This window comes from Dermacentor andersoni, chromosome 10 (assembly GCF_023375885.2).
Source record: "Dermacentor andersoni chromosome 10, qqDerAnde1_hic_scaffold, whole genome shotgun sequence".
NCBI classification, from domain to species: domain Eukaryota; kingdom Metazoa; phylum Arthropoda; class Arachnida; order Ixodida; family Ixodidae; genus Dermacentor; species Dermacentor andersoni.
Genome location: NC_092823.1, coordinates 100,189,683 through 100,261,771, shown reverse-complemented (window position 1 = coordinate 100,261,771; position 72,089 = coordinate 100,189,683). Strand labels below are relative to the sequence as shown.

General features: G+C 46.6%; 4 long non-coding RNA genes across 5 annotated transcripts; 2 read left to right on the top strand and 2 right to left on the bottom strand.

Annotated features, from left to right (window-relative positions):
- The first annotated feature begins 4,572 nt into the window (after positions 1–4,572).
- LOC140213568 (uncharacterized) lies at positions 4,573–7,824 on the top strand. The gene is made up of 2 exons (XR_011890440.1): positions 4,573–5,438; positions 6,963–7,824. It is a non-coding gene; the product is annotated as an uncharacterized lncRNA (long non-coding RNA).
- A 21,526-nt stretch (positions 7,825–29,350) lies between these two features.
- Positions 29,351–32,585, top strand: LOC129380289 (uncharacterized). 2 transcript variants are annotated; one of them, XR_008608299.2, is made up of 2 exons: positions 29,351–30,266; positions 31,687–32,585. It is a non-coding gene; the product is annotated as an uncharacterized lncRNA (long non-coding RNA). The 2 variants fall into 2 exon arrangements; XR_008608300.2 differs by having other exon boundaries at positions 31,684–32,585.
- Positions 32,586–40,391: 7,806 nt separating this feature from the next.
- On the bottom strand, positions 40,392–43,575 carry LOC140213567 (uncharacterized). Its single transcript, XR_011890439.1, has 2 exons — positions 42,660–43,575; positions 40,392–41,297 (listed from the first exon to the last, which is right to left on the bottom strand). It is a non-coding gene; the product is annotated as an uncharacterized lncRNA (long non-coding RNA).
- A 9,032-nt stretch (positions 43,576–52,607) lies between these two features.
- LOC129380288 (uncharacterized) lies at positions 52,608–54,124 on the bottom strand. The gene is made up of 2 exons (XR_008608298.1): positions 53,837–54,124; positions 52,608–53,756 (listed from the first exon to the last, which is right to left on the bottom strand). It is a non-coding gene; the product is annotated as an uncharacterized lncRNA (long non-coding RNA).
- Between the last annotated feature and the right edge of the window lie 17,965 nt (positions 54,125–72,089).

Below are 72,089 nucleotides of genomic sequence, written 5' to 3'. Positions count from 1 at the left end.
CGGGAATTCAGACATATCAGCGGAAATCAGAAGGGAACAGCAGAACTAGAGAATTGTAGTTCTTCACGATGACGGTATCTTAGGCCGTGTGCATTTTTCATGCATTAAACTCCTAATTAGTATTTCGTCAAAAAAAAAAAAGACATCTGCCTTATGTTGTTATGTTGTAGAAGCCACAGGCAGAGTTGTGGAAATTTGATAAGCGCAATCCGGTACTCGCTTGAACTGCGCCTGCGCCTTATCATAGTGCAAAACAGCCGGAAACATTTTGTAGAGCCTCGGTGGTTATGAGAACGTACGACTAGGGATACAAAATTTCCGAAAATTTTGAGCGCGAAGAAAAAGACGCCGCTTTATTCTTTCTTAAGTACAGTTTGGAAATTGTGAGACGACTTGTAAATCCATTAAATGTAGCTGATATTTCTTTTTCCAGCAATGAAAAAATGATATGCACAGTACATGCGAACGAAGACAGTAGAATGACAGCATTTTTTTTGACAAAGTATTGCTAATGTGATAACGAAGAAGGTCACACTCGCGTTCGAGTCACGTTCGCTGGAAATGCTCGCGACTGCTTTAACATTCAGATGGTGTTGTACATCTAAGAGTACTCGAACACGTTCACGTGTGTGTCTGCGGCGAAACCTCTATCAGCATTTCCAAACACACTCCAATGTCGTTCTCCACTGGCACATTGCGAATGTGTCTGTAGCAGCCTACAGTCCATAGGTGCCGGCGGTGCAAAACCCTTGCAACCACGTTGCCCGCTCCGCGGATTCCCGAACGCCAGTGCTGGAGGTTCCCAGAGGATGTCCTGTATACGCTGCTTTTTCAAAGCAATACTGAAGGCACTTATGAAGACACACGAAATCTATGCTACCGTTTTTTTCTAGTCATGGTCGCTTCTACAGTGGTTTGCTGCAAGCAGAATATGGCAAGCTTTGTTTGTATATTTGAAAATTTTAATCTTCATTTTTTTACTTTCTGTACGTCCCAAAGCAAGTTCTTTTATTTTTTTCCGGTTTTACTTATATGACGTGCTCAAAAGGTTCCTAAAAAAGCGCGTGAAGTCAGAGGCATTGTCGATGTCGACACCAACTCAGATTACCGACGCAGTATTTTCGCTAGTGTTTCGCGACGTATGCTGGTATCTGACAAGGGTATATCACAAGGGTATTCAGTTAAAGTGCAGAAGCATCAGGAGGGCGCTGTGATTTTAGCGCTGTGGCTAACAAGTTGAGCTGCTGAGCTGGAGGTCTCAGATTCTATGCCGGCCACCAAGACCACACTTCAATATAGGCGAACAACGCTCTTGTACAGTGCGTTGGGTGCACGTAACAGAAAACTCAAGGCATCAAAATTGTTCCGATGTGCCCCACCATAATCATATCGTATATAGTTTTGTAGTGCAAAGCCCCATAATATCATTTAATTTAAACGTGCTCTCTTATGGCCAAAAAGTGCTGAGGCTTACGCGGGATCACTGAGAACTCAGCGCTTTCTGCACCAGCTGCGGGAATGATATCAGGAGAAGACAAAGACATGCACCATCCAGTACAACTTCATTGTTACGGCAAGGACCGTGAAATAGAGCTGCGGCAGGAGCAGGAGGCTCAGTTTGAACGCGTTGGTGTCTCTGTTCAACACTGCGTGTTCATGCTAATGGGATCACGTCGGGTTCTGCCAGCCCAATATATGAGTCGACCCGCTAGCGTTAGGTGCATGTAAACGAAACCAGTAAGTGCTTACTGACACTGTGATGAATATTTTTTCTTCAAGCTCATTCATATTCACGTGCACTAAAACACGCACATACGTTCATCTCTATTTGTCCAGGCAGTAACCTATGCTATTATTAAAGCGAGTATGTGCACTGATTATTTGCGTAGGGATGAACGCGGCATATCAGTAAGCGACTGAAGAACTTGTGCACAAGATGGTTTGAATGCCTGTGTAAATTTTTCAACCTAGAAACTCGCGAAACTGTCGAAAAGATGATGGAGAGGGGAAGTCCTCGATTGCCCACAGCCGCGTTTCCGGTGGCTTGATGCCTGGGGGTGAAATGAGATGGCCGACAAAATTCAGGGGTTCAAATGCGAAAGTGAATTTCTGGGGCTTTAGGCCCAGGCCGTGTTCATTCAGTCGCTCAAATACAAGGCGATGGCGCTCTTTGTGCCCTTCGTCGTTGCGACTTGCAACGAGATTGTCCTCAAGGCAGAATAAAGTGCACAGTAGTCCACGCATAACCTCATGCAGGAACCCTTGAAAATTTTGCGCCGCATTCTTCAACTATAAGGTCTACGGACGAGCTCAAATAGGCCAAGTGGAGTAGTTCCTGTCTTCGCAGCTTTGCTATTTTCGACAAGATTTTGGTGATACGCGGTCATCCAATCGATCTTGCTGCATAGTTTTGTTCCTGTGAGACGGGCACCGAAGTCATGTATGTGGGGAAGGGGATATTGATTCGGAGTATTGACGGCATTCAATACTTATTAATCAACACAAGGCCATCATTTGCCTGCCTAGTTTTGGAGCCAGATGGAAAGGCGAAGGCCAGTTGCTCGACGAAGGGCGAATAACGGAGACCTAAATTTCGAACTCACTGCGGGCGACTTCCAACCTCTGTCCATCGAGCCTCCATGGCAGGGCGGCGACAGGTGGCCCGGTGGTGGTGGTATGACGCGTCACCCCGTGTTTCACGGGCAGCGCATCGTTGCGCGGCTTCGTGAGTTGCAGGTACGGAGCAAGTAACTTGTGCGTTGAGGCCAGCCGGTACGTACCTATGCCAGATGAGGTGAAGTTGCACTGCAGGCCAAGTACATCAAAGGATGTGACGTTATCCTTTAGGCGCTGATCGCGAACACTCACATCTAGGTTGAAATGGCTGAAAAAATCCGCTTCCAGAAAGGCAAAGTTGACGTCGGTGATCACAAGCACCTAAATGTTCCAGCGCCGGTCTGCGATGTCTAACCTTGTTGACTGGAGGCCATACGATGTCACTGGAGTATTGTTCACTGCGTGAAGCGTGGGTGTAGGCTTGCCGCATTTGCAATCGGCGGCCGCGGCGGGAACGAAAGGCAGCTCGGCTCCCGTGTTGATGAGAAAGCAGATGTCGGAGATTCGGTAGACTACGAAAAATAGGCGGCTTGCGCGAGGGCCGGTGCCGTGCGGATGCCACCTTTAGTGCCTAGCCGATGCGTTTCCCACCGACGAACAGGGCTGAATGCAGCGACTTGCTTGTTCGCGAAAACGACCGTGGTACCAGCAAAACTGCCGCGGCGAGTCTCTAGGTGCGCTGTCAGACTATGAAGGTGAATGGCTGCGCCGAAGTTGGTCGGCAGTGTTGCCCCCCTGCCCCCCCCCCCTGTCGTCAGCCTCTCCAATGCACTAGTAAGGCGGTTCACTCTTTCCTCCAGGTACGAGAGTCGGTCTCCTGGCTCTGAGACTCTCGCAGCGGCAATAGTTAGCTGTGCCGCAGACGAGCAGTCGCTTATGCGATCCGTGAATGCAGCTAGCCGATCGAGACTCGTCTCGTCGGAACCCGCCAGTACCGTGCGTGTGGAATGTAGGAGGGTTTGCAAGAGCAGCTCGCGCAAAATTGGAAGCTGGCTGCCGTTTGCGCAGTGCTCACCCAGTAACTGACGCAACCGGTGCAGGAGTTGTGACGGTCGTTGGTCGTCGAGTTCCTCGGAAAGGAGCTGTTGGAGCCGATCTTGTTGCACCGGCTCGGGGTGCTGCAGGACCATGCGTCTCAGGTCGTCGTATGCTGTGGCCGAAGACTTACCCCCTTGCAAGTCGTCTATAGCATCGACGATCTCGGAGGCTAGTGCAGTGATGGCGTGCAGGTACTTTACTGTCACTATAGTGACGCGCCGTAGTTGAAAATGGCTCTCTACTTGCTTAAAGCAAACTCGGGATTCTTGGGCCAAAAGCTGGGATGCTTAAGCTCTGCGGTGATGACAGGAGCCGTAATTGTGGCATCGCCTCTTTCAGCAGCAGTAGAACAGTGTCGTCCATGGCTAGTTTTCGAAAAATAACGTATGTGTCCTGGGTCACGCCTTATTCGGAGCTCGGTTTGGCGGAGGCAAGGAATGCGTACACGTTTGACAACTTGAGAACGGATAGTCGACTGGCTTTATTCAAAAGTAAAAGCAGGTTACCCGAGTGGCTGTGGTGGTGGCGTAGTCAGACAGCCACTTCGGTTCCAAAAATGAGGAAGGGGCAATGACCCCTACGGCGAGGCACGGCGAAGTGGCGAAGGGTTGCTACAAGCTCATGTTTCTAAAGGCTCTAGATTGAAAAGGCTGGTATTGACCTAAAATACCCATCGAGTTAAATTTCAAAGTTGCAATGTCTAGTCGAGTTGCCGGACGTTTAGAAATATCGCACTTATCGCAACCTTACACAAAAAAAGAAGAAAATATCGCGCGAATAACAAGTACATCACTCAATTTTCTCATTGGATGTGGCGTCACTTCCACTTTGTTTTTTTCGCTGTCGGAAGTGTCCCTTTGTCATATAGGTGGCGCTAAGACCCATCAACCGCTGATAAACCGCCACTATCTGAACGCATAAGCCTTGCACCCATTTTTTGTGCAACGGTGGACCACAAGCAACGCATCCCGTTACCAGCGTAAAAACGATGGATAAGCCTTAAGGTACTCTCGGAGTGGTCTCCTGGACGCTATATTTAGGGACGCTTGCCAGGGAAATTTCCGGTGAAGTCATGTCAGGGAGAGACTTGCGGATGCTGAGCGGGTACCTGGAACGCCTGTCAGCGGAGGAGCTCGAGTACGCCCACCTGTTTCCGTTTCTGCAACGCAATGGCTCTGCGCACGTGGCGTCCGCTCTCGCAGAGATCCTTAATAACCTGAAAGCTATGAAACCGCATAGAAAACGCCTTTCTTATGCGGCTCGGCTTTACTGTTTGTTAATGCCATGCAGCTGTTTCGGTCCGTGGCGGTTGTATCGCCTCAACGTTTTCGCAGTGCAATTCAAGTTCTTCACCCTACACAGGCGCTTTGCGGCCGCGATGCATTATCCAGGTTCTGAATTGACGTTCGTGCCTAAGGTCTATCCGGACGGCCGCTCGGCGTGCATCGTAACCACAGAACCGATGAGCGGGCTTCAAGAACATAGCGTCCTCTGTTTGTCCGTGTTCAACGGGCTGCCCTACGTCGCCGTATGGGCAGGAAGAGCGGTAAATCTGGAACGGCTCAATTCTGCGCTCGCGTCGGTGCTGCAAAACAATCCCCAACAATGCCTGGTTTCTACTTGCCCTACACTCAACGCTTCGCTTGCTGCGGCACGTCGTCTGTTCGATATGGATAGCAAGTACCCGCCGATAAAGGACGTAAGCGCTGCTCTGGATCTTCTCGCCTACGTCTGACCTCAAGTAGTAGCCAAGTTCTTGCAATACTTGTCTCCAAGCTCGGAAGGCAAGTATCATGTAACTTCTAATGGGATATCTTTAAAGTTTCTTTAGTTGTCGCTGCTGGGACGTGTTGTTTGAGGTTGGTTCTCGAATGCGTTCATTGCTTAACCCCTCAGCACGGCTTTTAATCAACGCCCTTCGTCACACATTCTGTGGATGACTTTACACTTGCCAATGGGTTTGAAAAAGTGCGCTTGAGCGCGAGTCTTAGTCGTGAGGATGTGCTTGCGTTTTCGATGTTCTCAGTTGGGCTGTAAGGAAAAGAAACGCCACAAGCTGGTTGAGTAACGGTTTTCGGGCGAATTTGTCTTAATATCGGTCAAAGCGACAGGCATTCACTGTTCTGAAAGAAACTTTCATTTGTTATCCCTTGCGGGAATCTTCCAATGGCCGCTTTTGGGGCACATGCGGAAGCTATCAATTCGCGAGTTCGAAATACTTGTATTGCTATTTTTTTTTTGCTTTCGAGATGCGAGGAGTGCGCTTGTCATGTGTGCGCAATAGCAGCAAAGCGACTTTCGCACGTGCTCTTCATAAACTGTGTTACGAACACCACCAAGCTTCGTTCTCAGGAAGCACACATTTACTCCAGGCATCGGTTGCAGCTTTCGGAGCAACTATGGCACGTGCATAAAACGATACAAGTACTCCCCAGTGGAACAGAGCCATTACTATTCTCAGATTTATTTGCAAATATGCGATGCCCCACATTTTATCTCACTGGCCGTGCTTGGATACCCGTGTACAGTGAATTGTATGACGTAGACAGCTCCTGCCGTAAAATGCCACGTAATCACTTTTGTTTGATAACACCGCAGAATTTATTGTTAGCAATAGCGAAACCACGTGATGCATAGACCAGGATGTTTCACTCTCGCACATCCGTGGAAGGCCAGCGCACTAAATGGCAACCAATGGGGCCGGCTGCAAGCCCAACCAGCGCGGGGCTGATGATTCGATGTCGAGTTAGACGACAATGCGACGGCGACTGACTGCTGCTGGCAAACATGTAATAACAAGACGCTCAGCATTATCGTGGTTATATTGTTCGAGTTTCTACAGTCCCTGGCAAGAGGTGGCTCATCCTTCAGCGCTGCCAATAGTGCTCCATTAAAAGAAAAAAAAGAAAGGAGCACAAGCTTCAACCGCTCTGTTAACTTTAAGAAAAGTACCACGTGGTGTGGGTAAATTTTTGTTGTTGTTTTAGTATGAGAGTGAAAAATTGTATATGGAATATGAGATAATTTACTTTATTTCAGTACGAACTCTGAGGTTTGCGGATAAGGTAGTATGTTCTATCAGTGTCATGAGCATATTCTTTGTCGCACTCTTATGAACCATGCGTATTTGTGCCTGCTTTCCAAAAGACACTTGTGAATGCTGTTCTCGTTGTTGTGCTCTTGAAGATATCGTTTACAAGATTGTCGTTTACGTCATGCCCTAAATTCTTTTATTTTCTCGCGAACATTTTTTTCTACTCTGTGGACGAGCAATGTTATTCTGAGTATTTGTTTTTCTCCCATTCCAGAAGACCCGAAGTACACCAGGAGACTCGGTAGGCGGGAAAGGCCCTTTTATTACGCAAGGAGTGCAATGTGTTTTTAACGCTAAAACATTGGCTCCACCTCGTGAATAGTAGCAACGGAGAGGCCTGTATTTGTACAGGACATAAACAGCTGAGCATCGCCGGTCGAAACATTGTAACAATTAAAATGGGGAGCCGTACACGTGCCAGCGATGCCACGATGGCGTCACCGAACAATACGGACCTACTGAGCATCCGTGAGATTTTTGGCTATTCTTCGTACGGTCGGCACTGCTTTTAGAGAGTAAATCACAAATAACCCCTGTGTCATAAATCGGCGGCTGAAATTTGGTGCTCTTGGAGTATATCATCAGGCACAGGCCACCGATTCCTTACCGCTCGAGCATCGACTGGCCGGCCTGTCAGCGCCTTCTAAAAGCGCGAAGCGACGAGATCAGCGAGAGTAGCGCATGCGCACCAAGTGCACCGGAAGTGCAAGTTTCGGCCCACCAGCACTGCACCGCCCCAGCCACGATAACCTCAGTGCAAGCTCGCCGGCTTATCGGAGTCGACGGCTTCCAGTGAAGGTGGTGCGCATGCGCGACTCTTGCTGATCTCGTTGCTTCGTGAAGGCACTGACCGGCCGGCCAGTCGCCGCTCGCGTGGTACTGTAAATGAATCGGTAGATTGCACATATTCGTGGGTTCTGTTGCCTTCCTCAAGTTTTTGTTGCAATGTTTTATGAAAGACTTGCGGTGCAATGCGAAGAAATTTTCCTGTTATCAAATGTGGCGTTTTGAAAATGTACGGTGCTGAACCGTTAGGAATGAACGAAATAAACTACACTGTTATTCGCTAGAAAAGAGCTAGGTGTGCTCTTTTGTTTTCATTCGGCTAGTAGGCCTTCCGTAGCAGCGTTGTATGGCATTCATATTGTCCAGACAGCTCTGGCTCAATATTCGAACCTGGGTCAGAATAATCATAACTGTTATAAATAGGAGTCTTACTTCTACAGCTTGTCATTTACGAAGGTTTGAATCCTTGGCGCACGGCCATTTCGTCGGGCTACGAACAATGTAATATTGCAGCGCAGATGCGAAACCTAAAGCCTGTTTTTTACGTATCTGCCTGGTGATATCCACGCTTGCGTTCGGTATGTTACTGGCTACAGTTGATGTAGCGTTATAATGCAGATACATATACAGTCATGAGCGAAATAGTACGGACCATGGGAGCGCCAAATTCCATCGTGGTGCTATCTAGCGTTGCGGAGCCTTTGAATGTGACGCGACAGGGACGGGTGCATGCGACTCCCATAAGTTATGCCGGGGTGTGATGCTTTCGTTGGCGAGGTTACAGGGATCGTTGACTAAGCGTTACCGAGGAGCTGCTTGCTCTGCTTCATAACATTTGCACTGCTGTTTCACTGAGTAGCCTCTACTACTGTAGAGGCTACTCGGTGCTACTACTGTAGAGGCTACTCAGTGCTGCTACTGTAGCGGCTACTCAGTGGTGCTACCACTACTTAGCGATGCACATTTTGAAAACCTAATAATAAATTGCGCGCTTCTCGCGGAGCGTGTAAATGCGTCAATGATCAGAAGGACCTACCTTAGCGATGCAGTACGCTTGTGCTATATCGTCAGAGTCGTTTCAAGGTCTCTTTAAGAGGAACCTTTAGCTCGGATGCTCATATCTCAATACATGTACAAGGAGCATTCGTTTTTCTCGGCAACCACCACACCAAGTTGAGTGATATTTGTTGCATTTAAAATAAAAACCTAATAATATAGTCAGTTTGTTTCGAACTACTTATTTATCTCGTCATTTTTTACTAAAGCTTGGCAAAAACCGAAATTTTTCAGAAAACAATACTATCAATTTCAAAACTGTAACTCAGGAATGAAAAATGATATCAAGATTTTGTGAATAGCGTCTACTGGTACATCTAAAGCGGGAAAAGTTGATATGTTGCACACGAATTTCGAAAAATCTTAGTAATATGAAAATACAGCTTTCGCAAAGCCTTTGTACACAATGTAACAAACTTACAAAAGCTAAAAGATGACATATCGAAATTGTATGCTTTCAATGATTTAATGGGTGCCGTTTACAAACCGCAATAGGTGTTCATGATGGAGAGCTAATAATTTATTAGCTTATTCCTTCCTTTTCTTTCAAACTTTGGAATTTTACAAAATCTTAAGATTTTTTCAAATCCTAAATCGAAATTCCGCTTTGAACAGTCATTACAATTCAACATTTTTGCTCAAATACAACAAACTTCATTAACATCGGTCCAGGGGTTATCTCAGAAAAACGTTTTTGGGTTTTACTTGTATTTGAATAGATCGCGTCGGGGTCGGGCGCTAGCTAAAGCTTCCCCTAATGGTATCGAATTGCGACTGCTGCGCCTGTCGTTATTATTATTGTGCGAGCTTGTAACTCGCCTCCACTGACGCGCCAGTGTGTGTTTGAAATATAAAAAAAAATGTATATGTAACCTGGACCCTCAAGTGAATAGAAATAAGCTAATAATTATGGCAATTCTTTCTGTACGTTGCTTGAAGACGCGAGGAATGAACAGCAATGCCAGAGACGCTTCAGAAGCCAATTCACGTTTATTAGCATAGCCTTGTCGCAGTGATGTGTCATCGTCTTTCCAAGATTTCTTTAGGCGACATTTTCTTGTCTTGGAGGTGTCGTTCTGGTTGCGTCATGTCGTTGCTGCTGCGTTGACGGCTGAGGTTCTTCGGCCTTTTGATGAACAGCAACCGCATCTCCATCGTTCGCTGTTTCTAGTGTTCTGCGGATAGCGGCTAATGATCCGTCCCGGAGTTGCACGAATGTATTGGTGATATATAGCGAACGGGTGGCGGCGAACGGGAATGTCAGTTGGGTGTCCACTTTATTTCAACTTCCTAGTCCGCAGTCTCCAGAGGTCATTCACGTTTCTGAGGGCGCGGCGTGTTGATGTTGAAACTTCGCAGTCTCATATGACGGTACTGGCACCGGCGGCAGACGTTGCACGATTCTCCGCAGTGGTATCACAGTGCTCAGTGATAGCACGGCGGGCGGTGGTTGGGGCAAGCCTAAATTTCATCGTCCTCATTGCGTCGCGCGGGCCCACTGACGGGCGGGCTGGTGGCGGCCGTTTTCTGGCGACGATAGTATGGCATAACAGGACCCTATCGTGGGTGCAATGGTGGAACTTCATGGCGGACGTCGACGGCGTTAATCGACCCATCCGGCAGTGGCAGTTTGGGCTTTACACCGCGAACGCCCGGTGACCACCGAAGCTCTTTTTTCCACGATGCTAGAGATCGAGCTGACCTGAGGCTGCAACTCGGGAAACACTTTGCTCAGTTCATCGCGGGCAATGGTCCTGATGATTTCCCGGTGATGGTCTGAACCTAGTGATTGGACTTCGCAATTCGGCGTAAACACTTGATGGCTACATTGAATAGTGCGCATTTGCAAAGTCTCCTCGACGGCCGCTGCTTCCATAAAAAAATTCTATGACCTTCTTCTATAGGTCGTGAATCAATCCACCAAAGAGTTCTTGCTCTATGACCCTCAACCGAAAACAAACCTTGTTTTCTTCTGGGATGTTCGGGTCAGCGTGGCGGAATGGGCGTGACATCTCCGTGAAGTTAGCAATTTTCTCATTCGGTAATTGCACACAAGCTTCCAGCAAAGCTTCTGCTCGTTCTTTGCGCACGACGCTCACGTGTGTCTGGTAGAAGCTGGTCTAAAACAGGATGGGGTGTCGATTCTTGAATGGAGTCCTGGCAGTGCCTCCCTATGAAAATTCGACATACCGCAGCTTGTTTTTGCAGTTCCACTTGGCAAGTGCAGCGGTCCTTTGGAGAGCCTCCAGCCAGTTTTCGGATCGGGAAACAATGATCCGCTGATGGTCGGGGGCTCCCTGGGTTTTCGCACGACGATTGCTTGAATGTATATTCGGATTGTCATTGTAGCTGTCGTCTGGGTCGTAATCTTGTTCTTATTCTCAGCTAGAAATCCATGGCCTTGCGGCGATCATTGGAACCTACCAATAGCTGGCTGGTCCGTAGCGACTTGGACGTTGTCTTCACGACTTGGGTTTGTAGGTGGTTTTCGTTACACATCGAAGCGCCTCCTCCAGATGTGACGTAGTGAAGTTGAAGAATACGTAATGTCCGCGGCACAAAGGCTAGTCACGAGTCTAGCTCTTTAGTGGGCAAGTTAATGCACACAAAATGACACGCAAACACAAAGATAGCGGCGAGAAAAAGGGGCCATCGTCCATACCTGATCAGCGGGTCAAGCGCGTCGACTCTTATGCTTGACTAGTGGAAGGATCCAACGTAATGACTGGTTCCGGCGTGGCTTCTATAAAGTAATACACAGCTCGTACCGCGCATAAATTCGGAATACACAAGTGTCGGTGATAAAAGACAATGAATAGAACCAACGATAACATTCGAGGAACTTCAGATAGAGAGAGGAGTGCCTTGGGCTGAGTAATAAAATGTAACCTTTATTAGCCGTTGGAACAGCAGTCAGCGGAAAAGGGCAGACAAATGCGCATGTCAGTATTCATTCTGCTGCAAGTTTTTTTTTCAAATATTCGTTATCAGGCGTACGAGAACAACCGCACCGTCACTTACCAGTATTAGGTAATAAAGAAGGGGTGCGTCGTTTGCGGTGGCATTTCGCCCACCCAAACGGAACTGTGAATGTCAGTCGCTCCAGCGATACTGTTCATTATTTCATCACATCGCCAGGGACCACGTGTCGCTTTTTCAGATAATGGTGCAGCTGTGTATTCGCTTAGTTTTAGATTCTGACACTGGGCAGGACAACGTGCTTTCCTCGCCAGTGCGTAGCTGTGGCCGACAGTCGTGGTACCGCTGTAGCCACCGCTGGCATCCTTCCATTTTTCGCGGATGCCAAGGGGCCGCTATTATACGCCCAGCTATGACGGAGACAGACTTGGACACGCTGTGCTTACACCTTCACGAGCTGTCACTGAACGATCTGCAACGCCTTGAAGACGCCAGTTTGCTTCCGTCTGTGCAGCTGGGAGACACTACGGAAGTGGAAGAGGCTATCTGTGAGATCCGCAGCGCTCTGGAAGCCGTCGACTCGCAGGAAGGGCGGCTCAGATATTTGGCCTCGCTGTACTGCTGGCTGATGCCACAGAACAAGCTGCGTTCGTGGGCGCTGTTTTATCTCGGTGAGGACCCGTCGCCCATTGCCGACTTCTCGGTACATAGGCTGATAGCAACCGCAATGGCTGTTCCTGGTAGGGACTTGACGTACGTGCCCAAATCCGGCTCAAACGACCGCTATGCCTGCATAATTACCGCAGAGCCAGAATCTTATCCGCAAGAGCACACTGTTCTATGTTTGTACGCATGGAACGGACTGCCGTACTTAGCCTTATCCACACTTGGAGATATAAATGCGGAGCGACTCACTTCTGTCCTCGAGTCCGTTCTGGGACCCCAGCCCGAAGACCTTCTGCTTGGTGCTTACGCAGGCCTTGACAATGCGTTCTCTTCAGCCTGCCGTCACTTCGTCCGAGATCGTGGTTAGCTCCAGCTACTGGCGCCAGGCTACTAATAGTTCCTTTCGACGACTGCTAACCTGCCCGACTAGAAAATCGTTGAAGCTGGCCATGAAGCGGTAAGTTAAATTTTTATTTAACTGTACACATCCAGGGCAGCAAACAATATATATATATATATATATATATATATATATATATATATATATATATATATATATATATATATATATATTACACGAGTGTAGAACGGAAACCTTAGATGAGATGTTGCCAAGACCACGTCATGAAAATTTACCCGAAATGGGCCACTAATGAGTGCCTCGTAATCAATGATGGTTGGCACTTAAAACTAGATATCTTCGCCATGTCTAGAAAAGCTGTAGGTATCGTTTAAAACACTCGACTTGTGCCTTTTGGGGCATTGACGAACCATACGCACGCGTCTGAACGAACTAATTGGATACCGCATGTAAAAAAATGGCTTGACTTGCACAACTATAAATGGTGCGGCATGTATGACCTAGGCGGATTAAGGCAATTGACGGGCTTCAAATGGGATTAGCTGAAGGCTAGCAGTTACTCATAGAATGCAGTTAAGATAATACAATCTATGAAAAACATATATTAGAATCATAGCTAGAAAAACATACCCATTTTACAATTAATTCTTTGTAGCACAGGTTACTGGAATACAGTCGACCTGTTTCGGGACGAGTCAAAGCATGCAGATGTTACCATACGAGAAATTTCCTTTGAACGACCCTCTTGAAAATTTAGCCGTCGATTTATTGTTGATCCTCCTTAGCCCCAACCAAGAAAAATCATACTCTCGCGAGTGTTGCTTCATATGTGTTTGACGTCGGTCGTCTTATAACATTCGAGTAGTATAAGGAACCCTGTAGAAGCGTCTTCCGTGAATAGCCGGAGTGCGTATGGCAACCTATGAGACTCAGTCAGATAGCAAAAGAATCAAAGAAAAGGCTTTTCAAATAGCTTTGATTTATTCGGGAGGAATTGCTTTTTCCGTACAGTTATCAAATAATGAAAAGCCTTTGCAACAGGTATCATTAAACTGCTTTAACAACCTTGTACATGTCCAACGTTAGCAAGTTCATTTTATTATATTGCACAACATGAAGCGTTGTTTATATAAACAAATGCGCAAATGGAGCAATAGTAACAAATTAGAAAAATAAATTTGCAGAATCACTGAACTGTGGGAATCGATCTTATGCGAAGCATTGGGCAGTAGTAGTAGTAATAGAAAATTTCGTTTGTTATTTGGTTATGGGGTGGAGCTCTAAGTCCAGAGCCCCATTTGATGCTGCTATCCGGCTGGCCTGATCAATCAGCTATCGCTGGTCTCCAAGGCTGTGCTGGAAACAGCGGCTTCGCGTTGGGATCGGGAGGCGTTAGGTATTGTAGGAAGGCCTAGTGATTTGGAGCATTTCCGCGTAGAATGGTAGAGGGGACAGAAGGTAGACGGGACAGAAAGGACAGTTGTCGGGATACTGGGTAGGATGAAAAGTGCAGCGGAGAGTAAGGCTGGGGAACGTATTAGTTTGGAGCTGGCCCGAAGCGGGGTATCTGGCTATACAGCTTCGCTTGGAAGTTTCGCAATGTGATACCAGTGAACGAACGTGTCTGTATATAGTGAGTAATGGGTCGGCCGGGAGCGTAGGTGTGTGTGACGACAGCCGCACGATGACTACCGTGTTGAAGACGCTTGTTTGGCGGCAACGGCACAATTTCTATGCCCACCGTTCGACGCGAGCTTACCACATTGCGATTGCGGGTTCCTATACATCGGTAGTAGGTCGCAAGCCATAGAAATGCGGACTGCGACGTCACCACCGAGTGAGTACGGGCCTGTGGGTACGTTCGTATGTACGTGAGTGCGTAGGTGCCAGTACGTGCCTGTGGCAATGTCATGCAGTGTATACTGAAACGACGACGACAGCAGCACTTCGAGCGAAGAAACGTTAAAATATAATTAAGTCCGCCGTTCATGAAGGCGGCACAGCGTCGCAGAGTTTCTACCTAGCGTTAACTGCTATAAGGAAAGTAGTAGGCGAGGTTGCTTGGTCCCGTAGATCGTACAGTCTAACACGGCGCCTCAAAGCACGAGCTGTCCCACTAAAGAAGACGAAAAAGTGGCACCGTACTTTCGCACGTTTTGCGTCAAAGAGCTATGCCCGGATACAACTTTCTGCGACAGCGAAGCCAAAGCTACGAAGCCGAAGCACACGATCTTTTACTGCGCATCTGCATGTAGTCGACGAATGAAAGCAACTGAAAGGTACATAGCACAAAACAAATCGCACCGATTATAATTTAAAATTTTTACCTCACGATTGATTTCCTAATAAATCAAAATGTTGCTTACGAAAAGTGTTTCTACTACTTAATGTTCCTAGTTATGGCTTTCGGGTGTCTGCCTGGTTTTCCTGGTATAGTAAACCGGCAACAAAACCTTGGCAATACTTGGTGTTTTCACAGAAAAGCAGAAGCATCACACGTGCGAGCGCGGGTGCCTTGCTTAGGCTGGGCCATCACAGAAAGTTATCGGCGGGTATAGCTGGCTCTGGAACGCGCAAATAATTAGTGCAATAGTGGTCTGGTGAAGAAATACCTTGAAAACAAGATGGTGGCCTAATATTAAAAGCGCAGAGATCGTGCGCTCGACGTCAGAGGTCTGATAACTGCGTTGTGAAATGGTTATGCTGCGAAAGAGCGTTATTTTTTTGGATTTCGCTAAGTAGGAATTTGTAAGGCTTTTTGCTGCTGCTGCAGGCTGCCGGGTTGATAATCTCGCGCGTGGTATATTCTGTCGAGCAGTTACTGCGTGAGACAGGAACTATTTCTACTACGACCGAGGGGCTCGACCGTGCTGACTGTGACGTGACGTTCAGCTGTAAAGGGGCGCACTTTTAGTGGGCGTATAACGTAACCGCATGGCGCGTCGGTGGGCGTGCGGGTTTGCGTTGCACTAATCAGGGGCCTTTGTGTGAAGCAAATGGGAAATATCGACAGTCATGTGCTATGGTTCCCGTTTACTCTCGCGTCACAGCTTGGCGGTTCCTAATCAGTTTTGACATGATTTTTTCCTACAGCTACATCGAGATGCGATGGGAAACGCGTTTTTGTTTCGGAGCTGTTCCCACTCGCGCTACCTGATGTTGCCGAATTCCGTTCTCACGTAAGCTTCAGTTTCCTTCGTGGCACCATTTCTACCCGCCAGACTTGATATGAATCCCAAGATGGCATAGACTTAACCGCTTCCTTAACGGGCCTTTCACGAGATTAAAAGGGTTAGTCCCGAGGCATATAAAAGCGGCCGCAAGCATGACGCTGTGCCATCCATTGGAGGCGCTATCCTGGGAGAGCATTCTGGTAAGTACCAACTTCACTTCTCAACATCGTACAAGTATTCACCGGCCACAAAAACAGTTTTGTCTGCTTCGTTCACGCAGGACAAGGTGGAGTCTACCCTACGCGTATGCCAAGCAAGAAACCGGCCATGTGTCCCCTACTGACACGGCGGGGGCCACCGACGGACGCTCATATCTAAGGCAGTTCTCGAAGCATTTACGGGCTTCTGTGATGACAGATAAAGATGTAGAAGCGCTATGCTGCCTTTTGCGCCAACTCCGAAGGCACCAACTAGCGTAGCTGGACACTGTGGCGCTGGAGTGGTTTCCGCAAGTAGCAACGTTCAGTCGGGTCGAAGCCGTCGACGCCATCCGAAGCGGCCTGCGATCCCTCCCCTACCCACGGCAGCGTCTGACGCGCGTGGCCGTTCTGTACTCTTGGCTCGTGCCCTGGGGAATTTTTCGCCCGTGGACGCTCTATCGCATGAATGCCCCGATACAATTGATCAACCCCTTCACTGTTTTTACCGAGCTGTCGAAACATTTGCAGCCTGAGGGTAACACGGACACATGCGGTTATGCTGACAGCAGTACAGTCAACAGCAAAAGTTTGCGGGATGCGCGAGCGCGTGGCAAAGCGACCCTCCTCCCCTTCTATCGGTGAACCCCTGTTGTCGAGACCGACGCCTGCACGCATGCGCGTCCCTCCGAGACTGCAAGCGTGCATGTTTCCGCGCCTCCTCTTTGCGCGCCGGCGATATCCGAGTGTAGCCGCTAGGTAGCCCCCTTGCGATATACGCCGTGGCGGCTTCGACGAGCGGAACTTCGTTTATACAACGGAAATAAATTGTCCATTTCCGTCTTGCCGGTCTCCTTCTATAGAGCGCCTCTTCTGCCACGCTCTTCTACGGTAGAACGCACCGTTTGTAAAAAGAAACAAAGAAGATTGGCCACGAGCAGGTGCAGCCCAGAAAAAAAATGGCTTGTTGCGTCAGCACTCGTGACTCCACAAAAAGCGGCCGCAGTGGCGCCCGCAAGTTCACGCTTCCAAACACGTTTCACACAGTTTCGCCCGTCGAAGCCGCCACAGCGCATATCGCAAGAGGGCTACCTCGCGGCTACATTCGGATATCACCGGCGCGCAAGGGAGGAAGCGCGGAAACATGCACGCTTGCAGTCTGGGAGGGACGCGCATGCGTGTAGGCGTCGGTCTCGACACCAGGGGTCACCGCTAGAAGGGGAGGAGGGTCGCTTTGCCACGCGCTCGCGCATCCCGCAAACTTTTGCTGTTGACTGTACCTCTATGTCTTTCAGCATTCCCACAACAGAAGATGGGTTCATGACAGTCGAACACAGGATAGTGTGCTTTTTGATGTGGCGTGGGCTGCCAGTTATGGCTGTCCACGCTCCGGGAGCGATAGTCCATCAAGGATTCTTTAGGGCCGCCCTCACCGGGGTTCTCTTTGATCCCGAAAAGTATGTGCTCTGCTATTACGGTGACTTGAATTCGGCTCATTCAGAGGCCATGAAAACTTTGGTGGCTTCAAACATGGTCACATGTTTAACGTATAAGGTATACGAGAAGCACATTAGGTGCCCACAGATCAGGAGAGCAGCGCGAAGGCCTAGCATAGTTCATTTTTGTGCTTGAAACACATACGCGAGGCTTGCATGCAAGGCATGCGGCACGTCGTTGTGCAATATCATGGTTAACTAGTCGCCAGATCAACTTTAACAAATACTGGAAGTGGCCTGATAGTACATTTACCGTCTGCGTGAAGTCCTTTTATTATCTGCGACACATATATCAGTGGTGGAAACAGTGCAATTCTTTTGAGGTTATTCGGCAGATTTGGCTATGCATATGATGAATGTCTCATGCGACTGGTTCGACATGGGAGGAAGAAATCGTTTGTTCGTAATCGCCATGCACGTTCTTATGTACATAAATTTTTCGTCCGTAAAAACTTTTTTTTATTATGAAGTGCCTGCAGAATCGCTCCCACTAGAATTAAACTATCCTGCCTACGAATGTTTAAACATTTATTTTTTAATGTCTTTTTGCCAAAATGCTTTTATCTGAAATACATTTCCAGAGAGCTTCGACCGAAAATACCCTTTAGGGCATTGCATGGCGCTGTGATCCTGGTGGCCAATAGGAGCGGACGTGGTCATCCACGGTGACTTCAGTGAATAAAACGTCGACTCGTACATTTCTTTCCTGTGCATAGAAATCTTCACTGTCTGCCTCTTTATAGGGCCATCCAACTAGAACCCTCAATAATTATGACGCTAATTGGCCCTGATCTTCACAATTACAGGTCCTACCCTCCTACAGATCTTTAATATCTTTAAGCGGTATAACTATTATGAGTAAGTTGAACAGATCTTAAGATTTATTGAAGAAATGATACCGATGAATTTGTGAATAGCTTAATTTCTTGGTAACAACGCGTTGAGTACGATGCCTGATCTGACTGATAAGCACGCGGGAAATGCTCCTGAGAAACATCTGGAAAGATTGTTTTTGTAGCAAGCGAATTACGTCATTCCTAAGGCAGCGATATAGTCCGGAGTTTCCATCATGTTGAGTACACTTCGTAGAGGAGCTTCCATGGAAACCCATATGTTCAACACATTGACGGCTCGTCGGCAGTTAATTGGGCATAACGCCATATGCTTGATAAGGTAACACTTCCGGCGAAAGAAAAACAAATGACCTGATTTTGGTTATAAATGGACTTGACGTCCTTAGTGTTGCCCATGCGCGAAATTTGTTTTGATGGCCTGCCATTGGAGCCATGTTTCCAAATTACCCGCGATACAACTCGATGGATGTTTCGAGCTCTGAATGCGGAAAGCGATACAACAAAACGTCAGCCGTGCAGCCATTAAAATCGCATACATTCACACATGTATTTGCAGGCCGAAGAAAGCTTCGGGTGTTGAGTGCTGGTTGCGTCGACAGGGGATGCAGGCCCGTCGGCCAGAACAGCCACAAGGAAGCAGTTAAACTAAAAAAATCACATGACGGTCGTAACCTGGTATATTCGACTTAACACGATGAAAAGACGAGACACCTCGCCAGCAACGCGATACCGGAATTCAGGTAAATGTGAACAAGGCAATGTGAACACACCAGCCATCGTGGTGGGGCAGATACGGCGTCGCGCTTCTAAGCTAGAGGTAGCTTCGAATCCCGGCCGCGGCAGCCCCATTTTGCTGAAGGTGAAATGAAGTGGGCGCGTACCATACATTATGTGCCTGGTAAAGAAAACCTGTTTGTCAAAATTATTCGGCGTCCTTCACTACGGCGTGCCTCATAGGCAAATTGTAGTTTTGGAACGTAAAACCCTAGAATTTAATTCAAGGCAGCACAACGCGTGATGGGGCCGTATAGTTTCTGGTGAACAATACGTGACCGCGCGCGCCTTCCAACGGCTGCCTGGCATTGCATTCGATAGCGGCGTGATTGACCCCTTCAGCAGCGGGTGCTCAAAAGAAGGCATTTGTTAACGATAAAGTAAAAGAGAGTATTTTCATTCCTCGCCACGCGTATATAAAACTGATTAAGAATTTTATTTTTCATGAATAAACAAAGTGCGGCTGTTGTTAATTGAAGACGGTTTCTCTTTCTGAATGTTTGTTCCCCCATCTCGTAGTCGCGCCTCCATCGCTCATTCCACAACCACCCTAGCTGATGTTGGTGAAAATTGCTTCCAGACCGCTTTTCGTCTGAAGCTTCGCGTCCCATTCAAGGTCGATGCAGATAGGGTTCGAGCGAAAAGCGGTTCAGAACAAATTGTTAGTGACATCAGTAAGGGTGGCAATTGTAGCAGCGGTTGAAACTCGACTACGTGAGGAGGGAACAAACACAGGGAAAGAAAAACACCTACGTCCTTAATTAAAACGGGACACAGTTTGATTCGTTCAATGAAAATAAAGTGCCCAAACAATTTACTTCCGCGTGGCGAGAAAAGAAAGGACAACTCTATTTTATTTTATCATTATCAATAAATACATTTTTTCCACGCCCACCAGAGGAAGACATCGCTACTACTTTCAATGCTGAGCCGCTCTCGAAGTGTGCAGAAAGGGGCGCTGGCAAATTTGACCTGTTAAAATACGTCCCCCGCACACGCTGCTTTTTGTTAACATGAACGGCCGCCTTGGATGCTGAGATTCAATGCCAGATACTCACAATTCGCGGGCGTTACGTGAACATATATTATCGCTTTGTGACGAAACATAGCTGAGAGCAAAAAGCATTGGGCCTCTTGTCGTGAAAGGTGGTCTAAGTGAATGAATGGAAAATCCTTAAAAGGTGCCGAATCACTTTTTATCAAGGTCGATAAATGCATTTTGAGCTAAAACTGACTATTTCGAAAATCCTTTGCCCCAAGAAAAGTAATATATAACGTCCGAGCGACACAAAGCATAGATTTTTCTGTATCTTTCACTATAGGCGAGCCTATTGAACCTTTTTCAGCGGAATGAACCTGTTCGTAAGTTCGATTACCTAGTTGGTGAATAATAGCCAGTTTCGTTTAATTGTGCAGTTAAGATTCAATGGAAGAAATCGTCTAAAAGTGAATGCAGATTCTTGATCACAAATCAATTCCTTCGCCTTTTGTATTCTCTCGCCATTTCAAGACGCCTTTACGTGCCGCTGATCCTGCTAACGAAATGTTGATTGTGTCGTATCACTTACGCCGGCAATGAATTTTAGTGAAAGTAGCAAGGCAAGCTTGTCATGAACGGGGGGGGGGGGGGGGGGGGAGTATATGGCTACGCAGATAGGCTTTTGTGGAAGTGATGCGTGTTGTAAACTGCGTATCCTGTCGTAGTCCAAAGCAGGCCCACAAGTGAGCAAGACGAAATACTACAGGTGATGCCGGTACGGAACAAAAATAAGGATTTGACCACTGAATAGGGAAATTGAAATCAACCAATAGAGCGATCACAGCCCTTGGAAATGTTGCAGTGCTTTCGCTTAAGCTGTCGGGCCATATCACGACGTTCGCAGGGGCCTACCGGGTACCTTCGACATAACTTCTCCACTAGCTGTCGCTTCCGTTTCTCTATTGAAATTCTACCAAGGCAAATTGTGTGGCACCGAACTATCGTAGGGCTAGCGGCAAAGATTTGCTTGAGGGCGAGCTTACGGCGCCAAGTGCGGCTGAAATTTAAAGGCCGACACAGGTAGCTTAGCTCACAGCAAGTTTTTGTCCCAGTGCACCTGAGTGGTGTGAGTCGACTTTCAACACGTTACACGTACACCAAGCACCCCAAAATAGTTCAACGCACCCGACGATGTCTTAATAATATCATCCAGAGCAAGGACAAAGAACCGCGCGAGAAAAAGACCCGTTTGTTTACCTTGCGCGCCGGACGACAGCGATGAGCCTCATGTGATTTCAAAGGGAGATCGATAATATTTATCTTCCGAGGGCAGTCCTCATTTCAGTGTTATAGCATTTGTAGTATCCAGGCCCGCAAGAGTCGACCGAAGCGGATATTTGTTTCTTTTTCAACGCGTACCGAGAGTCACGACGTTTGCAGCCGTTCTCACTCCTTCGTGGCTGCGACTTCAGAACATAGGATTTTTGCCTGCACGTGCCCCAATGAAACAGCATGTCCGGTTCGAATCGGCAGAGAAGGAGGCTATGCTGAGGGAAGGGTTCCACAAAACAATGTCTCGCGAAAAGCAAGCATCGTGAAGAAAAAAATGGGCAGAGACAAGATTTCTTACGTCTGTGTATGCGAAAGCTTACACCGCTTCTAGACCTCGGAACGTCATCGACGCGCTCATTTTATACGCTCACGACGTGGTAGCTCTTGCTCTGCACCGTCACGTGTGCCACACAGTGACGCACGCAGAGGTCAGGGAGGGCTGCGACGTGACTTGTGCTGTAACGCACGCACTAGGCGCATTTTAAATCAGGCAGAACCGTGGAACAAACGTGGGTTCAAGGAAGCGTGCTCGTCTCTCACCTCGAAGGCCCGGGTTCCATTCACTTCCAGGCTGAAACCTTCTAAATACTCTTCTTAAAGTCACTAATGTACTTTGTAACAAAATAAAGGCGTCAGGCAGGGAGATACAGTATCTCCAATGCTATTCACAGCGTGTTTACAGGAGGTATTCAGAGACCTGGATTGGGAAGAATTGGGGATAAGAGTCAATGGAGAGTACCTTAGTAACTTGCGATTCGCTGATGATATTGCCTTTGTTAGAAACTCGGGGGACCTATTGCAGTGCATGCAAACTGACCTGGAGAGGCAAAGCAGAAGGGTGGGTCTAAAAATTAATCTGCAGAAAACTAAAGTAATGTTTAACAGTCTCGGAAGAGAACAGCAATTTACGATAGGTAGCGAGGCACTGGAACTGGTAAGGGAATAGATCTACTTTGGACAGGTAGTGACCAAGGATCCGGAGCATCAGAATGAAATAATCAGAAGAATAAGAATGGCCGGGAGTGTGTTTGGCAGGCATTCTCAGATCACGAACAGCAGGTTGCCATTATCCCTCAAAAGAAAAGTGTATAACAGCTGTGTCTTACCAGTACTCACGTACGGTGCACAAACCTGGAGGCTTACGAAAAAGGTTCTACTTAAATTGAGGACGACGCAACGAGCTATGGAAACAAGAATGATGTGTGTAACGTTAAGGGATAAGAGCAGATTGGGTGAGGGAACAAACACGAGTTAATTACATATCTTAGTTGAAATCCAGAAACAGAAATGGGCATGGGCAGGACATGTAATGAGGAGGGAAGATAACGGATGGCCATTAAGGGTTACCGACTGGATTCGAAGGGAAGGGGAGTGTAGCAGGGGCCGGCAGAAAGTTAGGTGGGCGGATGAGATGGACAAGGTTGTGCATGCTACTTGCATAAGCTTCTGGCATATTGCCGTGTGCCCGGTTTTGTGTGAATCAGTAGATTGTATTAGAGTGATTCTCGTAAGAGGCGAGAAGACAGTCACTTTTCGTGGGTGGCGACTTGCGGTGATATTAGTCTATGGTGTGTCCCCTGTGAGCAACGTGTTCGCCGAATGTGTTAGAAGCTATATGCACACGAGAACATTGGCTAACCGGGCGTGTTGGTATGAGCACATACTTTAGCAAACAGCGCAAAAAACGTCAAACCGAAAAGAAGAACACGACACGCGCGCTGACTTCCAATAAGTATGTTTATAGCGCAAGCGCGGAATATACAGGCAGATGAGAAGAAGCAAGAAAAAAAAACCTATGCAACTGGCTACTACTCTCAGGAAGGCACAGCTGACGCTCCTTGTTTCCGACAAAGAAACTGGCTTCGCCACCATGCTTTAGGGCGTTCACAAGGCAAAAGCTGAGGCCGTCGTTCGAGCCTGTTTCCATGAAGTTGAAGGGAAGCTTCCAAGTTGGGTGAAGAAAGAACCAATGATCATGTGCGCAAGAGCTTGACTAATGAAAAGCTTGTTGCAGCTATCAAAAAGAAAGGTGCACAGAACCTTGAAGCTTTTTCTTGGCTAAAACGCTGAAGCCAGACTGTCAGTTCACAGTGATTGCGCCAGAACGAGGTGCTTGGCGGAAGGCCCTTCCTAGCTACCTGCAGAAATGCATTGGTCTAGTCGAGATGACCGACCCTTTCTTATTTCGTAGCTCAGCAGCTCTATCTGAGTGCTGGATCTCCCCCAGCACGGCCGGGATGTTAGCCTTCTCCGTTGATGTGAAATATCTTTGTTAGTCGTTGCCCCACTCACTTCTCCTTGAAGTCGGAAACGTAGGCACTGAGCCATACGGGGTTGTGCGCTTCCAAAACGAGTGCGCCACAAGTGTTCACAGGTTTCTCGACAAGCTAGTGCTGTACCTGCGCTCCACGGTGGTGCAGTTCGCAGGTAAGCCGTTCCTCCAAAATGAAGGAGTGGGCATTCGCTCATGCCTTGCAATCGTACTGTGTGACCTTTAGCTAGCCTGCTACAACCATGACATCGAAAGTAACCTCCCATCGGTCCATGCCAAGAAGTTGTTCTGGTAAGTCCATGACCACCTCGTCTTCATTGAGGCAACCGAAGACGATCTTGCTTCAGTGGCACAGATCGCGTACAAAAGTATTGTAGATATTATGAATGATATAACGCTCACAAAGGAGCCTCCGGAGGACATCTTTGGTTTTCTGGACTTTCTCCTATTGTTCAAGAAAGAACATGTATGCTGGAGATATGGACCCCACTCAGCAGAAAGCTTCTTGCATTTTATCAGCTCAATCAATGTTAGTGAAGAGGGGAATTTCAAAAGCCGCCTACCGTAATTCATTGGAATGATCGTGCGTACACGAGATTGAAATGGCCTTTGAAGTCCAGGCACAGCGGCTTTTGCGGGCTGGTTTTCCGAGCGTGCTCCTACAGCTTGCGGAAGACATATTAGAGGAAATAAACCAAAGAAAGAAGCCACACAACACTGATATCAATACCTCGAAAGTGCTGTCATTCCCTATGTGCACGGGGTGTCCCATCGATTGAAGCAGGCCGCGGCAAGGGCGGGTGTTTCGGTTGTTTTTTAGGACCAAGGCAACCTAACGGCCTTATTCCGAAGGGTCTGAGACGACCCGTCCAAATCTGAGACTACCCCCCGCCCCCCCCCCCCGCCAAAAAAAAGGTTGCGACAAGGAGTGTGAGGAGCCCTTCACCAGATGCATCGCTGGAGTAGTTTATGAAATACCCGTGAAGTGCGAGACGCTGCATGAGCGATCGCCTCCGGTAACACGCCAACTACATAAAACAAAAATACAGCAGCAATCCTGCTCTGAATTGCAGGTCGTGTAAATGCATCGGCTATTTTAGAAAAGTCACTCGCATCCAAAAGCATACACGTGTAATTTTCGATACATTTGCCACCGACGTGGTCGTACATGCATCAATTGACCAACCATCAACTTATTAGGGAAGGAAATCGCGTATCTGCAAATTTCACGCATTTCCGCCTACCTGCAATCTGAAATCATTCTTCAGATTTTTTTCACGCAATTTGTTTCCAATCTTGCTTACCTGCTTGTATATTTCGCGCTCGAACAATAAACGTAGCTGGTGGAAGTCAGCGCCCGTATCGTGTACCTCTTTTTTTGTGTCCCGTTTTTTGGCAATTTGCTAAAATAAGCTATGTGTGTTTTCCCCCACGTCCTTCTCATGTTGCCTGAGACGCTTTTTGAACGTTTCGAATTCACCGATATATCCAGCCTGACAGTCTCTCCTTCTTGTAGACAACTCCCGGCAATGGTATGCGTTCGAAATAATCTTTTGCGCGAACAAGACTGCCCTTCAATTTGTTTGAAGGCGCATGCGCAATTTCAACGTCATAATATTTGAAGATAGGTCCTTGCCAACGTTTCGCTTGTTCCATGCGCCTATGGAATGGACACATTTACTTTTTCCTAGGCTTCGTCCTTTGACCACAAGGCTGATTGCAGTACATGTTTCAGCAAGACTTGACTTGGATAAGCATTGCCTGCGAGATTCTTCCTTATTCTACGCAATTTTACTTGCAGAGAATCTCCCCGTTAACAAATGCGAAATAGCTGATCGAATAAACGCATCGCGACGGGGCGATTCTGGCCCCTTATAAGTCAAAGTCTTTTCCTCTTATTCCGAGCATTTCTCTTTAGACGTTAGTACTTATAGGTTGAACTATTTCCGAAAAATGCTTGCTGCAGTAACACTTGCCTCCAACATAATATACAGGGCTAGGTTTCTGGTGCGCCATGCAGCGGCTGGTTACATTTTAGAAACAGTTGTACTGTTTGGGGTGTATATTTGTCACACAACAATAATCGTCACCTGTCTGTCTGTCTGTCTGTCTGTCAGACAGATAGACAGACAGACAGACAGACATACAGACAGATGGATAGATAGACAGATAGGTAGACAGACAGATAGGTAGACAGACAGATAGGTAGACAGACAGACAGACAGACGGACAGACAGACAGACAGACAGACAGACAGACAGACAGATAGATAGATAGATAGATAGATAGATAGATAGATAGATAGATAGATAGATAGATAGATAGATAGATAGATAGATAGATAGATAGATAGATAGATAGATAGATAGATAGATAGATAGATAGATAGATAGATAGATAGATAGATAGATAGATAGATAGATAGATAGATAGATAGATAGATAGATAGATAGATAGATAGATAGATAGATAGATAGATAGATAGATAGACATCCCTTGGAGAGTGCATAAAGTATCTTTACTACCTATGTTAATGTGTTACTGAATGCAGAGTGTTTCAGCGAACACTTACAAAATTTTGTAAAGGTTTCCTTTGGCAGATAGCTCACTTCTAGTTTATTAGCAGGTCTACTCGAAGCGGCGCACATTACATGAAAACAAAATTAAATGAAAAATTGACACAAAAAACAAGAGTTCACTAATTAACATCTTAGCTAATTATCTTATGACCCATATTGCAATTTACAAATTCTAGCAGTGTACTTGGCAAGGCGGATCCACTTAGAACCAATTCTCAGGACGACACCAGTTTCAAAATGTATATTCCCGAACGTTGAGGAGAAATGCATTCACGTTCCAGTTGTGTGCTTCAGTGCATGAAACGACGTTTCTTTAATAAGTTAACTGGAACGCAAACGCATTTCTCTGCAAAGTTCGGGAATTTCTATCTCGCAACTGATGTCAACTGCAAAATTCGTTCCAAGTGTATCCGTCTTGCAAACTGCTCGGCTGTAATTTGTATATTGCAATATGGGCCATAATGTTTTTGTTAAAAGCTTAATTAGTGAATTATTATTACTCAGTCGATTTTGTATGACTTTTTGTACAATTATTGTCCGCCGCTTCGAGTAGACCAGCTCTTGCACTAGAATTGTGATATCTTCCACACGCAACTTTAAAGATGTTTGAAAGTTTCGGCTGAGACAACCTGTATATATATATATATAAAAGTAATATAAACATAGCAGGTGAGCATGCGTCTTCCGTAAGATAGTAAAAGAAATGCACGATTGTTCGGTAAGTGACATCACGCGGATCTCGGAGCTGTGCTGTTCTTCATTTACCTGTGTTTTTCTCGTATCACAGTGAGATTTGGAGCTCTCCTAGATAAATGAGAATTGCTAAAAATGAACTGTGGCACTATGCCACACACAACCATGGTCCGTCGCGCAGACAAGGGGCATAATTATTAGCTCTCACCAGGAAGAACAGCCTACGCACAGCTATTTCGCCTGTGTGCGGATTGATGTTACTATCCAGTCTTCATTTTAAATTTGATGTTTTAAGCGTCATTTACACATTTTTCTTGCGACGTAGACATGCTATCGAAAACGTCACCATCCTTACCCGGTTAAGCGTCCTCAGCCTTTAAAAATTCATCAAAGATTACAATACACCCTAATGAAAATTTGACCACACCTCTCTATATATTTTAATTTCCAACGCTAATATTTTCTATGATTACTACCTAAGCACACTGTTTATATCAGGAAGAAAACGCTGCAAGTATACCGCGCATTCTTTCCATGCAGACAATGCGCGCTACTGCGGTGCCGTATCGCAGCCATCGTCGCCGCACAGCCCGTCTTGCGCGGCACTACGCCTTTCCACCAAAAACGAGAACGGCCCTGCGTCGTGGGGAGATCCTGCCGCCAGTGTCAGCGGTGACAACACCCAAGGGAGCGTCACATCAAGACTCACTCGTAACCGCTCGCCAACGCCCCTTGCCGGAGCAGTGGTCCCCGTCACACGTGCTGGTACCGCGGACTGACTTCAGCAGCTGACGCCGCGGACGAACGTAGCCCTCACAAATGCAGCTTTTTGCGCACAAGATGAAGATCAAGAAGCGGCTGAGACGTACGAGCGCACACTTATAACAAGGATTTGAAGTCTTGAAGGAGTTGTAACGTTGTAAGTCTTCACTCCTGTGCCTCAACCTCTTCTTTGTCCTCGTCTTGTGCGCAAAAAGCTGCATTCACGTCCTACCAACACGACCAAACAGTCACCTTAGCAGCCCTCACCACCTCATGCCAACCTGCCCTCCCCTCCCCCCCCCCCCCCCCCCCCTCGGACGCGCAAATAAGATCGCCCACGCGGCGGCGGATGCCTTGGCCGCCAGCAACTCAGCGCACGTGCGGGCAGTTTCCCCTACGCTCCTCTTCCACTTTCCTCCTCGCCCGCACTTCTTCCACCTATCGTAGCGCTGCGCGTTCTCTTTCATCTTTTAATGTGCTCGTTGGCTCGGTTACACTCAGGCACGACGCCGCGCCAAACCGAACGCTCAAGGCTTGAACGGGCGCCTAAGCAGATCACATCAAGCGCGCACAAACAAGGATAAATTGAGGAGCAGACAACAAAAGCGCTTGTGTTGTCTGCTCCTCACTTTCTCCTTGTTTGTGCGCAATTGACCATGATCTGCTATGCGTAACCAACTTCAGAAAAGTCGGTGCTCTTGTGCGCCTATGAGCTGGGCTCCAAAAAAAAAAACGTCGCACATGGCTCTTCCTCGTGCACGAGACCCACTTGCACGTGAGTGGGGAAAAATTTCAACAAACTGGGACGCTGCCATTGGGTTGTTTAACCCGTAATTTCAATGAATTATGTCCTGTGTTGTTTGCTCAAAAAAAGTGACAGCCACTCTAGCATATGCCAAAGATGACGAAGACGAAAGCCAGCGCGCTAATGAGACTTTCAATGGATTACTTCGACATTCTCATTCAGATGCATTGTTACGACCGGTCACGGGATCGAATCCCGGCTACGGCGGTGGCATTTCGATGGGGGCGAAATGCGCAAACACCCGTGTACTCAGATTTAGTTGCACGTTAAAGAAGCCCAGGTGGTCGAAATTTCCGGAGTCCTCCACTACGGCGTGCCTCATAATCAGAAAGTGGTTTGGGCACGTAAAACCCCATTATTTTTTTCATTGTTACGACCTGTTACTTGTGTCCTCTTTACCTGTTCTCTTTGTTGGTCGCCTAGACATTCTCACTAGTTCTGTGGTTTTAGTGGCGTGTTAGAACGGTCGCGGCAAGCCTATGAAGCACATTAAGACACATCCGCAGGTTGAATGAATTATTTTTTAACACTTCCACTGAGGGGATATGCCATGCGGGCTAGCGTATATGGTGCTTTCTACTTCCTTTCAGCGCAGGCAGAGTGTCAGAGACACCGAAAGGCAAATTAAAAAAGCAGATAGTCAAACATTTCAGCAACAGATTTACTTCCAATTCTCGCACGCGGGCTTAGTATCTTCAAAGGACCATAAGACACGTGTGCATTGCTGGGTGAATGTGAACGAAACCGGACAAACCATGCAGACACTTTTGTAGCTACACAGGTTATTTAGAAATGGTGTCCGTTCAACGCGAACAGAGATAATCTAGCTCTGTTATTGATAGAGAAATTGGTGGCTTACTGGCGCATGCGCTTGAATTTTGGTGCGATAACACCGGGCGGTCCTCGGGTGGGCATCGCCCTAATAAAAGCGGCTCCGATTTCGTTCAGTTCAAGAAAGGTTTGACGGACGCGGAAGGGACAAGTGCACGCCACCGAAGCCCGAGCCAAGTAACAGTGAGGAACGGCGGCAGAGCCAGGAGATATCGAACGAGTTACCGGCCGACGCAGTGTAAAGGAAGCCTCGCCCTAAGCCGTTTTCATCTTCCGCGATGAGTAACACAGACGTGGCCGTGCTGATCCATTTGCTTCTCGGCATGTCTGACGAAGACTTGCGCTCCCTGCATGGAAGCAGTATATGGTGGCTACCGAATCTTGCCACTGCTTCGAAGATGGATGTTATCAACGCCATCCACAGTTCACTGCAAATGTTTTGCCACCTGGACAGGCGTGCCTTCTGCGTCGCCCAGCTTTATTGCTGCCTCGCAGAGCGGGAACTTATCCGCTGTTGGCATTGGTATTCCCTGCGCCCCTGCGCCGCACTGCTGACCGCTGATTTCAAACTGCATGAGCGCCTGGTGTGCGCCTTGGATTACCCCGGAGGCCACACTGTCCACGCAAAGACTGAGCGCGACGAAGCCATCTACGCTTGCATTATGACCACGAATCCGAGACGCGCTACAAGGGAGCACGAGATCATCTGCTTGTGCATGCCGCGTTCGCTGCCCTACCTCTTCGCCAGTGTACCGCCAAATAACGAGAGGCGCTTCAATGTCGCTCTCGAGTCCGTATTGCAAATTAGTGTCGACAAGATCTATGCCGGTTATAGTATCCAGCTGCGTGATGTATTTGCCAGCGCCCGAGCGGCTTGTGTGGCGCCGGCACCGGCACAAACCGACGTCGAAAAGCACCCGGAAAGTGGTGTCTGACCTCCAAGTGCTCCGATAGATGCGAGCTGACAGTTGCCAACGAACACGGTGAGTGCTCTCGTAAGAAACGTATTTTTGCTACACTTCAGAAGCTTCCAAGTGTTACAGCAGTAAGAGTTGCGAAATGGCTCAGCTCAGTGGCCTAATGAGAGTAAGATACCCTGCAGCACAGGAAGTGGGGCACCACCGATGTAATGTTGAGCAAACGTAGTGCGATGTGAGCATGCCAGCGCCAAGCTAGTGTTTCTTCGAAGCTGGACGGATATTTCTGTAATAGTCTGTTGGAGCGTCATGCCAGCAGTGGACTTTGTGAACCACAATAAGCAATGAAGCAGTTAGGGTTAACACATGATCCCATGGCCACGCTACGTGAAGCGTTGCAGAAGACAGCATGAATGTGCACAAATCCATGCCTGCGCAGATTTGGCGATGCCTGGATTCGTGGCCTCGTTTCGTCTTCTACAGAATTCGGGGGCGCCAAATCTGTGTAACAGTTACGAAAAGAAGCTGCGGGACGCCGTAAGAAAGCAAGAAAAGCTACATATTTAATATCCAGATATTTTTTTCGCAACCAACGAATGGTCGATGCTTAACATTGACTCAACCCTTCCTAATCAATGCATCGCCAGGGGCCGTGAACACTCCATCTTTTTCGTAATTTCTTGACCGGCGAAAAACGATGACAAAGCTTCGAAAATACCCCACGGCGGCTACATTTGCTTCAGTGTTTCAAAGAATATTTTGCCAAGATCTATGTATCCGTTCAAACAGGCCTTTTCGTGCGTTTGGTCTCTCTGTAGGATTGATAATTTCTTGGCAACATTCTTGAGAACAGGAGTGCCACTGTGCGCAAGATCCTAGCTACGAGGTACTCATTCAAATCGGCTTCCCTTTCCTTATTGCACGGAAAAACAAATATGATAGCAGCTGCATTAGCGGAAAGAATTTGTTTGGGGTGATCTGAATAGGGCGCCTCGACATCATGGAGTATTGTTAGAAATAATACTCAAAAATATATACGTATTGATCTAAGGTCAATAAATTACCTTGATCAGCAAAAACCTTTAATTTTTCCTTTCTTTAGAGCTTCAGTCACAGTAGCCTTACGCAACCGGCGTTTTTGTGTTTGTCTCGTGTGTCAGCTAACTGGTAAGAAGCCTTGAGGACTAGAAAAATGTAAACATGATCCACACTCCCTTTCTCGAAGAAAACTTCGTGCCGCAAACAACGACATGGACTCTAAACAGGCAATATATATATATATATATATATATATATATATATATATATATATATATATATATATATTTTCTGTGACATCTTCTGACGCATTCTATCTAGACATTTCCAAATTCGTTTTTGGCATTTTCGGACACCTGGGCGTGCTACACTAAAAGTAGTCGATATTTCTTTGTTCCCTCTTGGTCAACGTTCTATTCATTCGAGTTTCAACGTTTTCTTACAGCAGCATGGCACGTGCAACACATGACGATAAACGAAATGGATTTCCTTGTGCAAAGACTGCGACGAGATCTTGCACCACAACTGGACATGTGCAATCCTATACGACAAGTGCACAAGATCTGCTAGGCATTTCCCATATGCTGAAGGCGACGTTAGAGAAAGCGCCTGTGGTGCAGGTCGAGGAGGCGTTGTTACACAGACAAAATGGCGCTCCAGTCGAAGTGAATGCACCGTTCTGTAGTTTCAGGTGGAAAAATGACCTTTACCAACATGCCGTCCAGCCAGTTAACATGAGCCCTCCAATGTTTGTCATGACTTCTCAGTGTGCGTGTTGTACCCATGACGTGGTTGTAACATTTAACGACCAAGAACTTGTTAAGTTGTTTATTTTATTAGAACTTTAGCTCATTACTTGCTGCTCACGTCGACGATCCCAAGCGCGTTAGCGCTAGTGACCCTGGAAGAAAAGTCAGGTCTCTTACTTAGATTAGCCTTCATCGTTTCACTCAATTATTGATTGGAGCAACTGGAAACAATTTCTTGCAACTTCCACGTAGATGGGCGGGTTAACATAGCAACATTTCCGACAACGTGTTAGCTAAACATTTCATAAAAAGATAGATGTTGTTGGTCACGCGCCGCCGGAAGCATATTTCCCTTTTAAAACAGCACCAGTATATCATCAATGCAAACTTCTATTCCACGTGGTCATTTCAGGGCTTATCTTTGTAGAGCAAATCTCTGCTCTGCGAGAATTCAATAAAGCATTTGTAATCTACGCTGCTATGAATACTACCCAAACTGTGATTTTATTTCGGATTTTTTGCTGCAAGTAAGCTGCTCTTTTATGTTTCCGTGTACAACTTGTTTGTGTAATAAATTTAAGATTTTTTTTATTTTGAATTGTGAGAACTTCAAAAGTCTCTTAAAACGTCAACATCGCAATCGGTTACAAAGACAAGAAAGGTGTCAGGGTGGTCGCTGACATTTATCCACTTCATTTTTCTTCCACACAACGTTATCTATGTTGCGAACAACCTGAAAAACAAACTCGGCGCCATAAGACATGCGAAAAAATGTAAAAATATCGCCAAAAGGCCAAGACACATGAAATATCTGCTTAATCCGCATAGCCTGCACATGACACTTTCAGGAATTGCAGATCTTGCTAGATAAATAATGCGCGGGAGCACAGACGAATGTTTTACAGCACACTATTTCAGTGTCTTTTGTTTTTTTCCTTGTGAGATTGTTTCCATGCTTGCCAGATACAGAGCTGCACTCGAACTCGATGCTCCAACGCAGATCTAGCGATTTCGTGGCCAAATGCCCCTTTAAACCCCGCCTAACGCGAGTATCATTTTCTTACAGCTACTCCTTTCCGCAGCGACCCCTTCAACAAACGAAATCTTTTCTGCAAATAAATAAAGGAAATTTATACACGGCCCTTAAGCCGGGAATACTTCGTATAGCAGCCACCTTCTTTGCATGATTACGTTTATATTTGCGCAGTTTGGTCTATTTCTCAAGGGGGCAGAACTGCGCAAACAGGTTAGTGCGATGGCCTATCGTGTACAGGTCATGCTGTTTGCCGTGAATACATGGCGTGAGGGCTATCTTTCTCGCTTCGGTCTGTTCCTAGTGCGTGGTGGAAGCTTCAACGCAGTTGCTTTAGCTTCATGAAATTGCATTGAGCGACTGCGGTTAGCACATGTTGCAGATACCCGCAATGAACCAGTCATCGTATGTGTTCTAGCTACGACGGTATGTGGGCGAGACTTGTTCAGGGCATTTTCTATGAAGGGTTTGCGCTGTGCTCGTTTTACCAAATATGAATTTACGTAACCGTGTGGCAGGATAGCTTCCGTCGCTAGCGGCTCGTATTATAAAAAATATCTGGTGCTTTGGTAGGCACAGCTTTAAATCCAAGAACCCAGTGTTATCACGTGCCACTTCATGAGCTGGAGTAAGTTGAGCGAAGAGGGTCTTGGAGTCGTCTAAGTCTATACATACGCGCACTGGCAAAGTGTGGTAGCCGCGCTCTCTGAGTGCTTTCTCGGGATGCTTGTGCACATGTGCGTTGAAGCTTCCACTGCGAACAGGCAACAGGCTGTAGAAAATAAAAAAAAACCTATTCCTCGCGCCGTGTTCTAAGGGTATCTCACATTGCCGTAAAAAAAAAGAGTTCACTGCGCTAACATCCTCGTGGTGCTCGTCCCTATGGAGAAGTTGATAAAACTGTGTAATCATCAGCGTAATCATGCTGGAAAGGCTACCACACGAAGCTTCGTTGGCCCTTTGCGCCATGCGCTGAAAATCCTGTTACCTAACGTGCTCATGCTGCTTGTCGCTATGGAGAAGTTGATAAAACAGTGCTACGATCAGCGTAATCATGCTGGAAAGGCTGCCACACGAAACTTCGTCGGTACTTTGTGCCTTGCTCGGAGAGACAGAGAGAGAGAAACAACTTTACTGGTCCATTATGAAATGAAACGCGTTAAGCGTCTGATGGGGTGGCTCGTTACAAAAGTACTTCTGAAATGCCGAAAATACTATGTTGGCCGAAGTGGTCCCTGCGTGAATGACCGATTTCGAGACCACGATAATCATGTAAGGCGAGATCTAGAGGTACATTTGCCCGTTAATTGCTGGTGTTGCGGTGGAAAAACCGGGTTTGAGCGCTGGTGTATGGTTGGCAAGAATGGAAACAGACACAAAAGGAAAATAAGAGCACCCGCTGAATCGCCTTTCTGGGACAGGTCATCTGTGAATGTGTTCTTTCACCTTTTATGCAGAGAAAAGCTTCAATTCCCAAAATTAATATGTTCCGGCGGTATAGGCTAGACAGATATCTTAGCTTTATTGTCATTTGTCACTTTTCTTGCCCCGGTAATTGGATAATCAGACGTCCTTTGTTATAGGTTTTTCATATAACAAAGGACATCTTACAGAGGTACTGACAGCAGAGACAGGCTGTATTTACAATATATACAAAGGTCCCTGCGCTTGAGGTGGCTACCGAGTAAGAACACGCAGCTGCCAGCGCCTCCCGATCAGCTTCATCCTTTCTCTTTTTTATTCTTCTGTAACAGGAACCCCAGGTGCTGACGCGCCGTCGCGGCGCATGTTAGGCGAAGACCTGCGAGCGAAGTATAGCTTCAGCCGCGAAACGTGCACGATGTCTACAGGCGTCGGACTTGAGCATGTATGCAACTGTAACGGAAAGATCCCGTAATTGACGGCGTTAACTGGACGTAGTGTTAACCGAACACGCATCTCTGTGAGTGTTCGGTTAACACGTTCAGTAAGACGGTTCATTTGTGATTGGTAGGCGGTGACCATCTTGCTCTCAGTTGTAAAAGAGCGGAGGAGGTCATCGACAACTTGAGACAAGAATGAGCGGCCGTGGTCTGTAATGAACTGTCGAGGTGCGCCGGAGTGGAGAATGACGTCGTGTCGCGTAATCAGTAGCGATGGCGTTCCACTTATTCACTCCTGTCGTCATCAGAAAATGGCCAAGCAGGTCAAGGCCTACGAGAACAAAGGTTCAGAGGGAACTTCACTTGTATACAGTCGTCGGACAGCTGGCAGGGGAAGTTTCTTCCAGCGCTGACACAATTCGCAAGTTGTGACATAACGACGCACAGAGCGGTATAGACCCGGCCAGAATAGCCGGCGTCGTACGTGGTCGTATATACGCAAAACTGCAAGGTGCCCCAGCGTCGGTGCATCGTCACGTTGTTCGAGGACGACAGATCGCAGATGGTGAGGAAGGACAAGAAGCTGCTCAGGGCCGCCAATGTTCATATTGCGGTGGTATAGGATGCCGTCCTGCAGCACGAACATGCGGCACGTGGCGTCGGTGCTGCTAGATTGCACGACGGCGACGATTGGCTGTAAGGATTCGTCGTGTTGTGGTTCAGCGCGCATGTCGGTCATGACAGTAAAATCCATGATGGTCACCGGATGATGCGCAACCGGATCAGAAGGATCCAAGGGGTGACGAGAGAGGCAGTCAGCGTGCTTGTGCAGAAGTACAAACTTGTATTTCACAATAAATGAAAATTTCTAGAGCTGCGAAGCCCAGCGACCAAGCCGTCCTTTCGGGTCCCGCAGGGAAGAAAGTCAACAGAGGGCGTTATGGTCTGTAACGACCGAAGAAGTGCGGCTGTAAAAATATGGCCGGAGTTTAGCGACAGCCCGAACTAAAGCCAAGCATTCCCGCTCGGTGATGGAGTAATTGCTTTCGGGAGGTGACAGCAGGCGGCTGGCGTAAGCTATGACGCAGTCAGTACCATGCTACTGTTGGGCGAGAATAGCTCGGATAGCACGGCTTGCGTCAGTGTGGACTTCAGTTGGTGCAGATTTACCAAAGAGGGCAAGGATGGGAGGGGTGGCTAGAAACCCGGTGAGAGCGGTGAACGCGTGAGCCTCCTACGGGTTTCATTAGAATGGTGTGTTCTTCTTTAGAAGATCTGTCAAAGGCCGAGCAACGTCGGCGAAGTTTTTGAGGAAACAGCGAAAGTAAGAACACAGGCCAACGAAGCAGCACACTTCAGAAGCAGAACGTGCCACTGGGCAACTGCGAACGGCGCGAACTTGTTCCGGATCTGGTCGTACACCATGTGCGTTCTAGGAGGTGCCCAACACGGTAATCTGACGGCGCCCGAATTGACATTTCGTGAAAATCACTTGGAGGCCGGCTTTTCGGAAGACAGCAAGAACTGCAGCGAGTCGGATAAGGTGAGTGCCGAACGTGGAAGAAAAAAAAAACAATAAAGTCGTGAAGGTTACGACAGGTGGTTCATTTATAGCCTCGCCGAAGAGAGTCCATCATACGTTCAAATGTCGCATAAGCATTGCATAGGCCAGAGGGCATGGCTTTGAACTTATATAAACCATCAGGAGTGACGAAGGCCGTCTTCTCGCGATCAATTTCATCAACTGAAATGTGCCAGTAGCTGTATCGCAGATCAATGGAGGAGAAGTATTTAGCTACGTGCAAGCAGTCCAAGGCGCCATCGATGCGTAGTAGAGGGTAGACGTCTCTTCGCGTGATCTTGTTTAAATGGCAATAACCGACGTAAAAAGGCCAGGTAACATCTTTTTTTGCACAAGGACGACAGGCGAAACCCAAGCGCTGGCTGATGGTTCGATTACCACTTCGCGGAGCATTTTGTCCACTTCTGATTGAATGACTCTACGCTCAGCATGCGATACCCGATAGGGACGCCTAGGAATAGTATTCGTGTCTCCAGTGCTTATACGGTGGTAAAGAACAAATGGCCTGCACTACAGTCCTGTCGCCGAAATCAAAGAAGTCACTGCACTATTCGAGCAGGAGGCGTATTTCCGTGGCCTGTGCAGTGGTGAGGTCAGGTGCAGTCATCTTCGCGAAGTCATCCGTTAGGGAACCAGAGCCGTGAGCTGCAACTGGCTCTAAGAAACCACTCTCGCATTCAGACTTTCAAGGTCGAATTCCGAAGTATCAGAAACTCTGGCCAATAACATGTCAGCTGGAAGCACTTGAGGGCACAGGCTGAAATTCAGAATCGGAAGAGCGACGCCGTTATTAGTAACTGTGACTAGCGTAACCTGAAGAGCTTCCTTTCGGTTCAAAAACACGTCGACGATGGGGCAAAGCACATAATTACAGTCAGGAACCTGTGGCTGCGTGGTCAAAGCGATCTAAGTGACTGCCTCGGGAAGCAGATGCACATCTTGAAGCGAGCACAAGTGCTCTGGGGCGGTGCTCAGAGCATCGGCCAGCTGAGGCACCTCCAACTGAAGAAAGCCGTTTACGCAGTCGATAAGAGCATAATGACTGAACCAAAAGTCCAAACCAAGGATAATGTCGGGAAAGCAGTTGTCGGACAGCAAAGAGAACAGAAGTAGGGAGGCCGGCTGTACTTAAACGCGCAGTGCACAATCCAAGAACAACCAGCACGTCGCTGTCGGTCACACGAAGCACTTGTGGAGTTGCTGGGCTGAGGACTTTTTTAAACGACTACCTAGGCTAACACATCGTAGAAGCCGGGGCTCCAGTGTCAACGAGTGCTTCGGCAGGTACGCCGTCTATTTTAACATCAATGCCACTTCTCTTTCTGAGCACAGACAGAGGATTTGCTGCAGTAGTAGGCAATGTAGCACCACCCCCGAGGGTTGCATTTCCTCGCTTTCCGAAGGGGTGCGGCCGAAAGCCACAGGGAATGAAAGGCGACGTGGCTGCGGCATATGTGAAGATGGGTGACTTGTTTGCGGTGCACGAGACTGGTGTCCGAGCAGCGATGGTGAGCGACTGAAAGAAGTGTTCCTAGCAATTGTCGGCACTCTTAGACTCGGCGGTGGGCGAAACATTCTAGGTACTTCCATCGAAACGGCTCAAGTTGGAAGGCATGCGAGTTGTGCAGGGCCACGAGTTGCGAGAGTATCGGGCGACGTGACCAATATGGGGACAGGTGAAACATATCGGTTGGTCGTCCGCAGTTCTCCACTCGGTCGGGTAGCGATAACACGGAGTGAAGCGTTGGAGTGGAGCGAAAATAGTAGAAGGGCGTTCGTTAGCTCTGCGATTGGCGACAGCACAGAAATAATGTAGACCCATGTTTCGCAGTTCCTGGCGAACGATGGCTTGCACGAGGGGAACTTAAAAAGCGGTAGCATGAGGGCTACGCGAACAGAAAGCTGCGTTCGCCATCGCGTCCAGTTCCCGTCGAACGATTCACACCACGTCCTCTGATGGCGACGGATGCTACCGTGTGGGTTGATCATCACACGTCGACGTTGCGGCACTATTGGGAAGTCTGGCGAATGATTGCAGGATGCGTCGTCATTTGACTTGCTCGAATTGTCGGCACTCTTTGATGATAGCATCAACTGAAGATGACCTTTTGGACATGAGCAGATTAAAGATGTCTCCGATTCCCTTGAGCACGTGCCCCACCTTCTCAGCTTCTGTCATGTCGCAATTGATTTTACAGCTTCTGTCATGTCGTGATCGACTTTACGACAGAGCGCCAGCACGTCCTAGATGTACGAGACGGTTATGCGACGTCAACTACGGAGCTCCGTATCCAGCCGTCGTACCCACACCTCCCACCAATATGTTACGAGGCTGTTGGGATTTTGGAGACACTGTACTTACAATATATGTATACAAGCCGAGTCAATGTGCCTAAAATGGCTGACCAGCAACAACACGCAGCAGCCAGCGTCTCGTGATATTTTTCTTCCTTTATCTTCTTTTATCCTTCCGTAACAACACACAGACATACATACATACACTTTTCTCAGCAAGAACAAAAAGAGCGCTTATAATCTGTTAACGTCCTAGCTGACCTACTTGCCCACACCAGCACGCTCCTGATCGTTGCATGGTTTTATCAAATTCTCCAGAGGGACGAGCACCTGAGGACGTTAGCGCATGGACTTCTTTCTTTACGACCACGTGACATACCGTTAGTACACGATGCGACGGCTAGGTTTTTTTCTACAGCCTTTTCCGTGTTCGTTCTCGAAGCTTCAACGCACAGCTGCACCAGCTTCCCAAGAATAACCTCAGAGAGCGCGATTAGCACACGTTGCCAGCGCGCATATGAATGGACTTACATTAGTCGAAGTCCTGCTTCGCTCCGCTTAATCCAGCGCATGAAGTGGCATGCGATAACACAACTAGGTTCTTGGATTTTAAGCTGTGTCTACAAAAGCATCACATATTTTTTTTCGGTAATATGAGCCCCTAGCGACGAAAGCAATCCTGCCACACGGTCAGGCAAATTCAAATGTGGCAAAATGAGCACAGAGCAAATATTTCACAGAAGATACCCCCAAGAAGTCTCGCCCGCATACCATCGGAGCTAAAACACATACGATGCTTCATTCGTTGCGTGCATCCGCTGCATGTGCTAACCGCGGTCTCCGAATGCATTTTCATGAAGCTAAAGCAACTGGGTTGAAGCTTCCACTACGAACTTGCATCAGACCCAAGAAGTGATAAAGCTACCCCTCATGCCGTATATTCATGGCATATTGCATGACCTAAAAACGTGATAGGTTATCGCACTAACCTGTTCGAGCAGTTCTACGCTCCTGAGTAATTGACCAAACTGCGCAAATATCAGCATAATCAAGGAAAGCTGGGCGGCTGCTATATAAAATGTTGCCGGCCTTATGTGTGGTGTATAAATTTGCTTTATTGACGCGCAGAAAATACTTCGTTTATCGAAGGAGTCGCTGAGGGAAGGAGTAGCTGTAAGAAAAATGATACTAGTGCAAGGCGGGGTTGAAAGGGGCACTTGGCCACGAAATTACTAAATGTGTGGTGGCTAAATCAAGTTCGAGTGCTGCTCTATCTCTGGCAAGCGTGGAAACAACCTCGCAAGGAAAATAAAGGCAATCGAAACAGCGCGCTGCAATACAAGTGTATGGGCTCCCGTGCATTTTTTTCGAGCAAGATCTACAATTCTTGAAAGTGACACGTGCAGGCAATGCGGATTAAGCAGATATTTCATGTCTTGGCCTTCTGCCGTTCTTTAGCTTATTTAGTTGATCTTATGCCACGGAGTATCAGTTTTCCAGGTTGTTCCCAACGAAGATCACCTATCCTAGAATAAAAATTAAGTAGTTAGACGTCAGCCGCCACCCTGTCACCTTTCTTGTCTTCGTAAGCGACTGCGCTATTAATCTATTAAGAGCTCTCACAAATAAAAAACAATAGGTCTCAAATTTATTACACAAGCAAGTTCTACGCAGGAGCATAACACAGCAGCTTACTTGTAATAAAAGGCGTTCGAAATAATAAAAGCACAATACGGGCTGTATACATAGCAGCAGAGACTACAAATGCTTTATTGAATTCTCGAAGAGTAGAGCTGGGCTCTGCAAAGGTGAGTCCTGCAACAGACGCGTGCAAATGAATTCAGCATTGATAATTTAGCTCAGCGGTTTCAAAAGGAAAATATCCTTCACAGCGGCTCGTGATTGCCTACAATCTTTCTATGAGCACTTTAGCTAATACGCTGTCGGAAATGTTGCCATGTTAAGCCCGCCCACCTATGTAGCAGTCAGAAAAAATTGTTCCCAACTCGCCCCGATCCCACATTGAGATAAACTATGAAGGCTAATGTAAATAATATACCTGACTTTTCTTCTAGGCTCACTAAGGTTCACACAGTTGTGATCGTCGACTTGAGCAGCAAGTAATGCGCTAGAGTTCCAAAAACACAAGTTCTTGGTCGTTAAATATTACAGCATTCACGGATACAACACACAGAGAAATCAGGAGAAACATTGTAGGTCTAGTGTTCACTGGAAAGATGGCGTGTTCGTGAGGGTAATGTTTCCGCCAGAAACTCCAGAACCTTCAATTCATTTCGACTGGAGCGCCGTTTTCTCTGTGTAGTAACGCCTCCCCGACCTGCCCTACAGAGGTCTTTTGCTACGTCGCCTTCAGCATATGGGACGCTCGAAGCAGATCTCGTTGGTGATATTCTGGCATAGGATTGCACAAGTCCAGCCCTTGTTGAGGACCTCGTCGAAGGCTGTACACAGAGACTGCCATTGCGTTCCTCGTCATGTGCTGCAAGAGCCATCCTGGTGCAAGAGAGAACGTTGAAACTGCAATAAAGAAAAAGTTTAGCATTGTATAGCCGTGACGTGAACAGCGCCCTAAAGATATCCAGTGCAAAACAGAAAACACTGACAGGAAACATAAATAAATATGTATCATTTATATCATGCCACGCGCAATTGTCGGACCGAGTCAAAAACAAATTTGTAATTTTCAATACAAGTGGCACCAAGAAAAATGACAGACAAATAAATTGAATATATAGTAAATAAAGTCGCTTGCGGCAGAAACGTTTCTTAAAGACAGGAATTGCGGATCATGCTTGCATTTTTGTTGTCCTTAAGGCTTCGTGCCAGTTAGCCCACACACCAGGGTACATGCAACACACCAACGCAAGTTGCGTCAGGTTAGTTTGACCCAAGCCCTAAAATAATGAAAAATAAAATACATCTTCCCTGCTCAAGGGTAGTTTTACTAACCTTACATCAATATTTATATATCCTATGGTATTATGTCAAACAATAATTCAAGAAATCGTAGCGCGCTATGCACACCTGCCGAAATAAGTTCTTCACGTTAATGCAGCTGCTATGGTATTGGTTTTTTTGGACGATAAGGAAAGCGAACCACATTTAAAGGAGCACCTCATAACTAGGACCTTGCACGCAGTGACACTACTGAACTAAAGAATCCAACAAAGAAAGTATCGATTCTGCGGGCAGACCGAATGCACGAAAAGACCTGAGTAAACAGAGCCACATTGAGTAAGGAGATCTCGGCGACATATTCGTTGACACAATGAAGCAAATGTAGCCGCCATTGGGCATGTTTTGAAGCTTTCATGCCTCTGCATGCAGTCAGTCTGTGTTCAGCAGCAAACATACGTTTGTTGCGAAAAAGAATAATGCGGATATCAAATATGGAGCTTTTCTAGCTTTCTTACGACGCCGAGAAGCTCCTTTTTCTAACTGTTATATCGATTTCGTGCACCCGAATTCCGTAGAAAAAGAAACGAGGCCACGACTGCAGGCATCGCCAAGTCTCTGCAGGCATAGATTTATGCAGAGCCACCCTGACTTCCGTAACGCTGCATGAAGCGGGGCCATGCGCTCGCGTGTTAACCCTAACTCCACTCATCACCTTAACGCGGTTCAGCAATTCCACTGCTGGCATAACCCCCCACAGGCTACTTCAGGACTATCTGTCCATCTTCCAAGCGCCCCTAGGTTGGCGCTGGCAGCCTCACATCACACTACGTTTGCTCAATATTACATCGGTGGCGCACCACTTCCACTGCTCCAGGGAATCTTAGTAGGCCACTCAGCTGAGTCATTTCGGCACTGTTACTGCTATGACACTTGCAAGCTGCTGAAATGTAGCAGAAGGATGTTTCTTACGAAAGCACTCACCGGAGTCGTTGGCAACTGTCAGCTCACGTGTGTCGGAGGACTTGGCGGTCAGAGATTACTTTCCGGGCGCTTTTCGGCGGCGGTTGGCTCCGCTGCCGGCGCCATGCAAGCCGCGCGGGCGCTGGCAAATACATCACGCAGCTGGATGCTATAGCCAGCATAGATGCTATGGACACTTATTTGCAATACAGACTCGAGTGCTACATTGAAGCGGTACCCGTCTTGCAGTGGCACACTGGCGAAAAGGTACGGCAGCGAACGCGGCATGCACAAACAGATGACCTCGTGCTCCATCGTGTCGCGTATCGGATCAGTGGTCATAATGCAAGCGTAGGCGGCTTCGTCGCGCTCAGTCTTCGCGTGGATAGTGTGGCCTCCGGGGTAATCCAAGGCGGACGCCAGACGCTCATGCAGATTGAAATCAGCGGTCAACAGCGCGGCACAGGGGATGAGGGAATACCAATTCCAGCAGCGGATAAGTTCCCGCTCTGCGAGGCAGCAATAAAGCCAGGCGACGCAGAAGACACGCTTGTCCATGGGGTGAAACATCCGCAGTGAACCGCGGATGGCGTTGATCGCTTCAATCTGCGAAGCAGTGTCAAGATCCGGTAGCCACCACATACTGCTGCCATGGAGGGAGCGCAATTCTTCGTCAGACATGCCGAGGAGCAAATGGGTCAGCACGGCCACGTCAGTGTCACTCATCGTGGAAGATGAAAGCGACTTGGGGTTAGGCTTCCTTAACACTACATCGGCCGGTAACTCGTGCGGTATCACCTGGCTGTGCCACCGTTCCTCACTGTCACTTGTGTGGTGATTCGCTGGCGTGTACTTGTCCCTTCCGCGCCCGTCAAAGCTTTCGTGAACTTGCCGAAATAGAAGCCGCCTTTATTAGGGCGACGGCCATCATAAGAACGTCCGGTGTTATCGCACCTAAATTCAAGCGCATGCGCCACTAAGCCACCAATTTCTCTATCAATAAAAGAGCCCGATAATCTTTGTTCCCGTTGAACGGGCGGCATTGTAAATAATCAGTGTAGCCACAATATTGTCTGCGCATGATTTTCACGGTTTCGTTCATATTTGCAGAGCAAAGTACACGTGTCTTACGATCCTTTGAATATTAGAAGTACGCCTGCGAGAACTTGAAGTAAATCTGTTGTGGAAAAGGGGGTACTGTGTGTTTGTCTAATTTGCCTTTCCCTCTCCCTAACATTCTGCCTGCGCTACAAGAATGTAGACAGCGCCATATACACAAACCCACGTAGCTAATCACCTGAAATAAAGTGGCAGAAATCATTCTGTCAACCTGCGTATGTGTCTTTATATTCTTCACAGAGTTGCCGTGACTATTCTAATGTGCCATTAACTACGCAGAATTTACCGGAATGTCTAGGTGACCAATAAAGAGAACAGGTAAAGAGGACGCAAGTAACAACTGGTAAAAACGCAGCTGAATGATAATGTAAAATAATTTATTGAAAGTACCATCAGCACGCAGGCTTTAGCCTTCAACCTCCTTAGCGTATGTTAAAATTGAATGTCACTTTTTTTTTGAGGAAGCAACACGGGACAGCCTTCAATGGAGTCACGGGTTAAAGGAACTCAACGGCTGTGTCACAAACTATTGATAATTTTACGCGCTCACGTCCAAGAGGGTCTCATGCACGAAGAAGCACCACGGGAGGCGTTTTTTTTTTTACACCTCAGCTCTCAGGCGCCCGTTCGTGCGTTGAGCGTTCGGAGCGCCACGGAGTCGTACCTCGGTGTAACCGAGCCAACGAGCACAGCAAGATGTGAAAGCGTATGAGGAGCGCAGCTGGAGAGGAAAGAAGAGCGTGCGAGGAGGAAAGTGGAGGACGAGGGGAGGGGCAACGGCCTGCATATATGCTGAGTTCCCGGCGGCCAAAGCATCCGCAGCCGCGTGGGAGATCTTATTTGCTCTTCCGAGGATTGTGGCTTAATATTAATTATTAATTTATAATTATCATTCAATACGTGGCTCGGGTTGCTGTTTTGACCTTGCTCTTGACTGATATGTATGCTGTTCTTAAAGTTGTATGCGTGATTCCAAAAAATTTATGCATCTTTGCTCCACTTTTCCGCGTCCTTGTGGCCTCTGCCTTATGAGGATACGAGCCCTTGCATTTGGGCGTATGAGCCACTGATGATGACAGTTTTCTGTCGGCGTTACGCCACCAAGAAATACTGCGATCCCAGCCACCACAGCTTCACTGCAAAAGAGACCATCCAACCAACTTCGGTCACTGCATATGCAACAATGTGCAAATACGTGCCGCTCTTCAACGAACATCTTTAAGGCCCACATGGGTCACTGCAGATGCGAGACTGCGTAGGTACCGCTGTTTGAATAAAATTTGTCACCCACTTGGAGCAATGGGTACGTGTGGGAATGGGAACCAACGTTACAAGGGTTCCTCAAGGGCTGCAATCCGAAGCGTTAGCAGGCTGCGACGCAAACGCACTGACCAGCTGGCGCTTTCATTCAACGCCTTTCGAGTCAGCGCTTTAACGGGCTGCATCATCAATACACTTGAAATGTGCCTCTCTTAAATGAACCTGTCGCTAACTCGGGACATTGAGTATGTGCCAATGAGTGTACGGGAAGCGAGCGAGTAATTCTAAGCCATCGCAGGCCCCGGCGCGATACGATCCTCGTCTCGGTGGCCCCGCTCCGACTTCTCGGCAGCACCGCCACATACCACTGCTGCCCAGAGAGAAGCCCGAGAGAAGAGCCCGGTTTCAGCTGTACCCGTTTTTAAGCATTCACAGGCATGACCGCACAATGTTGTTCGCAGCGAGTGGTGTCTAAAAACGTCGTAAACGTCTTTTATGACGCCAGTAGTAAGAAGCCGTAAGTTGGACTAAGGTGACTTAAGGTGGAATAAAGTGAATTGAGGGGAATTAAAGTGAAGCTTGCGCGCAGTATTATCTAAAATATTTACAAATTAATCTCCAAAAGAATAAGGGCAACACTGCACTTTAGCCAACCGAGGGAACAGGCTGGCTTCAGGAAGAAATACTCTACGATGGCTCACATCCATGTCATTAATGAGGTTATCGAGAAATCCGCAGGTTACAATAAGCCTCTCTATTCGGCTTTCATAGATTAAGAAAAAGCATTTGATTCAGTAGAGATATCAGCAGTCATAGAGGCATTAGGTAATTTAGGAGTACATGCCGGTTACGTAAATATCTTGGAAAATATCTACATAGATTCCACTGCTACCTTAGCTCTACATTAGAAAAGTAGGAAGATACTTATAAAGATAGGGGTCAAACAGGGAGACACAATTTCACCAATACTATTCATTCCGTGCTTGGAAGAAGTATTCAAGCTATTAAACTGGGAAGGCTTAGGAGCAAGGATCAAGGGCGAGTACCTCAGCAACCTTCGGTTTGCCGATGACATAGTTCTGTTCAGCAACACTGCAGACGAGTTACAACAAATGATTGAGGACCTTAACAGGGGGAGCGTCAGAGTGGGGTTGAAGATGAATACGGCAGAAGAAAAAAATAATGATGGACAACCGGGCAAGAAAACAAGAGTTCAGGATCGTCATTCGGCCTATAGAGTCTGTTTACCTAGGTCAACTAATCACAGGGAACCCTGACCACGAGAAGGAAATTCACAGAAGAATAAAAATGGGTTGGATAGCACACAGCAGACCTCTTGAACTCCTGACTGGAAGCTTACCGTTAACATTGAAAAGGAAGGTATACAATCAGTGCATCTTACCTGTGCTGACATATGGGACACAGATTTGGAGGCTGACAAAAAAGCTTGAGAACAAGTTAAGGACCTCGCAAAGAGCGATTGAATGAAGAATGCTAGGCACAACTTTAGGAGACAGAAAGAAATCAGTTGGGATCAGGGAGCAAACGGGTATAGGCGATATTCTAATTGACATTAAGAGAAAAAAATGGCGCTGGACAGGCCATGTAATGTGCAGATTAGATAACCGTTGGACCATTATGGTGACATAAAGGGTACGAAGAGAAGGGAAGTGCATTATAAGACGGCAGAAGACTAGGAGGTGCGACGAAATTAGGAAATTTGCGGGTGCTAGTTGGAATCGGTTGGCTCAGGGCAAGGGTAATTGGAGATCGCAGGGAGAGAGAGGCGTTTGTCCTGCAATGGCCATAAAATAGGCTGAAGAAGATGATGATGATGAAAGTGAACGAAGGTGAAGTAAAGAAAGTCAAGGTGGAATAAAGTGGATTAAGATGGATTAAAATATATAATGATAGATTAAAACGGATTAAGCTTCGTACAAGTTAGAGGAAGGTGGATTAACATGCATTAAGGTTGGTGCGAGAGCAAGATGTAATAAAATGGATTAATGTGGATTATGGTAAATTATGGTTTGTACAAATAATAACAAGGTGTATTAAAGTTAATTAAGGTCAATTAAGGTAGGAACAAATTAAGGCAGGGTAAAATAACGTGGATTTAGTTTGTTACAAACCAGAGCAAGGTGGTCTAAGATTGGTGCAAATTGCCTGCAGGTGGATTAAGCTGGATTTAAGTAGAATTGTGAAGTACACGTTAAAATGTAAGGTGACGTATCAAGGTCAGGTGATAAGTTGAAGTTACAGTAGTCGTAATGCTTTCGCATTCAGATACCGTAAGGATAGTTAAGTGACAGTCATTCGTTTCGTACCGTGTTCGTGACCACAGCGCTTTCGAACTGACTTCGGCACGCGGCTGACAAAAATGACGCATAAGCAAGGAGACCCGGCCTCAGTGATCGTGCAGGCCCACCTTGTAATCTCGGGGGCCCTACTGGGGGCGACAATGTTTTAATTGTCAAATAAACTGGCACTGGCCTAAGGCTAAAAGGGAATAAAACATAAAATGAAGTTTCGAGACCATTACGAGTCCCTTGTTCACAATGAAGATGAGCACCAAGTAGATTAAAACCAGTGGGTATGGGAAGCCGACCCTCATGGAGAGATGCCTCAGCTTCCACTCTGCACTTCATATAGAACAGAAACCCTCCGTTGCTGCATCCCGCTTCTCTCGCGCAATGCGCATCTGCTCCGAGCCTGGACTGCGCAAGCTAGAGCTAGCCGTGGTAAGGAAGGACCTCTCCAACGACGGCTACCCAGCACAGCTACTGAGGACTCAAGAATTGCGGTCTTCACTTGCTAATCACGCTAGGGTACAAGAAAAAGAGAAGCAGAAACGGGCGGCTGTGCCCTACGCGCAAGGCATCAGTGAGGCACTGGCAAGAACTTTTGGCAAATACGGTGTAAAAATCACACACCTGCGAAAAAACAAGCACACCGCGTGAAAGACCCTTTGGAAATGGCAAGGTTTCCAGGGGTAATCTACAAGATTCAGTGCAAGAGTTGTGACGCACCCTTACATAGGTGAAACTGAAAATTTTAAAAGAAGGATTCACCAGCAGCACAACGATGTCAGGAAGGCCAGTGCAAGTTCAAACGCCTTGGCGGATAATCACATGACTATTCTCCACGTCATCGATTCGGTTGCTACAAGGATAATCGCGACAGAGAAGCGCCTATCTTGAACACTACTCTTACAATGTTAACATATGCAAACGACTGGGAACGCGAACAACCGGACACGGGTAAATCTCCCCGAGATAAACACGCGCACTCTGCGTCATCTAACACATAAATAATCGCCCCCTCTTGCGCTCATCGTCGTTGTGAACAAGGGACCCGTAGGGGTCTCGAAACGCCATTTTAAGTTTGATTTCTTTTTGAACCTTAGACGTGTGCCAGTTTTTTTACTGTGTATCACCCTCGCTTGAGCAGTTTTCGTCAAAGTTTGCACTAAGATGTTTTTAACTGCCTGCGACAAATGGTACGTCGGACGTGCTAGTTCGTAGATCGCTTGGCGTGGTCTGATCGTGACATTATCCGACCGCCGGGGAAAGGGGAATACCCATCATTAGTTATCGTGCTCCGTGCCATCACCTCACCGAGTTCGGGTTGGCGCCGATGAGGGTGAGGACACCCTCTTGAGATCTCGCGCTCTTGAGGTAATTCATGCTTGGCCTTAGCAAAAACGACCAATCCCTGAGACAGTGCAACGCAGTCACGATATTTTGTTTCACGAGACCATTGTTTCAAGACTTTACGAAACCATCACTTCTTCGATTCCAACATGCCGACGATCGTATTTGCGTAATTTCTGTTCTCTCGACGCGTTATGCCAGTTTCAAGGAGAAATGAAAGAAGAAAGAAACCATCAAGTTCCTGTCTTCCATCGCTTTAACTCTGATGACTCTTGTTTGTCGTCTACACTTCCTATTACCCGAGACTTGGTTGCCAACTTTCTTAACTCTTTCCTCCATTGTGCCTACACGTCCGCCTTGCGCTACTTAAGTCGAGAAAGAAACGTGTCAATACATGGCCGCTGGGACTGCGCGCACTGGCAGGTTTTGCTCCGGCCGTCTCATTCGGCTCGCTCCACAGCCAAAGCAATAAAAAATAAAATAATGTACTACGATACGAGCGTTTGGATGACCCAGGATGGCCCTGTTAGCCGAGGGCTCTGGCACCTGGGTAGAAGGGCGAGAAGGCAGACCGGCCGAGATATCACCGTGAACATTGTCTCTCGTCTTACCACTTGCATATTATTTTGACAGGATATACGCACGCAGTTTTTTCGTTCTGCCTCGCGCTGTCCATCTTTAGAACACTTCCCAGGATAAGATCGCTTTCCAATTCAGCCATGAAACCTTTAGCGGTCGACTGGTTGAAGCAGTTTGGCGTTTCAACAATCTAGTCCTTTAGTGAGTTTGTCGTTTGTATGCCTTTCTCTATGCTTATCTACTGATTTTGTAGCACTTATGTCCATACTTATGCTACGCTAACTTATTTTTCTTAGTTGTGCTTGTGTCCACATTAAATCCTATCTTAGTCCAAACCCTTCTCTGTCAACGTGTAGCCTTTCGTAGTGGCCAGGGTTCAATTCATACTTCCCTTGTATTTTATTTCCCTTTTTGTTGCTTTTGGTTGTATTTTGCGCCGCAATGATTGAACTATACGGCTAAAACCGCCTTGTTACGCTTACTCCATGGTTGAATGATCTGTGAGCGATATTTACTATTATCTCCTCGCTCGCAGCTTTTTCCTTTCTTTTTTTGTTCTACATGTACATATTTTACTTATTGTAGTGATGTTGCTTGCTTTAACTTTGGTAAATAATGCTTATGTTACGTTGCTATCTTTCATATTTTGGGGGGGTGGGGGGCGGGGATTGTCAAGCCAAACTTGTTTCAAGTTGATATTACCGTTTTACACCCCTCACTACGTTGTAAATAAACAAAATGACCAGGTTGTAAGCAAACACGGGGGAAGTTGACTAGTTTTTGTGCGTTCGGTGTGATTAACATTTCAGTGACTACTTTGTAAAATTATGGCAATGTGCTGTTTGGGGGTAACTGCATGTAATAATAAGCGAATAAATAACTGAGTCACTTGTTATTTCGCCATTGAGGGACAATTTCTTGCTCAATCCCAGCGCTGGGCAGCATCGAAGATACATGTATCATCGATACAATATTAAATCATATTTGGGAATTTTGTATCTGTATCATGATGCGCCAGGCTTGACGTGTATGTGTACCTGTATTTCCGATACATGAAAGAATGTATGGTGTATTTCAATATACAAGACACTGCTACATCATGCTTAATTGATGTCACTAAGGAGTGACGGTGAATAATACAGCGGTAAACCTGTGAATGAGGAAACTAAGTATTTATTGGGCGAACTTGTGCCCTATAAAGCACGTTGCACTCAAAGCACAGCAATAACGGCCAACACGTTCGGCGATCGTAGAAATCTGATTAGCGGATCAAGCGCATCTGCTTTCATACATGAGCCATCGAAGGTTCCAGAATAATCGCTGGTGCCCGCGTGTCTTTCAGAAAGTACTACACATTTCGTGTGGCGCATTCATGCAATCAGATTACACAATGTTCGGTGACAACAGACAGCGGATATAATCATCGATAACATACGGGAAACGTCCGATACACGCAGGCACACAATATGCTGAGCGATAACATTTGTTAGACGGCAATCCGCGGTCACCAGATGAAAGATAAACAAGTACACATGGCTCTATAGCTTGGCTGAACTCTGCTTCTCAAGCTCAAACTACTGCTTATGAGCCACCTGAATAAAAACAAAGGCAGGGACATTTTGTCATTGCCCCCTCGGACGGTGGGCAGCCAAAGAAGGGTATTTATTGATAATAATCAAGTAAAATAGATTTGTCCTTTCTTTTCTCGCCACGCGAAAATAAAATTCATTAGGCATTTTATTTTCGTTGAATGAATCAAGCCGTGTCTCGTTTTATTTGTAAACGTGTTTTTTTTTCCGGTGTATGTTCCCTCCTCACATAGTCGCGTGTCAACCGCTGCTCCCATTGTCACGATTCCTGATGTCGCTCACAATTTGTTCTGAACCGCTTTTTGCCCGAAATCTCTTTGCATCGACCTTGAATGGGACGCGAAACTTTGGGCGAAAAGTGGTCAGGAAGCAATTGTCACCAACATCAGCAAGGGAGTTTATGGGAACAGTGATGAAAGCGCGACTACGTGAGGAGGGAACAACAATAAGGAAGAGAAATGGTGTTAAACTAAAAACAGCAGCACTTTCATTTTATTCAAGATAAATAAAATTCCAAGGTATATACGCGTGGTGAGGATTCACAAGAGAACTCTCTTTTACTTTATCATTAACACCAAATGCTTTCATTTGAGCACCCGCTACTGAAGGGGCCTTCACGCCGATACCGAATGCAATGACATGCAGCTTTTGGAAGGAGCGCGCGGTCACGTAGAGTTTACCAGCAACTACACGGCCCCCTCACACGTTGTGTTGCCTTAAGTGAAATTCTGGGATTTTACGTACCAAAGCGATGATTTCGTTATGAGGCACGTCGTAGTGAGGGACTCCGGAATAATTCTGATAACCGGGTGTTCGTTAACCTGCACCTAATGTACGGTACACGGGCGCTTCTGCCTTTCACCTTCAGCGATTTAAATCCGGCTGCCGCGGTCGGGATTCGAACCCGCTCCCTTGGGCAAGAAGCGCAACGCCACAGCCGCGACACCACGATGGTGGGTGTGTTATATTGCATGTTCACATTTGCCTGAATTCCGGTGGCGCGTTGCTTGCTAAGTGTGTTTCGTCTTCTCATCGTGTTAAGTCAAATATACCGGCTTACGACCGTCATGTGATTCTTTAGTTTAACTGCCTTCGCGTGGCTGTGCTGTCCGGCGGGCCTGAATCCTCTGACGATGCGACCAGTACTCAACACCCGAGGCTTTCTTCGGCCTGCAAGTAAATGTTCTGTGAATGGCCGAGGTTTCGACGGCCATGCGGCTGACGTTTTGTTGTGTCGCTTTCCACATTCCGATCTCGAAACGTCCATCGAGTTGTTTCGCAGGTAGTTTGGAAACGTGGCTCCAATGACAGGCTATCCAAACAAATTTCGCGCGTTCATCAACACTAATGGCGTCACTTCTGTTTCTAATTAAAATCGAGTCATTTTCTTTCGTACACCGGAAGTGTTACCTCATCGATCAGCTGGCGCTATGCCCAATAAATCGCCGACGAGCTTCCAATGCTTTGAACATATGGGCTCCTATGGAAGCTCCTCTACGAAGTGTACTTACCTTGATGGAAATTCCTGACTACATGCCTGGCCTTATGAATGAAGTAACTCGCTTGCTACAGAAACAATCTTTCCAGAGGTTTCTCAGGAGCATTTCCAGCGTGACTATCTGTCTGATAAGGCGTCCTACTGGAAATGCAATTCAGATAAAAGCGTCCTAGGAAAAAAGACATTAAACACGAATATTTTACACATTCGTAGGTATGATATTTTACTTCTTGTGGAAGCGATTCTGCAAGTACTGCACAATAAGAGAAGATTTACCGACGAAAAATTTATTTACGTAAGAACATGCCTTGTGATTGCGAACAAACGATTTCTTCATGCAATATAAAACCAGCCGTACGAGATATCCATCATGCGCCCAACCACATCTGCCGAATAACCTCAAACGACGTGCGGTCTTTCCACCACTGATACAAGTGTCGCAGATAATGAAAGTATTGCACGCAGACGATAAATGTACCTGTAGGCCAGTCCCCGTATTTGTTAAAGTTGATCTGGCGACTACCAAACCATGATAGTGCACAACCATTTACCGCTGCCTTCTATGCCCTCTTCGCATACGGGAGTGTAGCAGGGGCAAATGAAACTATGCTTGGCCTTTGCAGTGCAGCATGCCTTATGCCTTATACCTCTCGTATACCTCACACATTGAACGCCTGACTTGTTCTTAAGGTACCAAAGTTTTTCATGGCCTCTGAACGCGCTGACTCTAATTCGCCGTAGAAGCCGATCACATCCTTCTCGGGATCGACGGGAATCTCAGCGAGGGCGGCCCTAAAGAATTCTTTATGGGCTGTTGCTCCCGGTGCGTGAACGGCCAGAACCGGCAGCCCACGCCACATGCAAAAGCACACCATTCTGTGTTCGATTGTCATGTGCCCATCTTCTGTCGTCGGAATGCTGAGACACGTAGAGCTACCGTTCTCAACATAACCGCGTGTCTCCATCTTACCCTCAATCTCCAAGCGTCTCGTTATCCGAGCAAAAACACTGACGGGGTTGATAAATCCTGCGCGGCCATTAACGCGATAGAGCGTCCACGCACGCAAAATTCCCGAAGGCGCTAGCCAAGAGTAAATCATGGCCACGCGCTGCAGACGCTCCAATGGGCTCGCGACGGACTGCAGGCAGGTTCGGATGGCGCTGATGGTTCCGGCCTCGTGAAACGCTTTTACTCGCGGAAACCAGGCCAGCTCCACATTGTCCAGACGAACTAGCTGCTCCTTTCGTAGTTGGCGCAAGAGGCAGCATAGCGTTTCTACATCTTTATCTGTCATCGCAGAAGCTCCGAAACGCTACTTGTCTTGGATGTGAGCGTCCGTCAGTGGTTGCCGCGGTGCGAGTAGTGGAAACCTGACCGGTTTCTTTCTTGCGGCACTTATAGGGTAGAGTCCATTTTGCCCTGCGTGAACAAAGCAGAGGAAACCGTTTTTGCGGCCCATGAATACCTGCTGGATATTGAGAAGTGAAATTGGGCCTTACCGGAATGCTGTCCCAGGATAGCGCCTCAAGTCGATGGCACAGGGTCTTGCTAGCGGCCGCTTTTACATGCCTCGGATCTAGGCCTTCGAAACCTCGTGAAAGGCACGTTAAAGAAGCGGTTAAATCTACAGCGTGCTGGTATTCATACCAAGCCTGGCCGGTAGAAATGGTTCCCCGAATGAATCTGAAGATTGCGTGAACACGTAATTCAGCATCTTCAAGTAGCGCGAGTGGGGACAGCTGCGCAAAAAAAACCTGCTTCCAATCGCATCTCACTGTGGCTCTAGTGACAAATTATGTCAGAACTGATAAGGAAGTGCCAAGCTGCGACGCCAGAATAAACGAGAGTCGTATCACGTGACTGTCGATATGTGTCATTTTCTTCCCATGAAGGCCTGTTTAGAGCAACGCAAACTGGCACGTGCCCCGACACGACATGCGGTTACGGTACGCCAACGATAAGTGCCCCCTTCCGTTTACCGTCACGTCACGTCGCAGCGAGCATGTGCGTCCACCACCTTGGGCGTAGCAGAAGCCCTTCGTATCTCATGCAGGCGCAGATTATTGACCTGATCGCCTGCTGCAGCACCATGAAGCATTGCAAATCCCCCTTACACAAAGCGAAAGAAAAGAACCCTCGTACACAGCACAAGTATGCGCATTTCCCGAGGTAGCAGGCGATTGTGACAGTGCGGTAAATCTCTTTCGGCGCGCAGAACTATACCGGAAAACAGATTAACACAATTATGCCATCGCCGACCTGATGTGTCTGACTTTACCAGCCACTGTCTGGCATGCCATAAACGTAGCCCTATATATTATCTTGCAAGGAACGGTTACTACAGTAATTATTTGCGGAAATAAGTACAGCTATAAGGTACTAACGCCTAAAGAGAAAAGCTCGAAATAAGAAAAAAAAAGACTTCGACTCGTAGTATCGTAGGTGGGCACAAGCGCTCCGTCCCGGTTCATTTAGCCACTTCGTAGAGCCATTCCGACTCTGATGACGGGGAGATTCTCTCGAAGTAAAACTGCGTACAATAAAGAAGGATCGCTCAAGCAACGCTTATCCAAGTCAACCCTTGAGGAAACATGTACTGCAGTCAGCCATAGGGTGAAAAAACAACGCCTAGGAAAAAGTAAATCGTGTTTACATTGATAGGCGCCTGGAACAAGCCAAATGCTGGAAAGGATCTATATTCAAATATAACGCTAAAGTTGCGCATAAGCCTTCAAACAAACTGAACTACGGTGTCGTTCACGCAAACGATTATTTAGAACGGAGACCTTTCGCGGGAGTTCTTTACAACATAGATAGCGCACGGAGACTGTCAGGTGCGATACATCGGTTAAACCGAAGCTTTCAAAGAGCTTCTCAGGCAAAACGAGGATGACGTTGGGAAAACACTCATAGCTTACTTTAGCAAAGGGCGCAAAAGAACGGGACAGAGGAAAGAGGTACATGACACAGGCGCTGACTTCCAACAACAATGTTTATTGTGTTAGCGCGAAATATACAGGCCGAGAAGCAAAATTGGAAACATAAATGGCGTGAAGAACATCAGAAGAATGACTTCAGATTGCAGGTGGGCGGAGATGCGTGAAAATACGCGATTCCTTTGTCTGATAACTGGACGGATGGTGAACTGATGCATGAAGGACCACGTCGGATGATGGAAAATGTGTCGAAAATTTCACGCGTGCGCTTTTGGATGAGAGTGACCTTTCTAAAATAGTGGATGCATTTGCACGACCTGCAATGCAGAGCCAGATAGCTGCTGTATTTTTGTTTTATGTTATTGGGGGCGTGTTACCATAGGCGATTGCTGATGCAGCGTCCCGCTTCTCCCACGTAGGAGCGCCCACACTTCAAGCGTATTTCAGCAATGCACCTACTCCAGCAATGCACCTGATAAGGGTCTCTAGATGCTTCTTGTCGCAAGCTTTCTTTTAAGGAGGGGGGGGGGGGTCGTTTCAGAGCCTTCGGCATAAGGCCGTTAGGTTGCCTGGGGCCGAAAAAACTACTGAAACACCCGCCCTTCCCGCGGCCTGCTTCAATCGATGGGACACGCCGTGCACATAGGGAATGACAGCATTTTCGAGGTATAGGAGAAAGTTCAGAAAACGCAAAGTGTTGTGCTCCGGTACACTCTAAAAACAAAGAGAGTTTCGGGCACTCTCTTTGAGGGAGTAACTGCTTGTCCCATATTTCACTCTCTTTTCGAGAGTAGATCGACCCTCTTTGAGAGAGAGTAGGGCAACTCCTCCTGACAGAGTTTTGTTGCTCCACCGCAAGGGAGTGCTAGTACTCTTCCGCAGAGTGCTAATACTCTCCCCACAGGGAGTGCTAGTACTCTTCCACAGAGTGCCAGTACTCTCCCCACAGGGATAATAGTAATCCCGCAGATCGAGTGCTTCTACTCCTACAAACCGAGTATTTCTACTCCTCCAAGGCGAGTGTTTCTACTCCCCCAAGCAGAGTGCTTGCACGCCTTCAAAACAGAGTGCTAGTACTTTTTCCCAATAGTGTGACAGCACGGCGTAGATCCACGGTCATGTTTGAAGGGATTAGCAATACTTACATGTGGGGAATATATTATTCTTTCATAAGCAGCTTCTGCACTTATGCTTGGTGAATGGAATGTGATATGTTTAAGGAAGGGAACTGAGCTAAAAAAGACACGGACGAGTAATGACATGGACGGGCGCAAACTCGCGACTGATTTTATTCAGAAGGAACATGAATATATATATACCTAGATTCTTACGCAATCATTGCCTAAGCGCACATGCCAAGAACGTTCTCTCTTTCTTATACAAATTGATACTAGAATCGCTTACGCATTCATCACCTGACTTATCAATGTAAAAAGCCTCTGCGAGTTCACGTGCTACCTGGTTATGACTGCGCCTTAAGATTTTGGTTCTAGCCAGCAAAGGCTGGCATGCTTTATCAGGCGTAGCCAAAGGGCATGCGCCGCAATGTAAGGCCAAATTTGACCCTTTTCCGTATCATTGTATAAGAAAGAGAGAACGTTCTTGGCATGTGCGCTTAGGCAATGATTCCGTAAGAATCTAGGTATATATATATTCATGTTCCTTCTGAATAAAATCAGTCGCGAGTTTGCGCCCGTCCATGTCATTACTCGTCCGTGTCTTTTTTAGCGCAGTTCCCTTCCTTAAGTATGTACGACCGACTCGCCCAACAACGTGCTCTCCTGATGTAATATGTAGTCGCTGAGTTATTCACATGAAACATTTTCTCTTAAAAGGTCAAAATCTTTATTGATCAGTCACAAGGCAGACTGAATAATTTGAGAAACATACTGACAAACACATAAAATCAGATTACAATGATGCCCATGAAATTTAGAACACATCTTGTAATAAAACATAAGTATATTCTGTAATTTCATCAGTATTACAGTGTCTAAATAGCTTTTAATTTCAATTGGTTCCTTGTTTTCAAAAATAAAGTATACAATTGAAAGTTAAACAGAACAAACGTGCAAACTCACAAAATATTGACACTGTGATTGAAGAGAAATATACGCCACATTACTGGTCAGCAAACGCATTTGTTGCACAAAACGCATGCACTTACATGGGAGAGGTTACCAGATGAGCTGCTATGCATGGGGCTGGTAATGTAGATAAATTGCGCAAGAAACATTTTAGCGTGCCATATTCTAAGACCGCAGCTCATTTGATAACATCCATTTTTGTGGCACGCTTATTAGGCTTTTAGGTGTGAGCATATGATCAACGTGTTCAAGTTAAAGCGGCATATGAAAGGCTGCATAAATCAGGCTGAAAAACATGTTTATCCTTGTAACCTTGCACGAAGTCCAATAAATATTTCAAAAACACATAGTTCATAGTTCATTCATAGTTCTGGTAATGAAAGTTACTAGGGACATCAGCGAATGATTTTCCTTGCATGCGTACGCATTGTTTATAATGAGTTATATATATAAGTGTTTGAAGGACTGATTCATGCTTAAATAATGCTGCGAATAGTCCAGATATAAAATTGTATTACTTGTCGCACATTTCAGCTGACATCTTTTCCCCCCTGTTTCTTTTCTGTTACAGTGGTAAAGCATAGGGTAGGGCGTGTACTAGGGCGTTTCTGACACTCCGTTTAAAGTTCACCCGTGGCGCTGTCATGTAGGCGAGTGGAACAATCTATATACCGCCACAGAAAATGCCTTAGCAGGGATATAATTTGTACCTATTCTTCTTTAATGAGCTGTATAATCGCAGTTTCGCTTCCATGCGGCTCAGTATGTCTAGTAATGAAAGTGACATGGTGCCGCAGTTATCACGGCGTGCTATACAACACGTTTCTGTGCCCTTCGATTCGTTCGCGCTCCTCTTCCGGACAGCCGTCTTGGATTACCACGCGCGCCACCTATAGGTCGCGTGCCTCGCAAATATTTGTGGCCACGTATTCAAAATGGTTTGGTGTCGGTTGCCCTCTAGAATTGTGGAATGACATCGCATGACCTTGCGCGATCTGGCCAGTGTGCTGACAGCCGATAACCTCGAAATCCCGGTAGCCGACAGAGGCTGACATGCGAGCTAATGTGAGGTGTGACCGCATAAAGGCAACCGACAATGAAGCCTAGGATTGCGTTGAGAAAATTACCTGTGGTTAAATATAGAATATAAGAAATAATGAAGAAAAGGGAAATAATAGTGGACGAGAAGATAACTTGTCGCGGGTGAGAGCTGAGAACCCACAGGCTTCGAATTACGGATGCGTCAACAAACTTGTGTATTTATGTTCACTAGATCTAGCCCTAGGAGTGTTAGCAAGTGCCACACAGAGCCATGACGGGTGGATGTAGAACAGCCTTTTGTGCCCGGTGGCTTCCTTACTTTTATTGCGTGCTCGCTTTATGTGGTCACGATTAACAAAATCGAGGCCCCGGTACCCCTTCTCTAGTTTATTCATTACGAGTGTCTCGAATCTGGCAGCCTTCACGTAGTTAGATAGCATGCGAGGGTTTAATCAGCACGTGCCTGATTTCTTAAGGGCACGCCTTGCGTGGCGCTATCGGGCAGAAAGTGTTTTGCCCCATCCACCCATCATGTCTCTAAGTGGCGCTGCCTAACACTCATAGGGCTAAATATAGTAACTATATATTAACCATATGTAGTAAATATATGGTAAATCTAGTAACTATATATTGCAGTATACAGAAGTTACTGATGGATGTGACAGCAACCGCCGTAGCTCAATTCGTAGTACGACGCAGCCGTAATGCGGAGGCTGTGGTTTCGGCTCCCACCGGCGACACGTTAACTTTCCGTCCACTTTTATTTCCCTTTTCTTCGTTATTTTCTACATACCAATTAAAACTAGTTTATTTCCCCGATGCGTCGCTTAGCTTCATTGTCTGTTGGCTTCATGTGGTTAGGATTAACAAAATCGAGCCCCTTGTTTCTCCTTCTCCTCAAGCTAATGGGAGCTTAGTCTACAAAATATTCTCGATGCAGAGGCACACCCGCCGTGGTAGTGTATGGTGTATTTGGCATTGCCCTGATAAGCCCAAGTTCCCTTGATAAAATACCGGCCGCAGCGCCTGCATTCCGATGAGGGCGAAATGCCGAAGTGCCCGTGTGCCCGTGTGCTCGTCAAAGATCACCACGCAATCAAAATTGCCGGGTGGTCAGATCGCACGAGGTGGCTGTTCCACGCAAACCGCTCGCGTTTGCGCCTCCGCCCATCCGGCAAAACTCCTAGTCCGCCTGCGCTTACTGGATACGCTAAATCTGTTCGGTGGTAATATTCCTCCAGCATTAAGTAACGGCCTCAAACGCATAGGTCCTGGTGCCGACCGCATACGCACAGCTCGATTCACTGTGGCCATCTCCGCTCAAATGTTGCTTTCCAGACGGACACAATGTCGGAGCTCGACTTGTTGCCAATCGATAGGTTTGCAGCCCACAACGCATCAAAGGCGATTGACTGTTCTCGTGCAAAGAAACCTCAAGACCAACACTAACCGCGCACCTGGCGTCAACGTGTAGCACATTGTAACGCAAGCAGACGACACTTGCTGTGCGCCGTAAGTACTAGGGTGCAGTGGTAACTGGAACATGGCTTTGTATTTTCTTTCTTCTAGCTGTTGTTTTACAGAAGCAATTAAGCAACACTCCAACGTTTACGAACTCGATATCTTAGCTTCAGGATGGGAAAAACTAGCGATGACGCAACGTGACCAGTCAGTCGGATAGCTCGCCCGACTGACGTCACCCGCTGCGTAGCTAAGAACATTCCGGAGTAGGTGGTGGCGGTGTGGCTGAAAACTCAGGGGAGCGACACCGCTCCAATCAGTAGCGATGCACATCTTTAAAAGCAAATAAATTTCACGCTTCCCGCGGAGCCCTTAGATGTGTCAATGGCCAGAATGTGCTAGCCTATCGACGCACTACATTTGTACTATAGAGTCAGAATCGTTTCAAGGTCTCTTTAAGAGGAAGCTTTAGCTCGGGTGTTCCTATCTCAATACATTTAAAAGGAGAATTCGTTTTTATTGGCAACCACTGCACTAAATTGGGCAAGAATTGTTGCATCCAAAAGAAAAGCTTAACATCTAGTGACGGTTTGTTTCAGACTTTTGATATATGTCGTCAGTTTTTGCAAGAAAATGGCGGAATGAAATATTTTCAGCAAGCAATACTAGCAATTTGAAAACTCCGTACTTTCGCATTAACAAATGGTATCACGATTCTGTGAATTTATCTAATAGAACATCTAAAGCGGACAAATTTTATATGTTACACATGAATTTCAAGAAACTTACTCATATGAAAATACAGCTCTCGCAGAATTATTGTGCACAACGTAACAGATTCACAAAAGATATAACATGACATATGGAATTTGTAGTCCTTGAATGATCTAATGGGTGCCGTTTACAGACCCGCAATAGCTGTTTTTGATGCAGAGCTATTAATTTATAAACTTTGTTCTTGTATTTTTCTTTCAAACTTTCGAATTTTAAAACCCTTTTAACAGTATTCTTCCAACACTAAATCAAACTTCCACTTCAAAAAGTCACTTTCTCTCTCAAATGCAACAAACTTCATAAACATTGGTCCAGGGATTCTTTCCGGAAAACGCTCTTGCGTTTTAGATGTATTTGAGTAGGCCGCGTCGGTGTTGGTCGCGAGCTAAGGCTTCCTCTTAACGGTATCGAATTGCGACTGCTGCTCCAGCAAGTATTTTTTTTGTGCGAGCTTGTAACTCGTCTACACTTACGGCCAGTCTGTCTTGGAACTATAAGTCACCTGGGCTTTCAGCTGAACAGAAATAAGCTAGCAATTATGGCAATTCCTTCTGTACGTTGCTTCAAAACGCGAGGAAACAGGAGGCTAACGAACATCAACGCCAGTGACGCTTCAGAAGCCAATTCACGTTTATTAGCGTCGCGTTGTCGCAGTGATGTTGCATCTTCTTATGATTTCCTTAGGCGGCATTTTCTTGTCTTCGACGTTTCGATCCGGTTGCGTCATATCGTCGCTGCTGCGTTGTCGCGGGAGGATCTTCGGTATTTTGATGAATAGCAATCGCATCTCCATCGTTCGCTGTTTTTAGTTTTCTGCGGAAAACGGCTAATGATCAGTCCCCGAGTAGGACGAATGTATTGGTGAGATATAGTGAACGGGTGGCGGAGAACGGGAAGGTCGTTTGGGTGTCCACTTTATTTCAGCTTGGTATTCCGCAATCTTCAGACGTCGTTCATGTTGCTGGGGACGCAGTGTGCTGATCGTGAACGTTCGCAGTCTCATATCACGGTATGGGCACCGACGGCAGGCGTAGTCCGATTCTCCTCAGTGGTATAACCGTGGGCGGTGGTAGCACAGCGGGCGGTTGTCCGGGCAAGCCAAACTTCCGTCGTCCTCGTTGCGTTGCGCGGGCCCACTGACGGGCGGGCTGGCGGTGGCCGTGGCTGGAGATGATACTATAAGTTCTAACTTTTACGACCCTACTATGGTAAAAAGGACCTTGTCGCGGGTGCAATGGTCGAACATCATGGCGAACGTCGAGAGCGTAATTCTCGCATCCGGCTGCGGCGCTACCGTCTTTACACCAGGAACACCTGTTGACCGTCGAAGCCGTTTTTAGAGCGAAGCTGCACGCCTCTACCCTCCAAGCAAATTTTCATGTCACAAAAAAAAAAAAACTCATACCTGGGTCGATCCCAGAGATAGTGAAATACCGGCCCGACCCGCTGTGGAGGTGAAGCAGGCGTTAAGCACTTTCCGCGCGTGGGCCGATCCCAAAGATTGTGCAATACCGGCTGGACCCGTGGCGCAGGTGCAGCATGCGCAAAGCACTCCCTGTGCGTGGTCCGATACCGAAGGTAGTGCAATACTGGCCGGACCCGCGGCGGAGGTGAAACAGGCGTTAAGCACACCCCATACCTGAGCCGATCCCGAAGATATTGCAATGTCGGGCCGACCTGCGGCCGAGGAGCAGTTCGTCATTAAGGGGCCCACATACGCAGCTTCGCTGGTCATCCTTCGTCACAGATTGGAAGGGCACTGATTTTTTTACACGATGTTAGAGATCGAGGCGATCTTAGGCTGCAACGCGGGAAACACTTTGCTCAGTTCTGCGCGGACAATGGTCCCGATTGTTTCCCGTCTTTCGTCTGAGCAATGCGGCGGAAACACTTGGTGTCAACATTGCCTAGTGCGTATTTGCAATGTCTTCTCGATGGTCGCTGCTTCCGTCAAAAATTATGTGAACATCTTGGATGGGTCGGCAATCAATCCACCGAAGAGTGGTTGCTCTACGACCCTCATCAGATAACAAACCTTGTTTATTTCTGGCATGTTCGGGTCAGCGTGGCGGAAGGGGCGATACATCTCCGTGAAGTTAGCAATTTTCTTATTCGGTAACTGCACGCAAGCTTCTAGCACAGCTTCTGCTCGTTCTTTGCGCACGACGCTCGCTAGTGCCTGGTAGAAGCTGCTCCGAAAGAGGCCGGACTGTCGATTATCGAATAGTGTCCTGGCGGTGTCTTCCGATAAAGAAGAGGCATGCTGTAGCTTCTTTTTGCAGTTCCACTTGCCAACGTTGCGGTTCTTTCAAAAGCCTCCAGCCAGCTATTCGGTTCTTTAAACAATGATCAGCGGAAGATCGGGGCAAACTGGGTTTTTGCACCGCGATTGCTGCATTGTATATTGGGATTGTCATTGTAGCAGCCGTCGGGGTCATAATTTTGTTGGTATCCTCAGGCAGAAGTCCGTAGTCTGGTGGCAATCATTGGAGCCTACCACTAGCTCAATGGTCCGTAGCGACGTTGACATCTTCATGGCTTGGGTTCGCAGGAGGTGTCCGTTACACAAAGAAGCACCTCATCCAGATGTGACGTTGTAGTCAAGTTGCAGAATACGTTAGTGCGCGGTACAAAGGCGAGTAACGAGTTCAGCCCTTTATTCGGCAAACTAATGTCCACAACGTAACTAATATTCAAGCACAAAGATAGCTCCGAGAAAAAGTGGCGATTGTCCATATCTGATGAGCGGGTCAAGCGCGTCGACTCTTATGCTTGACTTTTGGAAGGTTCCAACGTAATCACTGGTGCCCGCGAGCCTTCCGTAAAGTAATGCACAGTTCATGCCGCGCATAAACTCGGACGACGCATGTGTAGGTTACAACACACAAGGAATAGAACCAGCGATAACATTCTAGGAAATTCAGATAGAGAGAGGGGTGTCTTGCGTAGAGTAATACAATGTAACATTTATTAGCCCATCGAAAGGCAGTCAGCGGAAAATGGAAAGGAAGTGTGCGTGTCAGTATTTATTCTGCGGTAACTTTTTTTTTCAAATATTCGTAATCAGGCGTACTTGAACAAGCGCAGCATCACTTACCCATACTAGATAATTAAAGAATGCGTGCGTCGTTTGGGGTGGCATTTCACCCTACCAAACGGAACAGTGAATGATAGTTTCTCCGTCGATACTGGTCATTGGTTAATCGCGTCGCCAGGGACCACGTGTCGCTTTTCTTCAGATAAAAGTGCAGCTGTGTACTCGCTAAGTTTTAGTTTCTGACGCTGGGCAAGACACGCGGGTTTCTATCGCCAGTGCGTAGCTGTGGCTGACAATCGTGGTAGCGCTGTAGGCGCCGCCGGCATCCTTCCATCATACGCGAAGGCTAAGAGGCCGCTATTATACGCCCAGCTATGACGGAGGAAGACTTGGACACACTGTGCTTACAGCTCCACGAGCTGTCACTGAACGAACTGCACCGCCTTGAAGATGCCAGTTTGCTTCCGTCTCTGCGGCTGGGAGACACTACGGAAGCGGAAGAGGCTGTCTGTGAAATTCGCAGCTGGCTGGAAGACGTCGACTCGCAGGAAGACCGGCTCCGATATTTGGCCTCGCTGTACTGCTGGCTTATTCCACAGGACAAGCTGTGTCCGTGGGCGCTGTTCTATCTCGGTGAGGACCCGCCGGCCATCGCCGACTTCACGATACATATGCTGATAGCAACCGCAATGGCTGTTCCTGGTATGGACTTGACGTACGTGCCGATATCCGACTCAGACGTCCGCTATGCCTGCGTTATTACCGCAGAGCCAGAACCTGATCCAGAAGGGCACACTGTTCTATGTTTGTACGCGTGGAATGAACTGCCGTATTTAGCCTTAGCCACAATTGGAGACCTAAATGCGGACCGACTCACTTCTGTCATCCAGACCGTGCTGGGACTCCAGCCCGAAGACCTTCTGATTGGCGCTTACGCAGACCTCGACGATGCGTTCTCTTCAGCCTGCCGTCACTTCGTCCGAGATCGTGGTTAGCTCCAGCTACTGGCGCCAGGCTACTAATAGTTCCTTTCGACGACTGCGGACCTGCACGACTAAGAAATTGTTGAAGCTGGCCATGAAGTGGTAAGCTAAATTTTTACATTACTGTATATATCCAGGTCAGAAAACAATGTATACACGAGTGTTGAACTGCAACCTTAAAAGGTTTGAGGTTGGAAAGACCCCTTGATTAAAATTTATCTGAAGTAGACCACTAGTGAGTGCCTTCTAGTCAATCATTGTTGTCCATTAAAACTAAATATCATTTGGCTAGGTTTAAAAAAACCAAACGAGCGCGTGTGAAGGAAATAATTGAATACCATCTGTAAAAAATGGTTCGACTTCTTGCGCCACAATAAATGGTGTGACATGTATGATATAGACGGATTGAGGCAATTAATGGGCTTCAAATGGGATGAGCTGACCCCTAACAGTTACTAATAGAATGTAGGTAAAATAAGACAATCTATGAAAACAAATATATGAATCATAGCGAGAAAAACATATCCATTTTGCAATACATTCTTTGTGGCACACCATACTCTATTCCAGTCGATCTGTTTTGGGATGATCCAAACGCGCGGATGTTGCATACGATAAATTTTCTTTGAGCGACCCTCTAAAATATTTAGCCGCCGCTATATTGTCGATCCTCTTTAGCCCCAACCAAGAAAAATCATACTCACGCGAACGTTTCTTCGCATGTATTTGACGTCGAACATACCATGATTACATTCGAGTGGCCCAAAGGAGCCCTCTAGAAACTTCTTCCCTCAATAGACGGAGTGCCTAGACAGAGTAACCTTTGAGACAGTCGGATAGCAAAAGGAGTAAACGAAATGCTTTTCGAGTAGCTTTGATTTATACGGGAGGAATTGCTGTCCTCGTCACGTTATTGAATAATGGAAAGCCTTTGCCATGGTTTTAATTAAACTCCTTTAACAATCTTGTACATGCCCAACGTTAGCAAGGTTATTTTTTTTATATTTTACAACATGAAGCGTTGTTTATATAAAGAAATAATGCACGAATGAAGCAATAGGAACAATAGGAACAGAGCAGCGGCCTAGGCGGCACGTCAGGTTGGGCGAACGTTGGAAACATATTGGCACTTCTTGGCCCAATGACGGCCTAAGATTAACAGCGTGGTTCCAATATTGGCAGTACCATTCTGATTCCTGGCCCAATGATGGCCTAAGGTTAACAGCGCAGCGCGAATATTGGTTGTGCCATTCTGATAGAGATCCAACGTTGGCCCACATTACACAGTCAGTAAACAATATTGGCTGTGCCGTTCAACAAGGCGGGAATTATTGGACCGACTTTCGTATGGATTTGCCAATACGGGTTACTAGTTGGCTTTCTTTGGAGGACATTGGCCCGTAATAAGCCAATTTTCGCCTTGTCGGCTTTTAGTGCTCTGCGACTTGCTGAGATTGAACACCCTGTTTTGAAAACTAACGCACTGATCACAGGCACGCTGCGCAGGAACCAGAAATATGTTCTCCCATGTCAACTCCATGCATGGTACACCGCCATTTTTGCACTTCTCCTTTACCGAAATGCTTCCCCTAAAGAGAAAAGCCAGTGTACCGCGTAGCAAGCAGGGGAAGTCACATAAAATTAGCCGCTGCTTTATTGATGGTGCATAAGAACATGAGCTTTCCATAAGAAGCAACGGTATTGCGAATTTGCCTGCGCATTGTATATTTTGCATGTACGCTCCGCGGCTTTGGCGCATCAGGATTCTGAGAAGAATCGAGAATTACAGTGCCTCAGAGCTGATGGAACCGTTTTATATTGCATCGAGATGGAGCGCATTTGTATTAGTGAAACTTTTGTTTGTTTGTTTAGCATGCATGGCATGTTGCGGCGACATAATCATCATGCTCCAATTCTAATATATTTGTTTGTTCGTGCATGTGTAGTAAGCTCCTTGTATGAATGCCCCTGACAGAAAAAAAATTAATTGCATGTTTTGGTATTTGCGTGTCAACAACCTCTCGTCTTTGCCTTTAGTAGGCACGGCGCATTCCGGATTTTCTTTTTCGGCCTAGCTTTCCGTCCTTCAGCCCCCACTTTCCTCTCCCCCACGCACCCACGTGAGCCTGGTCAATGCTATCAGTCAAGCGTTCAGACAGCCGTAAGCTACTCTGTCGAATTGGGTGCTCTCGGAAGCATGGGGGAAAGCAGCGGGGTCACTATTGTCCTCCTTGTCGCCCTCCATCGCTGCCACTCCGAAACGCGGTCGGGCTAGGTCCTGGGGGGAAAGTGGCGTTTACGCCATATTCTTCGTTCACCCTTTCCTTTCACTCTTTCCTTCTATGCGTCGCTAGCACGCCGACTGGGTGCAACACCACCTGAGTGCTTGCCGTCTTGTCCGTTCTTGCCAGCGCAGTCCTCTCGTGAAAAATGCTCGCTTGAGGTCGTCATTCCTACTGAGAAGCCTACATCTTGAAATACGCAGCAATGTGGCCACGAATTTTTGTGAGTGTTAGAATTAATATAGGCGAAACAAGACTTAGAAAAAAAGTCGGCGCTCGTGGCCACCGTCTTCGATGTGGGATGAACTCGGATACACAGAAGCATGGATCTTACAATGGTGAGTCCATTTGTTTTGCGCATGTTATAAGTTTTATAAGGAGCAATATCACGCGGTTTATATCTTACTGAAACAGGCCTGGCTAATGTAGAGTGCCTGTAATTACATAGCTCTTTTTATTTGCAGCCTTTGAATAGTGGCCGGAGTAGAACCACGTGTAAATCTCTGAATTTCACCCCAATTCCAGGACTATGATTTTATCAACCCACGCGCGCGGCCTGATGCTGCTAGTGATACCGAGGAACCACGCTTCTTCTCACTGTTCTAGGTCAAGCATCATTTCCAGCCGACAGTATTTCTTTCTTTTCGTATAATAAATGCCTCTTTTACTAGTGTTTCCTGACGGAACTTCTCGGATTCCACATTAAAAATTTCGCACGAAGGCAGCATTGTGTCTACAGTCTGAAACTAGGCTTCTTGTGCTGTAGCAGGTTTTGCTGCAATTTTTTAATTATAGAGTGCTACGCTGACTAGGTGTGGGCTGTAAACAAGGCGGACGGATCCTGCGCATTTTATGTCTGTTCTAAATATTACGTTACACCTTGTACAAGATATGCCATAAATGTCGAAATATTAAGAAGTGTTACCTGACAAATCTCTTGCAAGAAAGTTTCTTGATTCACCCCTTCGAACTCTCTGCTCAGACTTATAATATTGTTGCAGTATGGCGATTTTCAAATGAAAACGCTGCCACATACATTTGTCATACCAACATCTCTGATAATGTTTCTTTTTATTTTACAGTGCAAGCATTTCCTCCAAGTAATGGTGAAGTCGCTATGGGACATGGTAGCAATGTCAACGAAACCACCGCGTTATCGTGGTCCTCGGGGGCCTGATCAGCCCGCCGTCATCCAAGCACTGGCCAACCTGCCTACCGACGTCAGCTCCCCGCCCTGAAACCCCTGGCCAGCCCACTGTCCTCGGCACCTTGCCCAATTATTATCCTGAGGGCAGTGCCTGTAAATAAACTGTTTGAAGATAACCGAGCGTCACCCACCTAGGTCCACGGAAAATGCCTGTTTGTGAAAATTTATTCGCAAATAAACTGTCATAAACATCAATTTCAGTATTCTTTTATTATTATTTGCAAGCATATGACTTCTGCTTCTTGACATCTTTTTTCGAGCTTTCCTAGCTATTATTCAGGAAGACGATAAGGGGACAATTGCTTCAAAAAATGTCGCTAGCAAAAAGTTTGCGGTAAGAATGTGTGCGTGCTCTAAAGCCAGCGTATCTAGAATATTCGTCATGCAAAGGGCTTTGGCTCAAAGCTGGCATTAATAATGGCAACGATATGGCTCAACACTGGTCCTACGATGGCTGCTGCATTGGCATAACATTGGTCCAATCTTGGCTTTAACGCTGGTCCTACGATGGCTGCTGCATTGGCATAACATTGGTCCAATCTTGGCTTTAACGCTGGTCCTATGCTGGCAGCACAATGGCTGCTGCATCGGCATAACATTGGTCCAATCTTGGCTTTAACGCTGGGCCAGCATTGGATTGGGTTGCACTTTGCCAATATGCCAACATTGGTACCAATTTCTGCCAGCATTGGGCCATGGTTGGACCAATGCTGGTGTGCTGCCTGGGGGGCGACTCAGTGGGAATAGCTCGCATGGAACAGCGCTGCTAAAAACGCCCTTCGCCTTCTTGCAGATCGACGTGGTGATTACCTGGAGAGCCTGGATGACGCCCCATCAACTCTACTGACAAGAAGCCATCATTGCGCCTGCGCACCGCCGGTCCTGCAGCTATAAAAGCAAGGTGGTGGAACCCTGTCGGCACAGAGCAGCGGGCGACTCAGTGGGAATAGCTCGCATGGAACAGCGCTGCTAAAAACGCCCTTGGCCTTCTTGCAGGTGCGTGATTTAGACGCTTTCTTTTTATTACCTACTCTAAGTCACTCGCTGCTCTGGCTATATGATGGGACAAAAAGCACCTACCACCATCAAAGAATTGTTCAGGACATGTCACTGAAGCTTGACAAAATTGATGCAATCAGGACTGACCTTGACGAAATCAAGGAAGCGACTCAGAATATTAGTAATTCCTTTGATGATCTTAAGACCAAGCTAGAGAGTGCCTGCACGGATCTCAAGACTCTGAAAGACGACAATGATCAGCTTAAAAAAGAAAACCTGCACCTTAAGCAGGAACTTGCCGCCACAAAGAAAGACGTGATTGATTTGAAGCGATACAGCAGAGCAACGAATTTGGAAATTAAGGGTCTTCCTTTCACTATTGATGAGAACCTTGAAAATACCGTGCAGGTACTTGGGGCTAAACTTGGTACGGAAATCTCCGCATCGGACATTGATGTAGTTCATCGCGTATCAACTAAACATAAAACAAAATCCAACATTGTTGTCCGATTTACATCTCGCAAAGTCAGAGAACTTCCTCCAACTCGCAAAAAGAAAGAAACTTTCCTCATTAAACTTGCAATTCGAAGATGACAATCCTATTTACATAAATGAACATTTATGTCCGGAATTGAAGATCTTGCTCGGCAAGACCATTCTGAAAAAAAAAAGAAAAACTGTGGAAATTTTCCTGGGTTTCCAATGGAGAAATTCTTGTCCAGAAAACCAAAACCTCGTCAGTCATTCACATCACTTGTGAGGGAGACTTGAATTTAATTGCATGATTTTGTGGACTCTGCAGTAGGTAAGCCATTTCCAGAAATGTGTAATGTGTCGCATCTGAACGCGGCTTTTTCAGCTGCGCATAATCTGAAGATACTACACTGCAATATTAGAAGCTTAACTAAAAATATTGACTCTTTGCTGGTTTTATTAAAGTCCCATTCCTTTGAGTATGATATAATCCCGTTGTCAGCAACGTGGTTGAAACCTGAAGAATTCTTTAATATTCCAAATTTTATATTCAGTTTATCTCTCGCGACCAACAAAGACGCGTGGCGGAGGAGTTGCTTTGTATGTACACAAGAATATTCCTTTCCAGCATTGTCCCAAACTAACATGTCAGGTTCCCGATGCATATGATTTCTTATTCCTTGAGCTGAGTTCCAAGTTAACTGTAGGTGTTTTATACCGTTCCCCAAGTTCGCACATTAGTCTTTTTCTAGAAGCCTTTGAACCTGCTCTAGAACATCTCGCTTCTATGAATAATCCTGCAATAATATGTGGAGATATTAATATCGACACTCCTAATGACAATGAAGCACCATACGTGAACCTGATTGAGTCTTACGGGTTCCTTAATCAAATAACACAACCAACTCGAGTTACCCCCTCCACAGCGACGCTCATAGACCATATCCTATGCAATTTTGAAACCTCGCTGTCTTTCTCTGGAGTTATTGATGCTGATATTTCTGACCATTTTCCAGTGTTTCTTCTAGCATCGTGTTCTCCCCTCAAAAAAGAAATTAAGAAACGCGTGAAAACAACTATTGATCACAGCCTGTTAAGTTCCCGTATACGCACTCTAGTGATCAATGTTGAGAACAGTAAGAATATTAACAAAGAATTCGACCACCTTATAAATGTTATCTCATCTTGCTTTACAGAAACAATTGTTAATGCGAAATCTTATTATTCTGACCCAATATGTCCTTGGGTAACGACTGAGATCTTAGCTGCTATACAAACTAAAGATAAATGGTATAGAAAGCACAAACAGTTCAAAGCTAATGAATACTATCGTATACAATATAAAATACATAGAAAATCCTTACTTAGAAAATCCAAAAAGAAGTATCGTACAACTCTTATAGAAAGCAACCAACATGCCCCGCGTGAAATGTGGGAAATGGTAAACTCGGTCATTACACTTCGAAGGAAGGATCATATATTGGCAGACATTATCTCACCTACGAGAACCACAGAAAGCCTTGCGGAAGACTTCAATCAATACTTTTGTAATATAGGTCCAACTCTTGCGAAACAACTAAGTATGCACGAAGCCCCCGAGTTCCCAGCTCCTGTACTTAATTGTTTTGTTTTTGATGACATTACTTAGGATGAAATCATTTCTACCGTTAAAACAATGACTGGAGGAAGAACGCCAGGTAAAGATAAGATCCCCTTACTTGTCATTAAACAGCACATCGAGGAACTGAGTGGGCATTTAGAAAAATTATTTAATGCATCCTTCTACATGACCACATATCCAGACGCATTTAAAATAGCGCAAGTCACACGAATATATAAGTCCGGTAGTAAGGATGACATCCAGAACTACCGACCAATATCAATACTTAGTGCCCTTAACACAGTATTTGAGAAGTTATTGATGAAACGTTTTACCCATTTTCTAGATAAATATAACGTACTAGTAGATAACCAGCACGGTTTTAGGAAAAACAGATCTACTTCCACGGCCGTACAATGTTTAAGTGAATTTATTACCAAAGCATTAAATAACAAAGGGTATGTAGTTGGCATTCTTGTTGATATTAGAAAAGCGTTTGACACTGTGAACCATGATATGCTACTATCAAAACTACATCGGTATGGATTCAGAGGTCAAGCAAAGCAGTTTTTCGAAAGCTATCTTTCTGGTCGCAAGCAATGCGTTAAAATCGACAAATCCGTATCAAGCGTTCATTCCATCCTTTGTGGCGTGCCTCAGGGCTCCGTATTGGGACCATTACTTTTTTTCTTGTACATAAATGATCTGCCAGATGCTTTCAATTATGCTCAAACTATTATGTATGCTGATGACACAGCCCTTCTCTTCTCTAGTCATGACCCTAATATGCTCAAAAGGCACGCTAATAGTGATCTTTCTCAGATGTGCCAGTGGTTTTTACGAAATAAATTAACAATACACACCTCAAAGA